The sequence below is a fragment of the Hemitrygon akajei genome, chromosome 12 (assembly GCF_048418815.1).
Source record: "Hemitrygon akajei chromosome 12, sHemAka1.3, whole genome shotgun sequence".
NCBI classification, from domain to species: domain Eukaryota; kingdom Metazoa; phylum Chordata; class Chondrichthyes; order Myliobatiformes; family Dasyatidae; genus Hemitrygon; species Hemitrygon akajei.
This window is the reverse complement of record NC_133135.1, coordinates 2376795-2448883: the sequence shown is the minus strand read 5'-3', so window position 1 is coordinate 2448883 and position 72089 is coordinate 2376795.

Below are 72089 nucleotides of genomic sequence, written 5' to 3'. Positions count from 1 at the left end.
TAGATAACATCCATTGCTTTACCCTCATCAACCTCCTAGTAACCTCTTCAAAAAATTCAATAAGGTTTGTCAAACATGACCTTCCACGCACAAATCCATATTGACTGATCCTAATCAGACCCTGTCTATCCAGATAATTATATATACCATCTCTAAGAATACTTTCCATTAATTTACCCATCACTGACGTCAAACTTACAGGCCTATAATTGCTAGGTTTACTCTTAGAACCCTTTTTAAACAATGGAACAACATGAGCAATACACCAATCCTCCAGCACCATTCCCATTTCTAATAACATTTGAAATATTTCTGTCAGAGCCCCTGCTATTTCTACACTAACTTCCCTCAAGGTCCTAGGGAATATCCTGTCAGGACCTGGAGATTTATCCACTTTTATATTCCTATAAAGGAATATATTCCTATATTCTTATAAAGGTGGGAAGATATGCCTGGAGGCTGTGGAAGTGAGCAAGGTCGTGAATGAATACTTCTCTTCGGTATTCACCACTGAGATGGAACTTGATGATGGTGAGGACAATATGAGCGAGGTTGATGTTCTGGAGCATGTTGATATTAAGGAGAAGGAGGTGTTTGAGTTGTTAAAATACATTAGGACGGATAAGTCCCCGGGGCCTGACAGAATATTCCCCAGGCTGCTCCACGAGGCGAGAGAAGAGATTGCTGAGCCTCTGGCTAGGATCTTTATGTCCTCATTGTCCATGGGAATGGTACTGGAGGATTGGAGGGTGGCGAATGTTGTCCCCTTGTTCAAAAAGGGTAGTAGGGATAGTCCCGGTAATTATAGACCAGTGAGCCTAATGTCTGTGGTGGGAAAGCTGTTGGAAAAGATTCTTAGAGATAGAATCTATGGACATTTAGAGAATCATGGTCTGATCAGGGACAGTCAGCATGGCTTTGTGAAGGGTAGATCATGTCTAACAAGCCTGATAGAAACATAGAAACATAGAAAATAGGTGCAGGAGTAGGCCATTCAGCCCTTCGAGCCTGCACCACCATTCAGTATGATCATGGCTGATCATCCAACTCAGATAGAGTTCTTTGAGGAGGTGACCAGGCATATAGATGAGGATAGTGCAGTGGATGTGATCTATATGGATTTTAGTAAGGCATTTGCCAAGGTTCCACACAGTAGGCTTATTCAGAAAGTCAGAAGGCATGGGATCCAGGGAAGTATGGCCAGGTGGATTCAGAATTGGCTTACCTGCAGAAAGCAGAGGTTTGTGGTGGAGGGAGTACATTCAGATTGGAGGGTTGTGACTAGTGGTGTCCCACAAGGATCTGTTCTGGGACCTCTACTGTTGGTGATTTTTATTAACTACCTGGATGTGGGGGTAGAAGGGTGGGTTGGCAAGTTTACAGATGACACAAAAACTAGTGGTGTCGTAGATAGTGTAGAGGATTGTCGAAGATTGCAGAGAGACATTGATATGATGCAGAAGTGGGCTGAGAAGTGGCAAATGGAGTTTAACCTGGAGAAGTGTGAGGTGGTACACTTTGGAAGGACAAACTCCAAGGCAGAGTACCAAGTAAATGACAGGATACTTGGTAGTGTGGAGGAGCAGAGGGATCTTGGGGTACATGTCCACAGATCCCTGAAAGTTGCCTCATAGGTAGATAGGGTAGTTAAGAAAGCTTATGGAGTATTAGCTTACATAAGTCGAGGGATAGAGTTTAAGAGATGCAATGTAATGATGCAGCTGTATAAAACTCTGGTTAGGCCACACTTGGAGTACTGTGTCCAGTTCTGGTCACCTCACTATAGGAAGGATGTGGAAGCTTTGGAAAGGGTACAGAGGAGATTTACCAGGATGCTGCCTGGTTTAGAGAGTATGGATTATGATCAGAGATTAAGAGAGCTAGGGCTTTACTCTTTGGAGAGAAGGAAGATGAGAGGAGACATGATAGAGGTGTACAAGATATTAAGAGGAATACATAGAGTGGACAGCCAGCGCCTCTTCCCCAGGGCACCACTGCTCAGTACAAGAGGACATGGCTTTAAGGTAAGGATTGGGAAATTCAAGGGGGATATTAGAGGAAGGTTTTTAACTCAGAGAGTGGTTGAAGTGTGGAATGCACTGCCTGAGTCAGTGGTGGGAGGCAGATACACTAGTGAAGTTTAAGAGACTACTAGATAGGTAGATGAAGGAATTTAAGGTGGGGGGTTATATGGGAGGCAGGGCTTGGGGGTTGGCACAACATTGTGGGCCGAAGGGCCTGTAATGTTCTGTACTATTCTATGTTCTATGTTTTATGCTCCTCAGTACTAATCACCAAGCTTCATAATCTCTGCAATTGAATCCCTGACTTCCTTATCGGGAGATCACAGTCAGTGTGGATTCGAAATAGCATCTCTTCCTCCCTGACAATCAACACTGGTGCACCACAAGTATGTGTGCTTAGCCCACTGCTGTACTCTCTCAACACCAACAATGCAAACGGCGTCTATAAATTTGCCAATGACTTTACTGTCATTCACTCTTCGGGGCACTCCTCTGTTTTTGTGGATGTTTGTGAAGGAGAAGAATTTCAGGATGTATATTGTATACATTTCTCTGACCAATTGCTGTCAGGAACTCAGAAGGTTTGCAGGAGTGAGATTGATCAGCTGGTTGAGGGGTGTCACAACAACAACCTTGCATTTAGTGTCAGTAAGACCAAGAAACTTCATGAAGGGGAAGACGAGGGAACACACACTAGTCCTCATAGGGTGGGGGGCAGTGTTATTCAGCAGTGGAAAGGGTAAGCAGCTTCAAGTTCCTGGGTGTGAAAATCTCTCAGGTTCTATCCTGGGCCCAACATATTGATGCAACTACAAAGAAGGCATTCCAACAGCTATACTTCATCACGAGTTTGAAGAGATTGATGTGACGGCAAAGCCTCTGGCAGATTTCTGCAGATGTATGGTGGCGAGCACTCTGACGAGCTGGACCACTGTCTGGTATGGAGGCTCCAGTGTAGAAGCAACCAACACCAGGGTCGAGGACATCTTTGAGAGCCAATGCTTCAAGAAGGCAGCAATTAAAGACCCTCACTATTTGGAACATGGCTGTTTCTCATTACTACCAGCAGGGAGGAGGTGCAGGAGCCTGAAGACACGTGGCAGACAGTTTAGGAACAGCTTCTTTCCCTCTTCCATCAGATTTCAGACCGGTCCGTGGCCCAGTGACCACCAACTCACATTTCTCTTTGGCACTGTTTACTTATTTTAAGATAATATATTTATTTCTTGCACTGAATTGCTGATTCAAATTCTCAAAGTAAATTTATTATCAAACTACCTTGAGAATCATTTTCTTGCAGATGGAACAAGAAATGCACAGTATTAATGAAAAACTACACACAAACATGGGCAAACAATTAGTGCAAAAGAATGCAAATTGCGCACATACAAAAAACTCAAAATATTAATAAATAAACAAATGGACAGATAAGTAAATAAATACTGAGAACATGAAGTGTAGCATTCTTTAAACTGTGTTCAAAGGTTGTCAGATTCCGACATTGAAGAGTCAAAGAAGCTTAGTTAGTATCTCCCATTCTGAAGTCCCTGGTACACTCCTCACTGCTGTCTGTGTGGAGTGTTCACGTTTTCCCTGCGACCACTTGGGTTTACCCCGGGTACTCCAGTTCCCTCGAACATCCCAAAGACATGGGGGTAGGTGGGTGAATTGTCCACTGTAAATTATCCCAGTGTGCGGATGAGGGGTAGAATCTGGGAGGAGTAGATGGGAATGCGGGGGGAATGAAATGGGATCAATGTAGAATTAGTGTCAATTGTGATTGATTGTCAGTATGGACTCAATGGGCAGAAGGGCCTTGGCTATGTCTGTTCATGGGTTCATGCGCAACATGTATTACACAGGTGAATCTCCTCTGCAGTACTGACACTGTAGAATGTCGGAGTAGACTAACTGCGGATGTGCCAACACTGTACATAAACCACCTGGTGGTCCATTCACCTTCTGTCCACCCACTGAGACCCCTGTCTCAGAGAGTGATCCCCGTAATCAGACCCTTTCTCTCAGAGTCCCACTGACTCTCAGTAATCAGATAAGAGCTTCTGTTAAACCAGCCAGTGGCCCATCCACTGAGAGCCCCTGTCTCAGAGAGTGATCCCCGTAATCAGACCCTTTCTCTCAGAGTCCCACTGACTCTCAGTAATCAGATAAGAGCTTCTGTTAAACCAGCCAGTGGCCCATCCACTGAGAACCCCTGTCTCAGAGAGTGATCCCTGTGATCAGACCATTTCCCTCAGAGTCCCACTGACCCTCAGTAATCAGATAAGAGCTTTTGGTTAAACGCATCTTCACACAACATACAGTACAACCATTCTCTTTAAATCCCTCGCTCCAAGAGGTTTCTGCCTCTGGTAGCGGATTAAAAACTGATCCGCTAAAGAGCCCGTAATCCGCTGGCTCCCCTCTGTCTTTGATGCTCGGCTGTTCCTGTGGACACACGGGCTGACTGCGCTCTCTTCTCCACTCTAATTAATTAGTAATTGTTTTAAGCCTGCGATTTAGTTTCACTTAGTAAGATCACACAATGTGGAGGCTTCGTAGCATCCACACCGGGACCACCAGACTCAAAAACAGTTACTTTCCCCAAGCAGTGAGACTGATCAATACCTCCACCCACTAACCCACCCCTCCACTCCCCAACCACCACTACTTCATCATTTCCTGTCAGTCAACTTGTGTATAGACACTCCTGACACTCCATGGACATACAATCAATCTATGGAGATAAGCTATGTTATGTATTTATATTTATTGTGTTTTGTTATTATTGTATTCTTTATATTTTGTGCTTTTGTGCTGCATTGGGCCTGGATTCACAATTATTTTTTTCTCCTTTACAGTTGTCAACAGGAAATGACATTAAACAATCTTGAATCTTAAATCTGAGTGCTTGGAGTCGGCACAGGTGAATGAGGCAGTGGCAGAGAAAGCTCCTGCCTCAGGCCTCAGGTGCTGGGCCATTTAGTGTGTGAATGACCACCCCCAGGCTGAATGTTAACAGCCCTCTGACCCGATACAGGCCTATTCCCCATCAGGCCCTCGGACCGGTCTAACATAGCGTGTTCAATCTGTCTTTTACAGGCTGTCATAAGGTGGCTAGATTAAAAGCCTCTCCAACCCAAGGGAGGGGTGCATGGGCTGGTGGGGGTTACAGAGACGGGGAAAGGTGGTGTAGGGATTGGAGGGAGTTACAGGAACAGCAAGGGTGTAGGGATCAGTGAGGATTACAGAAACAGGGAGGGCCATAGAATTGGGAAGGGGTAATGAGCTGGAGAGGGTTGCAGAGATGGTGGAAGGATGTTGGTGCCAGGGGGGTTACAGAGACAGGGAGGGGTTTAGGGGCCATAGAGGATTATAGAGAGGGGGAGGTGTGTAGGGGCCAGATGGAGTTACAGAGACAGGAAGTGGTGTAGGGGCCAGAGGGGGTTACAGAGATGGGGAGGGGAGTAGGGAATGGAGGGTGTTACAGAGACAGAATGGGGTAAAGGAGCCAGAGGGGGTTACAGAGATGGGGAGGGGGTATAGGCTGCAGGGACAGCAAGACGTGAGAGTTGTACGTGCTGGAGGAGGTTACAGAGAGGAGAAGAGCACTGGGTGTCACAGAGATGGCGTGAGGTATAGGGGTCAGAGAGGGTTACAGAGATTGGGAGGCATGCAGCAATGGAGGTGCCTACAGAGACAGGGAGAGGCTTTAGTGGTCAGAGGGGGCTACAGTTAGACAGACTTGTTGGAGCCTATGAAGATAACAGAGATATGGAAGGGAGTAGGGCCAGAGGGGTTTTTAGAGATTGGGTGGGGTGTAGGAGTTGGAGGGTGTTACATAGACTGGGAAGGTTCTAAAGAGGGATGTTGGGGCTGAAAGGGGTTACAGAGACAGGGAGGGGGGCTACAGTGTAGTGGAGATCATTCTAGAAAAGTAATATGCAAAATCCTGATGAGTCTCCTCTGCAACCTCTGTAATGTGATCACTTTGGAACACATTACTCAGGCTGTAGACAAACCCAGGTTCTAAAGCTGCAGCATAACCTTCACTTTATGAAGCTGCATATCCCATCCCCCGTTTTCCCTTCTCTATCTGTGCTTACCTTCATTTATTTTGAATTTGTACACAATACTTGTTCAATCAATACTAGCCTGTGTGTAACCAAACCTTACTAAACCTCCAAAATGCAGCCTGTCAGTGTTTCAGGATTACATTCCACCTGCCATTTCTCTATCGATCTATCCACCTCACTAGTATTGTTCTGTAGGCGAAGATCTGTTACTCACTATGAACAATGCCATGATCTGCCTGTCATCTGCTACTCAGACCCTGCATGCAGACTGTGAATGTGTACCACAAACTAGAAATAGTGTGATCACTCGAGTTGAGTATGATTTTCTCCGAGGCGATTGTCTACTGGTGGGTCCTCTAGTAGCTGTGGAGGCCAGTCTGGGATCGACATGTTCTGGTGCTGTGTGGGCAAGTGTAAGTGTGGCTGTGGTTAGTGCTTGGATTGTTTAATTGTTCAGTCGCTCCTCTTGCAACTGCCACTTATTTTCTGGAGCACAGTAGAGGTGTTTAACAGCAACAATGCTCTGCCTCCAATTGCCATGCCAATTCCAGTCCCAATTTTGCAGCGAGTCCTCTCTCTCTCTCACTGACCTTCACTTTGGGACCAGTTTTCCACATGGGATGCACAGGTAGTTGATGACTGTTGTATATCAGCCTCCCCAGTGACACAACTATTGTTGTCAGAATCTCAGCTGCTGACAAGCAGGAGTACAGCAGTGAGACTCATCAGCTGGTTGAGTGGTGTCACAACAATAACTTTGCACTCAGTGACAGCAAGACCAAGAGACTGATTGTGCACTTCATGATTGGGAAGTTGAGGGGACTCATGCCAGTCCCCACTGAATGGTCAGTAGTACAACATCTCTGAAGATCTACCCTGGGCCTAACATATTGATGTAATTACAAGGAGGACATGCCAGCAGAGAGTTAAAGGAGATTTGGTATTTCAAATGTACGGTGGATAGCATTCTAAATGGTTACATCACCATCTGGTGTGGGGGCACTAAAGCCAGGATTGGAAAAAGATGTAGAGGGTAGAAAACTCACCAGGTGTATGATGAGCATGGGCCTCCCCACCATCGAAGGCACTGGAAAAATTCAATGCCTGAGTGAAGCAAGTGGGAATTTGTCATGAACCGCCCGGAAGTGGCCTGGCCAGATCAGTTCTCCAGTATCTTGTTGTAGTGGCTCTGGATTTCCAGCCACTGCAGAATCTCAGGCGCTGATAATAAATCTGATTCTGAATCTAATGCTCACAGCTCTCGTCAACACACCCAGTCATTTCAAAAAAGAAAATCAGATAAAAAATCTGTAATGAATCACCACTGACTATCGCTGATACTCCCCAGAACAAATGCCATTGACAATCATCGATCCCTCACTGACTATCCCTCATCCCTCACTGACTAACCCTCATTGTCCCTCACTGACTATTCCTTGTCCCTCACTGACAATCTCTCATCGTCCCTCACTGACTATCCCTCATCGTCCCTCACTGACAATCTCTCATCGTCCCTCACTGACTAACCCTCATTGTCCCTCACTGACTATTCCTTGTCCCTCACTGACTATCCCTCATCGTCCCTCACTGACAATCTCTCATCGTCCCTCACTGACTATCCTCATCCTCTCCATTTACAGATGAATCTGTTTACTCAGAGTGTTGCCCAGTTTTATTTGCCAGTTTTTACAAGATTGACAGCTCAGATTTGAAACTGTAAGCCTTCTCTCTTGCTCTGGTAGCTCACTTCAAACAAATGCTATCAATGCTCTCGCCAGAGTTCAAACACTTAAAATATTCTTTAAATCACCGATTTAGCTGATGGTTTCTGAATCAGCTGTTCCTGTCGTTCGGGCAGATGGGGCTCGTCAGCTCTGTTTGGCAGCTCATCTAGGAGCAGAAACTCTCTGATCTCAGTGTCCGCTGCCTCGCAACTATACCCACTCATGGGGAAAGGTTAGGAGTTAACCCCAGGGAAAACTCCAGAGTGGAGTGCCTAAGTCAGGCTGTTGAGTTCAATCTGACTGGTAACTTCTGCGATGCCGCTGATGCCAAACTATATCGGTCTCTGCCGTTCCTTTGGGTTCATCAGCTGCCTGGGCAACTGCTCGGTCTCCGTATCTAACCACGCTGCCTTGAGCAGCCGGCTCTGACACAACAACCATGGCGGGCCCGAGAGGCTCTGACACAATGACCATGGCGGGCCCGAGAGGCTCTGACACAACGACCATGGCGGGCCCGAGAGGCTCTGACACAACAACCATGGCGGGCCCGAGAGGCTCTGACACAATGACCATGGCGGGCCCGAGAGGCTCTGACACAACGACCATGGCGGGCCCGAGAGGCTCTGACACAACGACCATGGCGGGCCCGAGAGGCTCTGACACAACAACCATGGCGGGCCTGAGAGGCTCTGACACAACAACCATGGCGGGCCCGAGAGGGCCCCACTTTTTCATGTCAGTTGGTGCTGAGGAACTTTCTGTATCTCAGAGAGAGAGGGAGAGAGAGAGAGAGAGAGAGAGAGAGAGAGAGAGAGAGAGAGAGAGAGAGAGAGAGAGAGAGATATCCGTGCCACTGAGATTCTCCATCATTGCCACACATTCTGACCATAAGCAGAAGGTTTATCCATCCACAGCAAATGGAAAAACGCTGAATTCTCTCTGTATTTTCTACTGAAGTGTCTGCCTGTGAATTCCAGTCACTCCGATTAGTAAATCTCTCCAGGAAAGCACTTATGCATCCGGTATCATTAAGGCATCTGTCTTGTTCTGCGAGGCTCAGCATTCCTGGTTTCTGAGCCCGGCCTGTTGGCTCATCACTGGACAGTGATTTCCTTTGACTGATTGATTTATCAGTCTGCTCAGGAAAACAACAGCCTTTACGCAAACCAGTTCTCCCGCATTCTGTGTCTGATAATATGGGTGTCTCATTCTGTGTATAATAATATGGGGTGTCTCATTCTGTGCATGATACGGGGTGTCTCATTCTGTGTATGATACGTGTGTCTCATTCTGTGTATGATATGGGGTGTCTCATTCTGTGTATGATATGGGGTGTCTCATTCTGTGTATGATACGTGTGTCTCATTCTGTGTATGATACAGGGTGTCTCATTCTGTGTATGATACGTGTGTCTCATTCTGTGTATGATACGGGGTGTCTCATTCTGTGTATGATACGTGTGTCTCATTCTGTGTATGATACGGGGTGTCTCATTCTGTGTATGATATGTGTGTCTCATTCTGTGTATGATATGGGTGTCTCATTCTGTGCATGATACGGGGTGTCTCATTCTGTGTATGATATGGGTGTCTCATTCTGTGTATGATACAGGGTGTCTCATTCTGTGTATGATATGGGTGTCTCATTCTGTGCATGATACGGGGTGTCTCATTCTGTGTATGATACGGGGTGTCTCATTCTGTGTATGATATGGGGTGTCTCATTCTGTGTATGATATGGGGTGTCTCATTCTGTGTATGATATGTGTGTCTCATTCTGTGTATGATATGGGTGTCTCATTCTGTGCATGATACGGGGTGTCTCATTCTGTGTATGATATGGGGTGTCTCATTCTGTGTATGATATGTGTGTCTCATTCTGTGTATGATACGGGGTGTCTCATTCTGTGTATGATATGGGTGTCTCATGCTGTGTATGATATGTGTGTCTCTTTCTGTGTATGATACAGGGTGTCTCATTCTGTGTATGATATGTGTGTCTCATTCTGTGTATGATACGGGGTGTCTCATTCTGTGTATGATATGTGTGTCTCATTCTGTGTATGATATGGGGTGTCTCATTCTGTGTATGATATGGGTGTCTCATTCTGTGTATGATACAGGGTGTCTCATTCTGTGTATGATGCGGGGTGTCTCATTCTGTGTATGATATGGGGTGTCTCATTCTGTGTATGATACAGGGTGTCTCATTCTGTGTATGATATGGGTGTCTCATTCTGTGTATGATATGGGGTGTCTCATTCTGTGTATGATACGGGGTGTCTCATTCTGTGTATGATATGGGGTGTCTCATTCTGTGTATGATATGGGTGTCTCATTCTGTGTATGATACGGGGTGTCTCATTCTGTGTATGATATGGGGTGTCTCATTCTGTGTATGATACGGGGTGTCTCATTCTGTGTATGATATGGGGTGTCTCATTCTGTGCATGATACGGGGTGTCTCATTCTGTGTATGATATGGGGTGTCTCATTCTGTGTATGATATGGGGTGTCTCATTCTGTGTATGATACGGGGTGTCTCATGCTGTGTATGATATGGGTGTCTCAGTAGCCCAACAGTTAGTGCAATGCTTTTACCCATTGGGACATCAGAGTTCAAAATTGAAATTTGCGTACAAACAAAAGTTTTGTATGTTTCTTCCTGTGTGCAAGTGGATTTCGTCCAGGTGCTATGGTTTCCTCCCAAGTCCAAAGGCGTACCGGTTAGTAGGTTAAAGGTCAGTGTAAATTTTCTTATGATGAAGTTGTGGTTTAATCGGGGGATTGCTGTGTGGTTTGGCTCGTTGGGTTGGAAGATCCTGTTCCATACTGTGTCTCTAAGAAAGTAAGTAAATAAATAAATATTATTTACATGTTTCACATGAGTAGAGACCCCGAGTTTACTGGGAATCTGAGGATGCATCATGATGTGTTTACCGTAAGTTCAGGCGGGAGAACTGCCAGGATTACTGCGAATCTGGGAATGGATCCCTACCGTGATTACCTGGAAAATGTGTTATGATCCCTGACATGTTTACTGAAAATCCAGGGAACTGATCCCTGCCATATTTACCATGAATCCGATGCCTGATCCATGCCATGTGTACCAGGAATCTGGGAGGCCGATTCCTGCCAGAATTACCAGGAATGGATCCCTGCTGAAATGACTGGGATTCCGGGGGCCGATCCCTGCCAGGGTTGCAAGAAGATGGTGCCAGTGAACAATGCTACCAAAGGTGAGATCACAAAGCTACTCCTTTCACTTCTTTTACAATTATTTAATTTCAGACAGGGCTGTGCTACTGTTCGAGCCTGTTATCCATACTCTGGTGATGTATTTTCAGGCTGATCAGGTGATCTGGTGCTTTGTTCTCTCTGAGAGTGTTCCAGGAGGCTCTCAGCAAAGCATGTGGTGTGGATGCCAGGCAGCCTGGAGACAGGGTGTGGGCCCGTAATGCAAGTGAATAGCAGCCTCTACCAGCTCTCTTTTGCTGCTGTTGGAGGAGGGCGTCTTTCTCATCCTCTTGCTCGCTGCCCCCAAAGGAATGTTTTAGCGTTGAGTGTCCCTTTCAATGCTGTCGGAGGATGGTATCATAGCAAAGTTTTATTGATGTGGTTTGGGGATTGTGGACTCTAATTCATGTTTATGATGTGTCCTAGTTTCTGGTCGCTCCCTTTATTTGGGTGAATTTTGAATCAGGGAGGCATGCAGATAATGAATATTGAGCTGAACTGAAATTTGCCGTTTGATTTTGTCATAGGGTACTAGAGGACTATGGCACAGAAACTGGCCTTTCTGCCCATCTAGTCCATGCTGAAACTATTTAAATAGCCTAATCCCATTTGTCAGTGGAATGGGAACTGGAATGAAGGCACTTAGGATAGGACAGATGGTGTATCAGTGCATTAGGGATGAGAAATCACAAACGGCAGCAAATACAGTACTCAAGGTGTTATATCCCAATGTGCAGAGTACAAGAAATAAGGTGGATGATCTTGTTGCACTATTACAGATTGTCGGATATGATGTTTTGGCCATCACCGAATTGTAGCTGAAGGATGGTTGCAGTTGGGAGCTGAATGTCTAAGGTTACACTTTGTATCAGAGGGATAGGATGGTCGGCAGAGGGGGTGGTGTGGCTCTGCTGATAATGAGCGGCATCAAATTAGTAGAAAGATGGCATCAAATCAGTGACATAGGCTTGGAAGATGTTGAGTCCCTGTGGGTTGAGTTAAGAATCTGCAAGGATAAAAGGGCCATGATGGCCATTATATACAGGCCTCCCAACAGTTATGGCAGTCATGGGAGATTATAACATGCAGGTCGATCAGGAAAATCAGGTTGGAAATAGATCTCAAGAGAGAGTTTGTTGAATGCCGACAAGTTGGATTTTTAGAGCAGCTTGTTGTTGAGCCTACTAGGGGACCAGCAACACTGGATTACACTATATAATGTAATGAACTGGAGGCAATTAGGGAGCTTAAGGTAAAGGGACCCTTAGGAGTCAGTCATCGCAATATGATTAAGTTCAACTTGAAATTTGATAGGGAGAAAGTGAAGTCAGATGTAGCAATATTTCAGTGGAGTAAAGGAAATTACAGTGGTACGAGAGAGGAGTTGGACAAAGTAAGTTGGAAGGAGCTGCTGGCAGTGATGTCAGCATCAGAGCAGCAATGGTGTGAGTTTCTGGGAAAAATAGGGAAGGTGCAGGACAGATATATTCCAAAAATGAAGAAATACTCAAATGGCAAAATAGTACAGCCATGGCTGACAAGGGAAGTCAAAGCAAAAGTAAAAACAAAAGAGAAGGCATACAACAAAGCAAAAATTAGCAGAAATACAGAGAATTGGGAAAGTTTTAAAAACCTACAGAGAGTAACTAAAAGAACCATTAGAAAGGAAAGGATGAAATATGAAAGCAAGCTAGCAAACAATATCAATGTGGATAGTAAAAGCTTTTTCAAGTATATAAAAAATAAAAGAGATGAGAGTGGATATAAGACCACTAGAAAATGAGGCCAGAGAAACAATAACAGGGGACAAGGAGAAGGCAAATGAACAAAGCGAGTATTTTACATCAGTCTTCATTATGGAAGACACTAGCAGTGTGCCAGATGTTGTGCATGAAGGAAGAGAAGTGGGTGCAGTTACTATTACAAGGGAGAAGGAGCTCAAAAAGCTGAAAGACCTAAAGGTACATAAGGTTCTGAAAGAAGTAACAAGAGAGACTGTGGAGGCATTAACAATGATCTTTCAAAAATCATTGGACTCTGGCATGATACCAGAGGACTGGAAAATTGCAAATGGCAGTCGGCTCTTTAAGAAAAGAGAAAGGCAGAAGAAAGGAAATTATTGACCAGTTAGCCTGATCTCACTGGTTGGGAAGATGTTAGATTCAATTGTTAAGGATAAGGTGATGGAGCACTTGGTGACACAGGACAATATAGGATGAAGTCAGCATGGTTTCCTTCAGGTAAAATCTTGCCTGAGGAAAATGTTGGAATTCTTTGGGGAGATTACAAGTAGGATAGATAAAGGGGATGTAGTGGATGTTGTATATCTGGACGTTTAAAAGGCAACTGTACCACACATGAGTCTGCTTACAAAAGTTCGACGGAGCTTTCATTGTGTGCTGCGTCTACGAGGCTGAGTCGGGCGGTGCTGTGGAAGTCCATAGCGGGGGTATTCCTTTCTGCTGCCTGCGTTGGATAACGAGTCTATCGGGACTCTGAGGACTTGTGGAAACTGTGTGGTGGTTTCTTTCGAACTTATAGTCTTTTAACATCTTTAGACTATTTTTACTGTGCCCATGGTATGTTTTTTTAATCAATTATGCTATTGTTTGCGCTGTTGTAACTATATGTTGTAACTATGTGGTTTTGTGCAGGTCTTGTAGCTTTAGTTTTTGGTCTTGTTTTATCTGGTGGGTTTGGAGCTCCTTTCCAAGACCTGGTGGGTTTGGAATGTGCTAAGATGGTAGCGTGATATTAATACGCAGCAGCCTCTCCGGACTCTGGATTGGGGATTGCCAAATGTTATGTGGATTTTCTGGTGTAGTCTGTTTTGTCATATGCTTTTGTGATATCATTCTGGAGGAACGTTGTCTCATTTTTTAACTGCATTGCATTTGTGGTTTTTAAATGATAATAAACTGAAACTGAACTGAACTGAAAATTAAAAGCCCCTGGTTTTACTGGCATGGTTAGAGCATTGGCTGATTGGTAGGAGGCAGAGTGGAAATAAAAGGATCCTTTTCTGGTTGGCTGCCAGTGACTAGTGGTGTTCTGCAGGGGTTGGTGTTGGAACTGCTTCTTTTTATGCTGTATATAAAAGATTTAGATGATGGAATAGATGGCGTTGTTGCCAAGTTTACAGATGATATGAAGATTGGTAGGGGATGGGGGAAACAGGAAGGCTACAGAAGGATTTAGACAGATTGGGAGAATGGGCAAGGAAGTGGCAAATGAAATACAATGTTGGAAAATACATGGTCATGCACTTTGGTCATAGAAATAAGTGTGCAGTCTATTTTCTAAATGGGAGAAAATCCAAAAATCTGAGATGCAAAGGGACTTGGGAGTCCTTGTGCAGAACACCCTAAAGGCTAATTTGCAGGTGTAGTCAGTGGTGAGGAAGGCAAATGCAATGTTAGCGTTCATTTCAAAGAATACAAGAGCAGGGATGCGATGCTGAGGCTTTAGAAGGCACTGGTGAGGCCTCACCTTGAGTATTGTGAACAGTTTTGGATTCCTCATTTAAGAAAAGATGTGCTGGCATTGGAAACGGCGCAGAGGAATTTCACAAGGGTGATTCTGGGAATTAAAGAATTGAATTGAATTGACTTTACATTCTTCACATACATGAGGAGTAAAAATCTTTATGTTACATCTCTAAATGTGCAATGTGAAATCAGAAAAATTTATAATAATTTATAATAAATAGCACAGTCCATGCACTCAAATCAGCGTGAGTTAATCAGTCTGATGGCCTCTAGTGGAAGAAGCTGTTTCGGAGCCTGATGGTCCTGGCTTTTATGCTGCGGTACTGTTTCCCAGATGGTTGCAACTGGAATAGATTGTGGTTGGAGTGACTCGTGTCCCCAATGATCCTTCAGGCCCGTTTCTCACATCTGCCTTTGTAATTGTCCTGAGTCATGGGAGGTTCATAACTACAGACGCCCTGGGCTGTCTGCACCACTCTGTGCAGAGTCCTGCGATTGAGGGAGGTACAGTTTCCATACCAGACAGTAATGCAGCCAGTCAGGATGCTCTCAATTGTGCCCCTGCAGAAAGTTCTTAAGATTTGGGTGCCCCTCCCAAAATTCCTCAACCATCTGAGGTAAAAGAGGCGCTGTTGTGCCTTTTTCACCACACAGCCACATGAGGTCCTGGGTGTTGTGGATGCCAAGGAACTTAAAGCTGTTACCCTCTCAACCCCTGATCCATTGATGTCAATAGGGGTTAGCCCGTCTCCATTCCACCCGTAATCCACAATGGCTCCTTTGTTTTTGCAACATTGAGGGAGAGGCTGTTTTCTTGACACCACTGTGTCAGGGTGATGACTTCTTCTCTATAGGCCTCCTCGTTATTGTTTGAGATAAGGCCAATCAATGTAGTGTTACCAGCAAATTTAATTAGCAGATTGGAGCTGTGGGTGGCGACACAGTCAGGGATATACAGGGAGTTAAGGAGTGGACTTTGTACATAGCCCTGAGGGGCTCCTGTGTTGAGAGTCAGAGGGTGGAGGTGAGGGAGCCCACTCTTACCTTCTACCGGAGATCTGACAGGAATGCCAGGATCCAGCTGCACAAAGCAGGGTGAAGGCCGAGGTCTCTGAGCTTCTTGTCGAGACTGGATGGAATTGTGGTGTTGAGTGCTAAGCATTCTTCTTCTCCAGATGTGTAAGGTCAGTATGTAAAGCATTGGCTATTGTGTCATCTGTCAATCAGTTGTGTTGGTAGGTGAATTGTAGGCAATGTTCCCTCTAATATTTAGTAGTCAGTATGCACAAAAATCTTCTCTTCTGCAAATTTTTTTTCCTGTGACAGAAGTATGTGTGCACTGAATGCACACATGGCACAGTTTATGTAGGTTTACAAAATATTTGACATAAAACTGCACAAAATAACAACAAAATAACATACATATTTAAGTCACTCAGTTATTTTTTCTCTCTCCTGTCTTTGGCATTTATCCATTCTTTGTAAACTCTATCTAGACTAATAGAACTTCCATCCAATTGATAGCTTTTGATTCTTATTAACATATCCAAATGACATTCACCTAAACGGTTTCTCAGCTTGTATTTGAGTTGATTCATTAGGCTAAAACCTCACTCACAGTCTGCATTAGAAGCAAGAAAGGTTCCCCCAGTGTCTGTCAACTGTGCAAGGTTGCAAAAAGTTTCTACTATTTTATTAAGTCAATCAACTTTAAACAAATTTGCAGTTCTTTTGCACTTCACGCCCTTTGCTTCTTTTGAATTCAACTTAGTGAATCAATCTTTTTTCAATAAAAACTTAGTAAGCTATCTACAGTATTTGAAACAGATCTTTGTAAACATTGCGATATGAACACTGTCCGCCAAAGATGGCTGCCGCTGTGATGCAGCTGTACAAACCAGAAAGGGAAAGGTGAGAACATAGAATAGTACAGCACAGTACAGGCCCTTCGGCCCACAATGTTGTGCTGACCCTTAAACCCTGCCTCCCGTATATCCCCCACCTTAAATTCCTCCATATACCTGTCTAGTAGTCTCTTAAATTTCACTAGTGTATCTGCCTCCTCCACTGACTCAGGCAGTGTATTCCACGCACCAACCACTCTCTGAGTAAAAAACCTTCCTCTAATATCCCCCTTGAACTTTCCTCCCCTTACCTTAAAGCCATGTCCTCTTGTATTGAGCAGTGGTGCCCTGGGGAAGAGGCGCTGGCTGTCCACTCTGTCTATTCCTCTTAATATCTTGTACACCTCTATCATGTCTTCTCTCATCCTCCTCCTCGCCAAAGAGTAAAGCCCTGGCCCCCTTAATCTCTGATCATAATGCATCTCTAAACCAGCTAGTTTTCAAAGAACTGATCCTTATGGGACACCACTAGTCACAACCCTCCAATCCGAATGTGCTCCCTCCACCATGACCCTCTCTTTCTGTAGGCAAGCCAATTCTGAATCCACCTGGCCAAACTTCCCTGGATCCCATGCCTTCTGACTTTCTGAATAAGCCTACCATGTGGAACCTTGGCAAATGCCTTACTAAAATCCATGTAGATCACATCTACTACACTACCCTCATCTATATGCCTGGTCACCTCCTCAAAGAACTCTATCAGGCTTGTTAGACACGATCTGCCATTCACAAAGCCATGCTGACTCTCCCTGATCAGACCATGATTCTCTAAATGCCCATAGATCCTATCTCTAAGAATCTTTTCCAACAGCTTTCCCACCACAGACGTAAGGCTCACTGGTTTATAATTACCTGGACTATCCCTACTACCTTTTCTGAGGTGATGTAAATTAATTATGTGCATTATGGTATTTGAAAAATGGACTAACTAGTTAACAGAAACATTTAGCTAAAAGTTTATTTTCAATAAGTATAATTATTAATTACTACATTATTTTAGGTAACTAACCTTTTGTGCGCACATTAATTTCCTTTGTGTGCTGGTTGAAAAATGTGTGTGTGCACACACACGTGCACAGTTTAAAGGGAACACAGATTGTAGGGGGTCCAGTTTGGGTGGTAGCAAGCCGCAGATGTAATCCCGGACCAGCCTCTCAAAGTATTTGCTTATTATTGAGGTGAGTGTGACAGGACGCCAGTCATTCAGGTATGTTACCTTGGTCTTTTTTGGTACAGGGACAATGGTGGATAATTTGAAGCAGGAGGGCACTCTACACTGGGAGAAGGAGAGGTTAAAAATATCAGTAAACACACCTGCCAGTTGTGCTGCGACATCCTGAGTACTCACCCTGGGATATTGTCCAGTCCTGCAGCCTTGCGACTGTCCACTCGTTGGAAACATCTGCTACCTCAGCCTCAGAGATGACTAAGTTGTAGGTTGTAGCGGTGGCTTTCCTCGGAGGCTCAGAGTTAGCGACATCAAACTGAGTGTAAAAGCGATTGAGCTCATCCGGGAGAGAGACCACAATGTTGGCGGCACCACAACGTTTGGCTTTGAAGTCTGCGATGGTATGCAGCCCTTGCCACAAGTCACATGTGCTATTCGTTGTGAATCTTGACCCAATCTTCTCCATATATGGTTGTTTCGTAGCCTTGATGGCTTTGAGCAGATCATAGCTGCTTTTCTTGAGCTCCTGCTGTTGCCGGCGATGTAAACTCTATGTCGCGTGGTAAGTGCTGTTCACACGGAACTATTGATCCAGGGATTCTGGATCAATATGTTATCATATGAAGAATGTTTGATGGCTCTGGGTCTGTACTCGCTGGAATTTAGGAGGATCTCATTGAAACCTTTTCAATGTTGATAGGTCTAGACAGAGTAGATGTGGAAAGGATGTTTCCCATGATGGGGGAGTCTAGGACAAGAGGGCACAGCCTCAGGATAGAGGTGAGTCCATTTAAAACAGAGATGCGGGGAAATTTCTTTAGCCACAGGGTGTTTAGAAATTATTACCACAGGCAGCTTTGGAGGCCAGGTCATTGGGTATATTTAAGGCAGAGATTAATAGGTTCTTGATTGGAGATGGTGTCAAAGGTTACAGGAGAAAGATGGGGAATAGGGCTGAGGAGGGGGAGAAAAAGGATCAGCCATGATTGAATTGCAGACCAGACCTGATGTGCCAAGGTCTAATTCTGCTCCTATGTCTTATGGACCTGGACTGGGAACATAGCCCTCCAAACCCCTACTATCCATGTACCTATCCAAACTTCTCACATTTTGAATTCGAGCTAGCATGGACCACTTGTACTGGCAGCTCATTCCGCACTCTCACAACCCTCTGAGTGAAGACATTTTCCCTCCCGTTCCCTTTAAATTTCTCACCTTTGTCCCTCAACCCATGACCTCTGCTTGTAGTTCCACCCAGTCTCAGTGGAAAAAGCCTGCTTGCAGTTATCCTTCCTTTATCCTTCATATTCTGTATGCCTCTATCAAATCTCCCCTAATCATCTACATTCTAGTCCTAACCTATTCAATCTTTCCTTATAACTCCCAGCAACATCCTTGTAAATTTTCTCTGCACACTTTCAACCTTCTTTATATCTTTCCCGTAGGTAGGTGACCAAAACGGCACACAATATTCCAATGCCTCACCAATGTCTTATGCAACTTCAACATAACATCCTATCTCCTGTACTCAATACATTGGTTTATGAAAGCCAAATTACCAAAAGCTCTCTTTTCAAATCTATCTACATGTGATGCCACTTTCAACGAATTATGGACCTATATTCTTCGATTCTTTTGTTCTACCACATTACTAAGTGCCCTACCGTTCTCTGTGTAAGACCTACCCTGGCTGTTCCTGTGGAAATGCAAACTCCTCACACTTGTCTACATTAAGTTCCATCAGCCATTTATCCAGCTGAAGCAGATCCCTCTGCAAGCCATGATAGTCTTCCCCACTGTCCACTGTACCCCCAGTCTTGGTGTCCTTTGCAAAGTTATTGATTCAGTTAATCACATTATCATCCAGATTATTGATATAGAGGACAAACAACAATGGACCCAGCACTGATCTCTGCCACAGCTATCTACTACCACTCTCTGGCTTCTCCCACAAAGCCAGTGTCTAATCCAATTTACCACCTGTGGTGAACTACATATACCTGTCTGGACATGCCCCCTGCTGACTGCTCCTGTGGCTCCTCCCACAGACCCTGGTATAAAGGCGATTGAGGCCTGAGCCTGGCCCTCATTCTCCAGGATGTAGTATGGTGGTCAACTACTGCTTGTTCTTTCTTCCAGTCAATAAAAGCCGATATCTCGACTTCACGTCTCAGAGAGAGTTATTGATGGTGCATCACCACCTCATCCTGAATGCCAAACGACTGTACCTTTTTGATCAGTTTCCCATGTGGAACCTTGTCAAATAAGATCACAAAATACAAGAGCAGATCTAGGCCACTTGGCCTATTGAGTCTGCTCTGCCATTTTATCATGGCTACTTCATTTTCCCTCTCAGCCTCAATCTCCTGCCTTCCCCAAATATCCCTTCATTCCCTGACCAATCAACCCCTACCTTAAATATACGTAAAGACATGGCCACCACAGCTGCCTGTGGCAAAGAATCCCACAGATTCATCACTCACTGGCTAAAAAAATTCCTCCTGATCTCTGTACAAAAAGGACGCCCCTCTATTCTGATGCTGCATCCTCTATTCTTAGACTCTCCCACAATAGACAACAACCTCTCCGCACACACTCTATCAAGGCCCTTCACTATTCCATAGGTTTCAATGAGGTCACCGTCATTCTTCTAAAGTCCATGTAGATGACATACACTGCCTTGCTTTCATCCACTCTCCTGGTAACTTCCTCAAAAAACTCTATAAGATTGGTTAGACATGGCCTGCCTTTCACGAAGCCATGCCGACTATCCTCAATCAGTCAATGTTTATCCAAATAATTGTATATCCGATCCCTTAGAATATCTTCCAATAACTTTCCCATGACTGATGTTAAACTTGCCGGCCTATAATTGTTTAGAAACCTAGAAACATAGAAAACCTGCAGTACAATACAGGCCCTTTGGCCCACAATGCTGTGCTGAACATGTACTTACTTTAGAAATTACCTAGGGTTACCCATAGCCCTCTATTTTTCTAAGCTCCATGTACCTATCCAAAAGTCTCTTAAAAGACCCTATCGTATCTGCCTCCACCACCATTGCCGCAGCCCATTCCACGCACTCACCACTCTCTGCGTAAAAAACTTACCCCTGACATCTCCTCTGTACCTACTCCTCAGCACCTTAAAACTGTACCCTCTCATGTTAGCCATTTCAACCCCAGGAAAAAGCCTCTGATTATCCACACAATCAATGCCTCTCATCATCTTGTACGTCTCTATCAGGTCACTTCTCATCCATCGTCGCTCCAAGGAGAAAAGGCCAAGTTCACTTAACCTATTCTCATAAGGCATGCTCCCCAATCCAGGCAATGTCCTTTTAAATCTCCACTACACCCTTTCTATAGATTCCACATCCTTCCTGTAGTGAAGTGACCAAAACTGAGCACAGTATTCTAAGTGGGGTCTGACCAGGGTCCTATATAGCTGTTATGTTACATCCCGGTTTTTAACCGCAATCCCACAGTTGATGAAGCCCAATGCACTATATGTCTTCTTAACCACAGAGTCAACCTGTGTGGCAGCTTTGAGCATTCTATGGACTCGGACCCCAAGATCCCTCTGATCCTCCACACTGCCAAGAGTCTTACCATTAATACTATATTCTGCCATCATATTTGACCTACCAAAATGAACCACCTCACACTTATCTGGGTTAAACACCATCTGCCAATTCTCAGCCCAGTTTTTCATCCTATCAGTATCCTACTGTAATCTCTGACAGCCCTCCACACTATCCACAACACCCCCAACCTTTGTGTCATCTGCAAGTTTATTAACCCATCCCTTCACTTCCTCATCCAGGTCATTTATAAAAATCATGAAGAGAAGGGGTCCCAGAACAGATCCCTGAGGCACACCACTGGTGACTGACCTCCATGCAGAATATGACCCATCTCCAACCACTCTTTGCCTTCTGTGGGCAAGTCAGTTCTGGATCCACAATGCAATGTCCCCTTGGATCCCATGCCTCCTTACTTTCTCAATAAGCCTTGCATGGGGTACCTTATCAAATGCCTTGCTGAAATCCATTTACACTACATCTACTGCTTTACTTTGTTATAGCACAACTTCCAGCCAACCTCTGATTCGTAGTCATTTTGTTGTAGAACATTACAGCATTGAGACAGACCTTTCAGCCCATTTAGACCTTGCTGAACTAGTAATCTGCCTCGGGTCATCGACCTGCAACCAGAACGTAATCCTCCCATCCATGTACCTATCCAAATTTCTCTTAAGTGTTGAAATTGAACCCACATTCACCACTTCCACTGGCAGCTGGTTTGACACGCTTACCACTCTGAGTGAAGAAGTTTCCCATTAACATTTCACTTTTCACTGTTAACTTATGACCTTAACCTATTAACTTAAGTCTTAACCTAGTCAACTTTTCCCAATAACTCAGATCTTCAAGTCCCAACAACATCCTTGTAAATTTTCTCTGCACTCTTTCAATCTTACATCTTCCCTGTAGGTAGGTGACCAAAACACACACAGTTCTCCAAATTAGGCCTCACTAGTGGCTTATACAATTTCAACAGAACATTCCAACTTCCGTACTCAGTACTTCAATTTATGAAGGCTAACGTGCCAAAAGTTTTCTTTATAATCCTATCTACTTGTGACACCACTTTCAAGGAATTATAGATTTGTATTCCCAGATCCCTTTGCTCTACCACATTCCTTTGTGCCCTACTGCTCACCGTGTAAGGCCTACCATGGTTTGTCCTCCCAAAGTGCAACACCTCAAACCTGTCTGCATTAAGTTCTATCTGCCACTTTTCAGCCCATTTTCCCAGCCAGTCCAGATCCTGCTGAAAGCTTTGACAACCTTCCTTGCTGTCTACTACACTCCCAATCTTGGTGTCATCTGAAAATTTGCTGATTCATTTTATTAAGTTAGCCAGCTTGTTGAAATAGATGACCAACAACAAAGGATCCAGCACCAATCCCTACATTATGCCAATATTCATAAGCCTCCAACCATCGATGATTACTCCCTTGCTTCTCCCTTGAAGCCAATTTACTATTGGATTTTGAATGCCAAATGACTGAAACTTCTTGCCCAACCTTCCATATGGGACCTAGTCAAAGGCCTTGCTAAAGTCTATGTAGACGACATCCATTAGCTTTTCTTCATCAACATTACTGGTAACTTCCTTCAAAAAATCAATAAGATTGGTTAGACACAACTCACCACGAACAAAACAGTGTTGACTAATCAGGTCCTGTCCATCCAAATACTGAGAGATATGGTCCCTTAGGAAACACAGAAACATAGAAAACCTACAGCACAATACAGGTCCTTCAGCCCACAAAGCTGTGCTGAACATGTCCTTACCTGAGAAATTACCCAGAATTACACATAGGCCTCTATTTTGCTAAGCTCCATGTATCCATCCAGGAGTCTCTTAAAAGAACCTGTTGTATCCGCCTCCACCACCGTCATCAGCACCACTCTCTGTGTGAAAAACTTACCCCTGACATCTCCTCTGTCCCTACTTCCAAGTACCTTAAAACTGTGCCCTCTCGTGTTAGCCATTTCAGCCCTGGGAAAAAGCCTCTGATTATCCACACAATCAATGTCTCTCATCATCTTATACACCTCTATCGGGTCACCTCTCATCCTCCTTCGCTCCAAGGAGAAAAGGCCGAGTTCACTAAACCTATTCTCATAAGGCATGCTCCCCTATCCAGGCAATATCCTTGTAAATCTCCTCTGCACCCTTTCTATCGTTTCCACGTCCTTCCTGCAGTGAGGCAACCAGAATTGAGCATAGTACTCCAAGTGGGGTCTGACTAGGGTCCTATATAGCTGTAACATTACCTCTCAGCTCTTAAACTCAATCCCATGATTGATGAAGGCCAATACACCATATGCCTTCTTAACCACAGAGTCAACCTGTGTGGCAGCTTTGAGCGTCCTATGGACTCGGAGCCCAAGATCCCTCTGATCCTCCACACTGCCAAGAGTCTTACCATTAATACTATATTCTGCCATCATATTCAAACCTACCGAAATTAACCACTTCACAATTATCTGGGTTGAACTCCATCTGCCACTTCTCAGCCCAGTTTTGCATCCTGTTAATGTCTGGCTGTAACCTCTGACAGCCCTCCACACTATCCACAACACCCCAACCTTTGTGTTATCAGCAAATTTACTAACCCATCCCTCTTCATCCAGGTCATTTATAAAAATTGCAAAGAGTAGGGGTCGCAGAACAGATCCCTGAGGCACACCACTGGTTACCGACCTCCATGCAGAATATGACCCGTCTACAACTACTCTTTGCATTCTGTGGGCAAGCCAGTTCTGGATCCACAAAGCAATGTCCCCTTGGATCCCATGCCTCCTTACTTTCTCATTAAGCCTTGCATGGGGCACCTTATCAAATGCCTTGCTAAAATCCATATACTGCACACTACATCTACTGCTCTTCCTTCATCAATGTGTTTAGTCACATCCTTAAAAAATTCAATCAGTCTTGTAAGGTATGACCTGCCTTTGACAAAGCCATGCTGACTGTTCCTAATCATATTATGCCTCTCCAAATGTTCATAAATCCTGCCTCTCAGGATCTTCTCCGTCAACTTTCCAACCACTGAAGTAAGACTCACTGGTCTATAATTTCCTGGGCTATCCTTACTCCCTTTCTTGAATAAGGGAACAACATCCACAACCCTCCAATCCTCCAGAACCTCTCCTGTCCTCATTGATGATGCAAAGATCATCGCCAGAGGCTCAGCAATCTCCTCCCTCACCTCCCACAGTAGCCTGGGGTACATTCTGTCCGGTCCCGGTGACTTATCCAACTTTATGCTTTCCAAAAGCTCCAGCACATTCTCTTCCTTAATACCTACATGCTCAAGCTTTTAAGTCCGCTGTAAGTCATCCCTACAATCGCCAAGATCCTTTTCTGTATTGAATACTGATGCAAAGTATTCATTAAGTACCTCTGCTATCTCCTCTAGTCCCATACACACTTTCCCACTGTCACACTTGATTGGTCCTACTCTCTCATGTCTTATCCTCTTGCTCTTCACATACTTGTAGAATGCCTTGGTGTTTTCTTTAACCCTGTCCGCCAAGGCCTTCTCATGACCCCTTCTGGCTCTCCTAATTTCATTCTTAAGCTCCTTCCTGCTAGCCTTATAATCTTCTGGATCTCTATCATTACCCAGTTTTTTGAACCTTTGTTAAGCTCTTCTTGTCTTCTTGACTAGATTTACAACAGACTTTGTACACCATGGTTCCTGTACCCTACCATCCTTTCCCTGTCTCATTGGAACGTATCTATACAGAACCCCATGCAAATATCCCCTGAACATTTGACACATTTCTTCTGTATGTTTTCCTGAGAACATCTGTATCCAATTTATGCTTCCAAGTACAGTACTGCCTGATAGCCTCACATTTCCCCTTAATCCAATTAAATATTTCCCTAACTCATCTGTTCCTATCCCTCTCCAATGCTATGGTAAAGGAGATGGAATTGTGATCACTATCTCCAAAATGCTCTCCCACTGAGAGATCTGACATCTGACTAGATTCATTTCCCAATACCAGATCAAGTACAACCTCTCCTCATATTGTGTCTAGAAACCTTCCTGAGCACACCTAACAAACTCTACCCCACCTAAACCCCTCTCTCTAGGGAGATGCCAATCAATATTTGGGAAATTAAAGTTCCCCACCACAACAACCCTGTATTATTACTCCTTTCCAGAATCTGTCTCCCTATTTGCTCCTCGATGTCCCTGTTACTATTGGGTGGTCTATAAAAAACACCCAGTAGAGTTATTGACCCCTTCTGATTCCTAACTTCCATCCACAGAGACTCAGTAGACAATCCCTCCATGACTTCCACCTTTTCTGCAGCCGTGACACTATCTCTGATCAGCAGTGCCGTGCCCTCTCCTCTTTTGCCCCCCTTCCTGTCCTTTCTTAAACATCTAAAACCTGGCACTTGAAGTAGCCATTCCTGCCCCTGCACCATCCAAGACTCTGTTATGGCCACAACATCATAGCTCCAGGTGCTGATCCACGCTCTAAGCTCATCCACTTTATTCATGATACTCCTCGCATTAAAAGAGACACATCTCAAACCATCGGACTAAGTGTGTCCCTTCTCTATCACCTGCCTATCCTCCCTTTCTCCAAGCTTTCTCTATTTGTGAGCCAATCTCCCTTTCCTTTGTCACTTCAGTTCGGTTCCCCCCTCCCCCCGCAATCCTAGTTTAAACTCTCCCTAATAGCCTTAGCAAACCTCCCCGCCAGGATATTGGTCCCCCTCAGATTCAAGTGCAACCCGCCCTTTTTGTACAGGTCACACCCACCCCAGAAGAGGTCCCAATGATCCAGAAATCTGAATCTCTGCCCCCTGCTCCAATCCGTCAGCCACACATTTATCCTCCACCTCACTCTATTCCTATACTCACTGTCACGTGGCACAGGCAGTAATCCCGAGATTACTACCTTTGAGATCCTGGTTCTCAACTTCCTTCCTAACTCCCTGTAGTCTGTTTTCAGGAACTCCTCCCTTTTTCTACCTATATCATTGGTACCAATATGTACCACAACCTCTGGCTGTACTCCTTCCCACTTCAAGATATCATGGACATGATCAGAAACATCCTGGACCCTGGCACCTGGGAGGCAAACTGCCATCCGCGTTTCTTTCCTGCGTCCACAGAATCGTCTGTCTGACCCCCTAACTACAGAGTTCCCTATCACTGCTGCCATCCTCTTCCTTTCTTTACCATTCTGAGCCACAGGGCCGGACTCTCTGCCAGAGATACTTCCCCCAGGTAGGCTGTTCACCCCAACAGTACTCAAACAGGAGTACTTATTGTTAAGAAGTACAGCCACTGGGGTACTCTCTAGCATGTGACTCTTGCCCTTCCCTCTCCTGACTGTTACCCTCTTATCTGTCTCCCGAGGCCCCTGAGTGACTACCTGCCTATAGCTCCTCTCTATCACCTGCTCACTCTCCCTGACCAGACAAAGGTCATCGAGCTGCATCTCCAGTTCCCTAACACAGTCCCTAAGGAGCTGCAGCTCGATGCACCTGGTGTAGATGTGGCCGTCCGGGATGCTGGAGTCTCCCGGACCTCCCACATCTGACACCGAGCACAGAAAACCGGCCTCACACACATACTTTCTGTCGGTATTCTACACAGATAATTTACCTTGTCTCGACCCATTAGCACCTAAGCTCCGTTGAGCCAAAGCCTTCCTACTCTGTCTCCCTCTACTCTGAAGCCCACTCCTCAGACGCTCGCTCTGTAAAGCTGTCTTCTTTTCAAACTCTTCCCGCTGTTCTCACTGGCTGACCTCCTCACGCTTGCACAGTCGTGCCCTGTTCAAACCGCTGAAGAAATAACCTTCCAATAATTTTCCCACTACTTTCAGGCCCACCTGCTTCAAATTTCCTGGTTTATTCTTAGTCCATCATTATCAATAAAGACCATTAGCTATCTTCCAATCCTCTGGCACCTCAGCCATTGCTATGGATATTTTAAATATCTCTGCCAGAGCCCAATATCTCTTCTACAGCCCAGTTTTTCAGATTTCTAGTTTTTATTGATTTTCATTTTTGTTAATTTTACAGATGATTAACTTTATGATTAGCAATGGTGTACAATTTGGATTTCTGAAACAAATTATTGATGTTGTATGTATATAGATAATATTTTCAGTATTACACATCACAAAGTATTTACTCATGATCCCAGGGTTGTTGAGAAGGTTCCTCAGTCTGGGTCACTCTGTTTCACTGGGGGTTTCAGTCTGGGTCAGTCTGGGTCACTCTGTTTCACTGGGGGTTTCAGTCTGGGTCAGTCTGGGTCAGTCTGGGTTAGTCTGGGTCACTCTGTTTCACTGGGGGTTTCAGTCTGGGTCAGTCTGGGTCAGTCTGGGTTAGTCTGGGTCACTCTGTTTCACTGGGGGTTTCAGTCTGGGTCAGTCTGGGTTAGTCTGGGTCACTCTGTTTCACTGGGGGTTTCAGTCTGGGTCAGTCTGGGTCACTCTGTTTCACTGGGGGTTTCAGTCTGGGTCAGTCTGGGTTAGTCTAGGTCACTCTGTTTCACTGGGGGTTTCAGTCTGGGTCAGTCTGGGTCAGTCTGGGTTAGTCTGGGTCACTCTGTTTCACTGGGGGTTTCAGTCTGGGTCAGTCTGGGTTAGTCTGGGTCACTCTGTTTCACTGGGGGTTTCAGTCTGGGTCAGTCTGGGTTAGTCTAGGTCACTCTGTTTCACTGGGGGTTTCAGTCTGGGTCAGTCTGGGTCACTGGGGGTTCCCATTATAATTCCATCTCCATGCAAGCTAAGGCCAGAGGGATTGTAACAAGGTTTAATATCACTGCCATATCTCATGAAATTGTTGTTTTGTGGCAGCAGTACATTGCAATACATAATAAAAATTGTAAATTACAATTAAAAATATAAAAATCTTAAGTAAGTAGTGTAAAAAGAGAGGGAAAGCAGTGGGGTGGTGTTCATGGGTTCATTGTCTGTTCAGAAATCTGACAGCAGAGGGGAAGAAGCTGTTCCTGGAAAATTGAGTGTGTGTCTTTAGGGTGTACCTCCTCCCTGATAGTAAGAATGAGATGAGGGCATTTCTGGGGCGAAAGGCAATTATAATAAGGAGATGGCAGCAAGTATTTTGTTTGAAGTTATGGAAAAAATCACAGCAAACTTTTCAGAAATAGTGGAGGATCACAGATGCACCATGCATGAAGAAGTCAAAGGAATTGTAATTAATGTTGGAGAAGCTAATGGGATTGAAAGTCAGTCTGTACCAGGACCTGATGGATAGAGGCTATCCACACATTCTGCACTAATATAGCATGCCAAAAATGCTCAGCAGAATAACGCAAGCAACAGCACCAGAAGCTCACCAGCACCTGTCCCTTCCCGAGGAGGCTGCGGAGAGCTGGACTCTGCACACCTATACTCACCTCACTCTACAGGTGCCCAGGAGAGAGCACCCCGACAAGCTGCAGGGTATGGAATCTGCACTGGGGCAGACAGGAAGAGTCTGTAACAGTTAGTCAGACTGCTCCACGCATCACCAGCATCAGCCTCGCCACCTCTGGAAAAGGACAATGACATCATGAGGGATGTCAACACTCTGCTCATCAGAGAGGAGGCTCTGTCGTTTCCTTACAGAGTCACATTGTGGACATAATGAATCAATGTACAGGAACTACGGGCCCAACAGACAGAGAGGGAGACAGAGGGGTAGAAGGTGAGGGAGAGGAGGTGGGAAAGGAGGGGAGAGGGAGGGGGAGAAGGGGAGATAGAGAGAGGGAGAGGAAGAGCAAGAGGGTAACAGAGGGAGGGAGAGGGAGAAGAGAGAGGGAGGGTAGAGGGCTCAGAGCGGGAGGAAGTGGATGAGATGGAAGGGGAGAGGGAGAGGAAAGGGACTGGAGAGAGGGGGAAGGGAAAATAAGGGACATGGGAGAAAGAAAGGGCGGTGGAAAAGGAGATGCAGAGTGGAGGGGGAGAAAAAGAGGATGGAATGGGAGAGGCAAGGGGAGAAACAGAGGGAGAGAGAGGGTGGGAGAGGGAGGAGTTGGAGGGGGGTAGAGAGGGGAGGAGAGGAGGAGAGTGGGGCAGAGGAAGAGGGAGGGGGAGTGGAGACAGGGTGGGAGGGAGAGTGTGGTGAACTAGATATACCTGTCTGACTGCTCCTGTGGCTCCTCCCACAGACCCTGCTGACTACTCCTGTGGCTCCTCCCACAGACCCCTGTATAAAGGCGACTGTGGGCTGCTGCTCTCCCTCATTTTCCCCAGGATGTAGTGCTGTTTATTCTTCCAGTCAATAAAAGCCGATATCTCACTTCCTAAGTCTCAGCGTGAGTTATTGATGGTGCATCAGAGAGAGAGGGTGGGAGAGGAAGAAAGAGTGAGAGGGGGAGAGGGAAAAGAAGGGACAGGAGAGAAAGAAAGGGAAGCGGAGGAGAAAAAGGGTGGAAAGGGAGAAGGAGGAGGAGAAAAAAGGGAGAGAGATGCAGGGGAACGGGAGAGAGGGAGATGGAGAGGGGCTGTGGATAGAAAGAGGAAAGGGAGAGGGGAGAGAAAGGGAAGGGAGAGAGAAAGGAGAGGGAGGAAAAGTGAGGGAGAGAGAGAGAGAGGGAAGTGGAGAGGGACAGGGTGGGAGAGGAAGAGAGGGAGGGCAGGGGTAGAAAAAGGAGCAAAGAGGGAGTGGGTCAGAAAGGAGAGGTAAGGGAAGGGTAGAGAGGGTGGGGACGGGGAAATGAAGGGTGAGAAGGAGAGGGTGAAGGGGTAGGAGTTGGAAGAGGGGAATGAGGGGGAGGGGAGTGGGCGAGAGGTGAGAGTGGGAGAGGGAGATGCAGGGAGAAAGAGAAGGGGGGAGAAAAAGAAGGAACTGAAAGGGAGAATGTGATGCAGGGAAAGAGGTGAAGGGAGAGGGAGAGGGAGTGAGGGTGGGAGAGTGGGGAGCAAATGGACCAAAATGTGAGCTCCAACATTGCGCATCAGACTGTTTCATTAAAATGGGCCCTTTTTCTTTTTAATTTCTTCACTAACCCTGTAGTCAGATCTGGGATCAGAATCAGAATCGTTTATTATCACCGGCATGTGATGTGAAATTTGATAACTTAGCAGCAGCACTTCAATGCAATACATAAACTAGCAGAGAAAATAATAATAAATAAGATAAAAATAATAATAATAAATGGACAAGTAAATCAATAGATTAAAAAACGTGCAAAAAAAGAAATACTGTATATTAAGAAAAAAGTGAGGTAGTGTCCAAAGATTCAATGTCCATTTAGGAATTGGTTGGCAGAGCGGAAGAAGCTGTTCACTGAGTGTGTGCCTTCAGGCTTCTGTATCTCCTACCTGATGGTAACAGTGAGAAAAGGGAATGCCCTGGGTGCTGGAGGTCCTTAATAATGGACGCTGCCTTTCTGAGACACTGCTCCCTGAAGATGTCCTGGGTACTTTGTATGCTAGTACCCAAGATGGAGCTGACTAAATTTACAACCTTCTGCAGCTTCTTTTGGTCCTGTGCAATAGCCCCCCCCCCCCCAATACCAGACAGTGATGCCACCTGTCAGAATGCTCTCCATGGTAGAACTATAGAAGTTTTTGAGTGTATTTGTTGTCATACCAAATCTCTTCAAACTCCTAATAAAGTATAGCCACTGTCTTGCTTTCTTTATAACTGCATTGATATGTTGGGACCAGGTTAGATCCTCAGAGATCTTGACACCCAGGAACTTAAAACTGCTCACTCTCTCCTTTTCTGATCCCTCTGTGAGGATTGGTATATGTTCCTTTGTCTTACCCCTCCTGAAGTCCACAATCAGCTCTTAAATCTTACTGACGTTGAGGCCCAGGTTGTTGCTGTAACACCATTCCACTAGTTGGCATGTTTCACTCCTGTACGTCCTCTCGTCACCATCTGAGATTCTACCAACAATGGTTGAATGGTAGATTTATAAAGTTCAATCGTTTAATTGCATATGGTGTACTGTCTGATATTTTGCAATTTGGATTTGTAACTGGGCAACACATCACGCAGTATCCACACAAACGAGATTTCTCAGTTTGTCTGGGCCAGAGGCTGTCTTACCCTAGACAAACATATGCTGGCCAAACCTCAGCGTTACAATTGTGGAGGTATCGTTCCAGGATTGATTCCATTGAATGCTGTGCCCTGAGCATTGAACCAGTGGGTAGTGTGTTTAAATCTGTGCCATTATGGATACTGGCGGGGTGGAGTGCTGCTGTGCCTCCATGGGATTACCTGTCACTAATGTGTGCCTGTTGAGTGGGGTGGATATTCGTACCTCGGATGAATTGTTAATTCAGTTTTTTAGTATGGTTAAAGCTATTGGCAAAGTTGGGGTTGCAGCGTGGATGTTTGATAAAATGGCAGGCTCAGACCTTGTTTTAGTTCAGACAAGCGCTGATGTAACAGTAGTGGAACTGCCTGCTTCTATTGGTGTTCCAGGTGAGGCAGGGCTGTGGCCTGTCCATACTGTGAGGGAGAGGGAGAAGGTAGCGGAGTGGGACGGGTCACAAGTCGAGCTTCCCGTAGCTGGGGGTGGAGACTTCAAAGACAGGATTCATTCCTTTCTGAGGAGTGAGGGGAAAGAGTGGTTGGATTTGGAAAGTTTAATTAGTTCCCGTCCCACAGTGAAGAGTGAGAGTTCTGAGTTGGCATCAGCCCTTACCTCTCTGGTGAATAAGTGGCCCAGTGCACAGGCAGAGGGTTCCTACCAGAAGCTAAGAATATTCTCTGGAATAACACCTACCCCCAAGGGGGAAGAGGGGTATGAGACTTGGGTGGAGCAGACCTCTCAGTTGTTAAATGAGTGGCAGTGCTCTGATGACGTAAAGAGACAGAGATTGGTTGAAAGTTTGAGGGGGTTGGCTGCTGACGTGGTGAGAGCTATGAAAACACAGCAATCCCGAGCCAACACTGCCGACTATCTGGGTGCATTGGAGAGCACTTCTGGTACGACGGGGACCCGCCTGGAGCTCATGGCGGGGTTTCAGAACATATGTCAAGAGAAGAGGGAGAAACTTTCTGCTTACATTTTTCAGCTAGAGAGGGAGCTAAATTGTTTGCGGAGCCAGGGGGTCTTTCAGGCAGCTGAGGTGGATAAGTTAAGGATGGACCAGACAGCGAAGGGCGCCCAGTCCCAGGACATGATTGCTTGGGGTCGCCGACAGTCCCGTAAGACACACCCCCTCCCTCCTTTGTTGAGCTGATTAGAGAGGTACGGGAGGAGGAGAACGCGTCGGAGACGCGGGAGGGCTCTGTCAGCAGGGTACAGTCCTCAGTAGTAGCCCCTTGTCCTGAAGTGACCACAACTAGCTGAACCCGGGGAATGGTAAAGGAGACTGTGGCAGAGCTGAGAACTGAGATGTCCCGGGTGTTAACAGCGGGTGTGGACCCCCATTATGAAAGGATGGGTAGAGACAGACCCCCTAAGGGGTCAGACTACGCAGAGGGCTGCGGGTGGCCAGGGTTCCATGAGAAAGGAGGGGCAGGATCAAGTGGTGCATCAATTGGGGGCTTCTGATGATGCCATTCCCCAAGTTTACTGTAACGTGACTGTTCTAAAGACAAATTAGCTGCTGGAATTGAGTTTCGGGGAAGTGGCAGCTGCTCAGTGAAATGATCCAGGCTTCGGTACCATTTGGTCAGCGGTTAAAAAGGGAGACATGGCTCAGGCAGAGAAGACGAAACATGCGGTGCTGCCTCGTTGGAGTTGAGGAACCAGATCCTACACCGGGTCACATCACCTCTGGACCCAATTGGGTTTCTTTACTAACCCAATAGTCAGATTAAGATTTATAAAGTTCAGTCGTTTAATTGCATATGGTGTACTCTCTGATATTTTGCGGTGTGGATTTGTAATGGGGTGACACCACGCAGCATCCACACAAATGAGATTTCTCAGTCTGGCCGGGCCAGAGGCTGCCTTCCCCTAGACAAGTGTATTCTGGCTGTACCTGAGGGTTAAGTACAACATCCACTGCATCCCCTTTATCTATCTGGCTTGTAATCTCCTCAAAGAATTCTAACAGGTTTGTCAGGCAAGATATTCCTTTAAGGAAACTATGCTGACTTTGACCTATCTTGTCCTGTGTCACCAAGTACTCCATCACCTCATCCTTAACAATTGACTCTAACATCTTCCCAACCACTGAGGTCAGGCTAACTGGTCTATAATTTCCTTTCTGCTGCCTTCCTCCTTTCTTAAAGAGTGGAGTGACATTTGCAATTTTCCGGTCCTCTGGTAGCATGCTGGAGTCCAATGATTCTTCAAAGATCATTACTCAAGCCTCTACAATCTCTATTGCTACCTTTCTCAGAACCCTAGGGTGCAGTTCATCTCGTCCGGGCTACTTGTGTACCTTTAGGTCTCTCAGTTTTTTGAGCACCTTCTCCCTTGTAAACTTAATTGCATTCATTTCTCTTCCCTCCCACCCGTCAACATCTGGCACACCACCAGTGTCTTCCACAGTGAAATCTGATGCAAGATATTCATTTAGTTCATCTGCCATCTCCTTGTCCCCCATTATTATTTCTCCAGCCTCGTTTTCTAGTGGTCCTATAGCCACTCTCCACTCTATTTTTTTTAATATAATTGCAAATGCTTTTTCTATCCATCTTGATAATAATGGCTAGCATGCTTTTATATTTCATCTTTTCCCTCTTAATAATTCTTTTAGTTGCTTTCTGTAGGTTTTAAAAGCTTCCCAATTCTCTAACTTCCTGCTAATTGTCGTTTTGTTGTATGCCCTCCCTTTTGCTTTTACATTAGCTTTGACTTCCTTTGTCAGCCACGGTTGTACTGTTTTGCCATTTGAGTATTTCTTTGTTTTTGGAATACATCTACCTTGCTCCTTCCTCATTTTCCCCAGAAACTCATGCTGTTTCTGTTCTGCTGTCATTCATGCTAACATCTCCTTCAAATTTACTTTGGCCAACTTCTCTCTCATAGCACTGTAATTTCCCTTACTCCACTGAAGTACTGCTATGTTAGAATTTACTTTCTCCCTCAAATTACAAGTTGAACCATCATAATGTGATCACTGGCTCCCAAGGGTTCCTTTACCTTAAGCTCCCTAATCACCTCTGGTTCATTACATAACATCCAATCCAGTGTAGCTGATCCCCTAGTAAGTTCAATGACAAACTGCTCTAAAAAACCATCTCATAGACATTGAACAAACTCACTCTCTTGAGATCCATTACCAACCTAATTTTCCCAATCGACCTGCATGTTAAAATCTCACATGACTATCAAAATATTTCCCTTTTGACACACCTTTTCTGTTTCCCAGTGTAATCTGCAGTCCACATCCCAGCTATTGTTGGGAGGCCTGTACATAACTGTCATCAGGGTCCTTTTACCCTTGCAGTTTCTTAACTCAACCCACAAGGTTCAACATCTTCTAATCTTATGTCACATCTTTCTAATGATTTAATACTATTCTTTACCAGCAGAGCCACACCACCCCTCTGCCCAGCTCCCTATATCTTTGATGCAATGTGTAACCTTGAACATTCACCTCTCTACTACAACCATCCTCAGCCATGATTCAGTGATGGCCACAACATTATACCTGACAATCTGTAATAGTGCAACAAGATCATCCACCTTATTTCTTATACTCTGTCCAATGAGATATAACACTTAGAGTCCTGTATTTGCTACCCCTTTTGATTCTGCATCCCTAATACACTCCTGCCAAAGGGTTTCGACCTGAAATGTTGACTGTACTCTTTTCCATAGATGCTGCCTGGTCTGCTGAGTTCCTCTAGTATTTTGTGTGTGTTGCTCAGATTTCAAGCATCTGCAGAATATCTGCAGAAATGATCTTGTGTTTAAGATCAATTTAACCCTTCCCTCTCACATAGCCCTTCACCATACCTGACAATCTGTAAAAGTGCAACAAGATCATTCACCTTATTTCTTATACTCCGCGCATTGAGATAGGACACTTTGAGTGCCGTATTTGCTGCCCTTTTTGATTCTGCATCCCTAATGCACTGATATTCACCCTGCTGGCTGCAATTTTGCCCTATTATCTGCCTGCCCTTCCTGACAGTCTGATTACATGGTATCTTTGCTTTTTTACCATCTGTCCTATCCTGAGTCCCTGCATTCTGGTTCCCACCCCCTTGCCAAATTAATTTAAACTCTTCCCAACAGCTCCAACAAACCTGCCTGTGAGAATATTGGTGCCCCTTGGGTTCAGGTGCAACCTGCCACTTTTGAACAGATCATACCTCCCTGGAAGAGATCCCAGTGACCCAAGAACCTGAAGCCCTGTCCCCTGCACCAACTTCTCAGCCACGCATTTATCTACCAGATCATCCTGTTTCTACCCTCACTGGCGCATGGCACAGGCAGCAATCCAGAAATTATTACCCTGGAGGTCCTGTTTCTCAGCCTTCTACCTAGGTCTCTGAATTCTCTCCCAGTGTGGTTTCCTCTGACATTCCAAAGACGGGTTCAGGTTAGTGAGTTGTGGGAGTGCTATGTTGATGCTGGAAGCATGGCAATGCTTGTGGACTTCCCAGCATTATCGTTGCTGATTTAATTTGACACAAACAACACGTTTCACTGTGCGTGCAATGTATACGTGACAAAAAAAGCTAATCTTCATCTTCATCATTGAAAGGACATTTGGATAAGCCAATGGAGAGGAGGGGTCTAACATGGCTTGAATGAACACAGTGGTCAGTATAGATGAATTGGGCTGAAGGGCCTGCTTCTACTCTGAATTACTCTGTGAGAACACAGATTCAATGTCTTCATCTGTTCTGGTTAGGACAGCTGATCCCAGGAATCATCTGCGTGGATGTCTCCTGGACTATCTCCAGCTGCAGGATGCGCTGAGGTTGAAAACACTCTCAGTCCTTGGGCCTACTGCTATTTCTGGCACCGCAATCAGCCTCTTCCTTCAATTCAGACTATTTTTAATTTCTCCTGTCAGCCACCGATGAATCATTTTTCCTGTTGGGTTTCTGTGCCTGAGAGAAATGTATATTTTCTGCAAATTGTGCATTATATCTTTAAATGCTAACATTGTCTTTCCATCCTTTTCAACCTACTCTCCCAGTAACCTGCACCCACATCTCCTCATCCAGCTCCTCAGAATCCTCATTTTAGATCTGAGGCCTCAGTTTTACATTGAACTGCATCACAATCAAAGCCATTTTATATGTTTTTGTTAAATTAGAGATACAACATGCTAATAGGCCATTTGGCCCAGCAAGCCTGTGCCACCCAATTACACACATGTGACCAATTCATCTACTAACTTGTACATCTTTGGAATGTGGGAAGTAACTGGAGCACCCGGAGGAAACGCACACATTCACAGGGAGAATGTAAAACCTCCTTGTCACTTGATATAGGTGTACAAGAAGATAAGAGGTATAGATAGAGTGGACAGCCAGAGCATTTTCCCTGGGCAGAAATGGACTTAACTTTATGGTGATTGGAGGAAAGTAGAGGGATGTCAGAGATAAGTTTTTTTACACAGAGAGGGGAGGACATGTGGAACAACCTGCCGAGACTGATGATAGAGGCAGATATGTTAGGGAAATTTAAGAAACTCTTGGATAGGCACATGAATGATAGAAAAATGGAGGGTACTGTGGGAGGGAGAGGTTAGATTGATCTTAGAGCAGGTTGAAAAGTTGTCACAACAAGGGTCTGTGTTGTGCTGTAATGTTCTGTGTTCTGGAGTCATAGAACATTACCACACAGAAACAGTCCATTTGGCCCATCTAGTTCAGGCTGAACCATTATTTTGCCTTGTTCTATTGACCTGCACCTAGACCATAAACCCCCATACCCCTCCCATTCACGTACCTACCCAAATTTCTGTTAAATGTAGAAATTGAAACCACGTCCACCACTTCCGCTGGCAGCTCGTTCCACACTCTCACCATGCTCTGAGTGAAGCAGTTACCCTCAAGTTCTCCTAAAATGTTTCACTTTTCACCCTTAACCCATGACATCTAGTTCTAGCCTCATCCAACCTCAGTGGAAAATGACTGCTTGTATTTACCCTCACTGGATCCCTCATAATTCTGTATACTTCTATCAGATCTCCCCTCATTCTCCAGCACTCCAGGGAATGTTCTAACCTATTCAACCTTTTCCTATAACTCAGGTCATCAAGTCCCAGCAACATCCTTGTAAATTTTCTCTGCACTCTTTCAATCTTAATGATTCCTTTCCTGTAGGTAGGTGACCAAAACTGCACAAGATACTCCAAATCAGGCCAGACCAACATCTTGTAAAACTTCAACATACTAACTCCTGTATTCAATATATTGATTGATGAAGGCCCGTGTGCCAAAAGCTTTCCTAACAACCCTATATAACACCACTTTCAAGGAATTATGGACCTCTATTCCCAAATCCCTCTGTTCTACCAGGCTTCTCACTGCCCTGTGTAAGTCCTGCCCTGGTTTGCCCTCCCAAAGAGCAACACCTCAAAATTTTCTGTATTAAATTCCATCTGCCATTTTATTAGAGTCTTGATGGAAGGGTTCAGCCCAAAAATGTTGACTGTTTATTCCTTCCCATAGATACTGCCTGACCTGCCGAGTTCCTCCAGCATTTTGTGTGTGTTACTCTGGGTATCCAGCAACTGCAGAATAAATGATGGATGTAACCCTTGAGGCCTTGTGAAAATGTGGATTTGAGTGAAGACCAGCCCACTTTGTCCAATCTCTCCCTGCAAACACAGCTCCATTCCAGGCAAAATCCGATGAAGCAGTCTTCTACCTTATTACTGTAAATTTAATCCAGCGTGATCAGGACTTTGCAGGGTGGCAGATTTTACTGACTATTGGAGATTATTCCACATATTATCTCAAACAGCCTTTAATTCACTATTTTAAAAAATAGATCATTTTCCAGTAAACCCCTGAGTTTTGAACCGTGGGAAGCAGAGGCCAGGTATGTTTTGAAATTTTAAGGACAGGACCTTGTAGGCCAGATGCTGGAGCTTTGGACAATTGGACAGAAGGTTATTAGAGTTTTTCACTGCATCGATTTTTATCTACCACGATCATTGAATAAAACAATAAGACCTCAAGAAACAGGAGCAGAATTAGGCCATTCAGTCCATCAAATCTGCTCTACTATTCCATCATGGCTGACTTATCTTCTCTCTCATTTTCTCCTGCCTTCTCTCCATAATCTTTGATGCCCTGACTAATCAAGAACATGCAAGACCATAAGACACAGGAGCATAATTAGGCCATTTGGCCCATCAGGTCTGCTGCTCTGTTTCATCATGGCTGAACCATTTCCCCTTTCAGCCCGGTCTCCTGCCATCTCCCCATAACCCTTCATGTCCTGATTAATGAAGAAGCTAAACCCTCCTCCTTAAATATACCCAATAGCCCTTTCATTTCTTCTACCAAAGTGCATGGCTATACACTTCTGTGTTCCATCTGCCACTTCTTTGCCCATTCTTCTAATCTGTCTAAGTCCTTCTGTAGCCTTTTCACTTCCTCAAAACTACCTGGCTCAACCTACCTTCATATCATCTGCAAATTTTGCAACAAAGCCATCAATCCCATCTTCCACATCATTGACATATAACGTAAAAAGAATGGGTCCCAACTCAGACCCCTGTGGAACACCACTGGAATGCTTCCTTTAGTCCCATTCTTTACCTCGTGCCAATGTCATTGCTTTATCCATGCTAAAATCTTTCCTGTAAAACCATGGGCTCTTACCTTCTAGTTCTGTGTAATATTCTGTAGGGCCAACACCATTTCTCATCCTCTGTTTTCACAGTGGAACACAAACCCCGGTATTCATTGAGGCATACAGCATTGACATAGGTCTTGCAGTCCACTGAAACCTTACTGACCCACAGGCACGCTCTCTCTTGTCACCTCCCCTTCCTAAATGTCAAATCCCAGACTTCAGAGACTCTGCGCCTCGTGTGCCAAGACAGTTGATAGCAAGGCTGTGTGTGATTTGTTCATTAATTAATTTATCTTGTATAGGTAACTTTGCATTTTAAATTGTATTTTATTTTATTAATTTATTGTTGGCAATATTTTGTTTTATGTTCCGTGTGTCATATACGTTTTGTAGGTTTGAGGAATGTTGTTTTATTTGGATGTATATATGTATGGTCAGATGACAATAAACTTGAATTTGTTTGTCTATAAACCACACAACTATTACAGACTTTTGTGTAAATTTTAGATCAATCCTCCATTGTTTTTTGATTTCAATTATGTATAGGATGTATATATTTTAAGAATGGTCTGACATATTTAAATATTTCAAGAATAACTATTGTATTTTTGGCTGACGCACTCAGGGCACCATTTTGTCATTTGAACATCCTGTACTTTAACCTTTTGATATTTGACTTTTATTTATTTTTAATTAGAGATCCTGCACAGTTACAGGCCCTTCCAGCCCAAGGAACCCACGCTGGCCAGTTTAACCTATGTGACCAATTAACCTACTAATCTGCACACCTTTGGACTGTGTGAGGATACTGGAACACCCGAAGGATACCAACATCATCACGGGGAGAATGTGGAAACTTCGTACAGACAGCAGCAGAATTTTTCTAACTTACCCCTTTGACTCTCTTCTCCCTGAATTCCCTCTGCAGTTACTACTTGGCACCCAGCTGTTCTAAGCCCTCCCCAGGAACTCTAGAGTTCTTACAGAGATATTTGTTTTGCTCGGATAGGGCAATTTTGTCTGATTCCTGTCCAACAACTGTCCCAAAGACAACATTATAAGATTGAAGGTTATAGGAACAGAATTAGGCCATTTGGCCCATTGAGTCTGCTCCGCCATTCAATCATGGCTGATTTATTATCCCTCTCAACCCCATTCTCTTGTCTTCTCCCCATTACCTTTGACACCCTGACTAACCAAGAACCTATCAACCCCCGCTTCAACTATACCCAGTGACTTGGCCTCCACAGCCATCTGGGGCAATGAATTCCACAGATTCACCACCCTCTAGTTAAAGAAATTCCTCCTCATCTCTGTTCTAAATGGACATCTGAGGCTGTGTCCTCAGGTCAGAGATTCCCCCACAGTAGGAAACTTCCTCTACACATCAACTCTATCTGTACCCTTCAATATTTGACAGGTTTCAATGAAATCCCCATCATTCTTCTAAGCTCCAGTGAGTAGAGGCCCAGAGCCATGAAATGCTCCTCATATGTTAACCCTCCTGCTGCCAGAATCATTTTTGTGAACCCTCTCCGATGCTAGCACAACTTTCCTTCGGTAAGGGTCCCTTATTATTCAAAGTCTCCGAAGTTGCAGAGGTCTGAAGGCCTGACTGCAGCAGCTGCTGTAGACCGACTTGCTGCAGGAACTCAGCAGTGCAGGGTCTGTTTCTGTTACTCAATCAGTCAGCGGTCCAATCTGTACCGAGCTCGGGTGACGGGTGGAAGAAGGATGATGAGCTGGGGTGAGAGTGATGGGATGGAGTGACAGGGTCGGGGTGGGGATGGCAAGGTAACTGTGCAAAGTGATAGGGTGGGGTAATGGTGCTTTAGGGGTGACAGGGTGGAGGTAACAGGATTCAGGGTGACAGGGAGGAGTTCAGTAGTGTGGTATATTGACCATTCTCCCGAGTTGCTCTCTGTCCCAGTCCCATCGCCTTGACAGGTGGGGATGGGTAGGTAGCAGTTTTTAGAGTGATGGAGTAGGTTGACGCTGTTCCTGGGTGGCTCTCTCCCAGCCCATCTCACTGGTGCTGTGACTCCCTCCCTGCACACTGCTTGGTGGGGATCGAGGGTGATGGGGAGCAGCCTGGTCACTCCCCATCTCACTTCCTCCCTGCACACACACACACACACACCAGTGCCCCGGGAATCCGGGAGCTCACAGTGTAATATTGAAGGTGGGAAATAAATGGATTATCCGTGAGTTTATTGGTTTATTGCAACCTGGCGCGTCACCATGGAAACAACACCGAGACACAGTGAAGACATAATGTGCCTCTAAATCGATCAGAATGGATGAACATTGACGAGGCGAGGAGTCTGTTTACGAAAAGTGCTTCAGCTCAAGAGGCCTTTCGCTCCATTGGGCTGGCTTTGGCCATTCGTTCCATTGGGCTTCTGCCGGCCCTTAGTTCCACTGGGCTGATGCTGACCCATTTCTGTCAGGCTGCTGTTGGCCCATCAATCCACCAGAGCAGTCCTGTCCCTTCACTCCATCACGCAGCTGCTTGCCCTTCAGTTCATCAGGCCACTGCAGGCCTTTCGCTCCAATAGGCTTCTGCTGGCCCTTTGATCCATTGGCCCAGTGCTGACCCATCAAACCATCAGCCTGGTGCTGACCCTTCGATCCATCAACTCGGTGCTGGCCCTTTGATCCATTGGCTTGTTGCTGGCCCTTTGATCCATTGGCCCGGTGCTGGCCCTTCGATCCAGCGGCCTGGTGCTGACCCTTCGATCCATCAACTTGGTGCTGGCCCTCTGATCCATTGGCTTGGTGCTGGCCCTTCGATCTGTCGGCTCGTTGCTGGCCCTTTGATCCATTGGCCTGGTGCTAGTCCTTCGATCCATCAACCTGGTGCTGACCCTTTGATCCATCGGCCCGGTGCTGACCCTTCGATCCATCGGCCCGGTGCTGACCCTTCGATCCGTTGGCTCGTTGCTGGCCCTTTGATCCATTGGCCCACTGCTGATCCTTTGATCTATCAGCCCACTGCTGACCCTTCGATCCATCGGCCCGGTGCTGACCCTTCGATCCATCGGCCCACTGCTGATCCTTTGATCCATCAGCCCACTGCTGACCCTTTGATCTATCAGCCCACTGCTGACCCTTTGATCCATCGGCCCGGTGCTGACCCTTTGATCCATCGGCCCACTGCTGACCCTTTGATCCATCAGCCCACTGCTGACCCTTTGATCCATCGGCCCACTGCTGACCCTTTGATCCATCGGCCCGGTGCTGACCCTTCGATCCATCGGCCCACTGCTGACCCTTTGATCCATCAGCCCACTGCTGACCCTTTGATCCATCGGCCCACTACTGACCCTTTGATCCATCAGCCCACTGCTGACCCTTTGATCCATCGGCCCACTACTGACCCTTTGATCCATCAGCCCACTGCTGACCCTTTGTTCCATCGGCCCGGTGCTGCCCTTGGGCTGTGTTTGTCCTTGAAAAGAGTCTGTCATTAAGAACTCATTAAGTATGAGCACTTAACAGGCTGTTCACCCCTGTGATCACATGTTTTGTATTTTAATGCTGGTCCCTGTGCTGCTGACCTTTTATCCAATCCACAAACAACTGCACTAGTTGTGAGGGGGTCTTGTAGAGACCAGTACGGACATTGCCACATGCTCTGAGATACCCCAGAAATGAGAAGCCCAATAGAGAGGGAGATAGACTTCTCCAGGGGCTTGGGTAGGGACCACTCTGACTGGGGGAGACTGGATCTGGCCCCGGTTAACAGCAAGCAACATGTGGCAGGAAAACACATCCTAAACAGAAGAGATTGTGCAGGTGCTGTAAATCCAGAACAACACACACAAAATGCTGGAGGAACTCAGCAGGTCAGGCAGCTGCTATGCAGAGGAATAAGCAATCGATACTTCAAGCTGAGACCTTTATCATTTGATGGCCCTGGACCTGTTCTCACTGGGGTTTAGAGGAATAAGGGGGGAGGGATCTCATTGAAACTATTCAATAGCAAAAGGCCTAAATAGAGTGGATGTGGAGAAGATGCTTCCTATAGTGGGGGGAAGTCTAGGACCAGAGGGTACTGTGGTGAACTACATATACCTGTCTGGACACGCCCCCCCTGCTGACTGCTCCTGTGGCTCCTCCCACAGACCCCGGTATAAAGGCGATTGGAGACACAGCCCCGGCCTCAGTCTCCAGGATGTCATGTGATGGTCATTTGCTGCTTGTTCTTTCTTCCAGCCAATAAAAAGCCTACCTTAACCCACGTCTCAGAGTTATTGATGGTGCATCAGGTACAGCCTCAGAATAGAGAGACATCCCTTTAGAACAGAGATAAGGAATAATTTCTTTAGCCAGAGAGTGGTGTATCTGTAGAATTCATTGCCACAGGCAACTGTGGAGGTCAAGTCATTGGGTGTATTTAAAGTGGAGGTTGCTAGATTCTTGATTAGTCAGGGTGTCAAAGGTTACGGGGAGAATAAATCAGCCATGATGGAATGACAGAGTAGAGTTGATAGGCCAAATGCCTAATATGGTTTTATGGTCTTGCATGGACGGGAAAGGAAGGGGGACTGAAGCCCAAATAAGAAGATGGGGAGGAGTGGAAAGAGTACACACAGGAATGTGATAGGTGAGAACAGCTGAGAGCGGAGGTGGGTGTGTTGAGGAGGGGAAACTTGTTAATGAGGCTTTAGTGTGCAGACACATCCCTATCCATGCATCACCGCAAGGGAGACGAGGGGAGTGAAGTCAGAGATCCCTGGATGAGCAGAGGGTGAATCAAACAGAGGGAAAGAGCAGCGAACAGATGCCAGTTTGTCAACACAAGTGAGATGCAGCCTGATCACAGAATGTTCGAGGGAATGCAAAGGAAATGAGAGCGGCCAAGTGACACAAGAGGAAGAGCACCTCAACACAGAGATGCTGAAACCTGGTTGTACAATCTACCCTGATGAAGGGGTTCCAGCCGAAACATCAGCAAGCCCACTCCTCCCACAGACGCTTCCTCACCTGCCGAGTTCCTCCAGCAGACTGGAACACCGGATAGTTTACAACCCCACCCAGTACGAACAGTGAAATCTCCTGCCAGAGGTAAAGCCCTCCCCCTCTTTTCCATCTCTGCTCTCTTGATCTCCACAGCTCCCCCTCCACATTCCCTACTTTCTTTCTCTTCCCCCACCCAGTTAAAGGGTTAGCACTACATTGCAGACGAAGGGCCAGTACTGTGCTGTACTGTTCAATGTTGTGCCAACCTTTTAACCTATTCCAAGATCAATCAAACCCTTCCCTTCCACGTATTTTCTAAAATTCGTTTACCTGTCTCGGTCCGGTTCGGCCCATGGCTCGTCGGGGTGCTTTCGCATGTCTCAGACTGGAGCAGCCTGGCAGTGCCATCATGCTCCAGGCCAGACCACAGCCGACGTCCTCCACCCTGGTGGCTCGCCCTGGCCTCCCACACGTGGCCGTTGCAGTTCTTTGGGGAACTCATCCGCCCTGGCTGGTGGCTTCGTTGATGAGGTCCTTTGCCCAGTGGCACCATGTTAACTCCACCACCTCAGATCGTTAGCCTCCCAGCTGAAGCCCTGTACCAGGATGAGCCACTTGGAGGAAGATGGCAGGGATTTAGGAGATGGATGAAGACCAGTGATGTCCTTCCTCCCTTCTAGGTAAAGTGCAGCTGCCGGACATCAAAGGTACTGCCCCTATCCAAACCCCCTACACCTTATCTAAGAGTCTCTAAGATGTTCCTACCACCACCCTGGCAGGGCTTTCCATGCCCCTTTACTCTCTGTGTAAAAGAAGTACTGTTGACATTCACCCCAATACTTCCCTCCAGTCACCTTAAAGTTATGCCTCTCTGTCCTGGGGAAAAAGTCTCTGGCTGGTTGTACACCTCTCGATCTTCTTCACTGCAGAGTGAAAAGCCCTGGTTGCTCAGCCTATCCTCATGAGACGTGCTGTCCTATCCAGACAGCGTCCTGGAAAATCACCTCCGCACCCTCTCTAAAGCTTCCACATCCTTCCTATAGTGAGGCAACTGCAACTGAATGTAATACTCCAAGTAAATAGGGTTTGTGGTCACAACATTTTTCCTGTGGTACAGGGCATCAAAAACAAGAGGGCACAGGTACATGATAAGAGGAAGGAGTTTTGAAGAATAAAATTTGCTCACAGAGAGAGGGTGGTATCAGGAATGTACAGCAAGAGGAGGTCGTGCAGTCAGTTACAGTCAACACACATAAAATGCTGGAGGAACTCAGAAGGCCAGGCAGCGTCCGTGGGAAAGAGAACAGTCGACGTTTCGGCTGCGACCTTATAGCAGAACTGATACAGTCACTGTATTTGAGGCACTTAGACAGACATGTAAATAGACAAGGATTGAAAGAACATGGTCCTACTGGGGCAACGTGTTGCTTACTGAAGCACCCCATGGACATGACTCTCAATTTCAGATGTGTCGGGATATTTAACAATTCCCCTTGGAGCTGCCAGCAAAGAGTTGTCACTTTCCAGCACTGTCTTGAAAGGTGATTCCTCAAAGAGGGGGCATCCATCTTTAAAGACCCTCACCACCCAGGACATGCCCTCTTCTCATTGCTACCAACTATGGAAATGAATAAGTAGTTGATGATTCAACAGAGACCCTTCATCAGGACTGAAAATGAAGGGGTAAGATGCCAGAATAAAAAAGGTGGGGGGAGGGACCTTGAGCATCATCTCATATTCCATCTGGGTAGCTTCCAACCTGATAGATTTCTCCTTCCAGTAAAAAAAAACCCTCCTCCTCATTTCTTCTATTCCCTAATCTGGCTTTTTTTTTTACCCCTTCTCACCAGCCCACGACCTCAGCCTGGGTCCCCTCCTCCTTCCCTTTCTCCTATGGTCCACTCTCCTCTCCTATCAGATTCCTTCCTCTCCAGCCCTTTATTTTTCCCACCCACCTGGCTTCACCGATAACGTTCTAGCTTGTCTTCTTTCCCCTCTCCTCCCACCTTTTTATTCCGGCATCTCCCCATTCCTTTCCACTCCTGAAGAAGGGTCTTGGCCCTAAACATCGATGGTTTATTCATTTCCATTGATGCTCCCTGACTGTGAGTTCCTGCAGTGTTTAGTGTGTGTTGCTCTTTTTATAGACAGATAGATAGAGATACCTTATTTCTGATTGTGATTTATTGTATTATCATGAATTGAAATGTACTGTTGCTGCAAAACAGCAAATTTCACAATGTATGCCAGTGATATTTAACCTGATGCTGATGGGATGAGTGTAGACAGGCATAAAGGTCGACATGGAGATTGTGGGCTGAAGGGCCTGGTTCTGAGCTGTACAACTCTGTGACAGCAAATATCACACCCTTGTTCAAAAAAAAGTGTGGTGTGATAAAGCCAGTAACTTCAGACTTGTCAGTTTAATCTTGGCAGTGCAGAGTATACTAGAAAAACATCAGTGACAAGATGCACTTATTGGGCAGGTTTCATTGCTAGTGAAAGGCTGCCGATATGTGTTAAAGGAACAGCCAGGTCAACGGGGAAAATGCAGATAAGGTGGTAAATCAGGAGGCGATGAGGTGTCAGCGAGGGTGGCAACGGCGTAGATGGAAAACTGGCCCAGTTACAGGAAAGACATGAAAGACATGTCATGCACAAAATGCTGGAGGAATATCAGTAGGTCAGGCAGTATCGATGGAGGGGAATAAGCAGTCAATGTCTCAGGCCGAGACCCTTCATCAGAGCTGGAAAGGAAGGGGGAAGGGGGCCAGAATAAGAAAGTGGACTATAGAAAGGAGGACAAGCTAGCAGGTTATAGGTGAAGCCTGGTAAGGTGGGCAGGTGGGAAGGGGGGATAAATTAAGAAGCTGGGAGGAGATAGGTTGAATAGGTAACGGGCTAAAGAAATAAAAAATCTAGTAGAAGAGGAGATTGGACCATGGGGGAAAGGGAAGAATGTGGGGAACCAGAGAGAGGTGATGATGGGTTGGTGAGGAGAAGAGAAGGGGGTGACAAGGAGGCCATCATGGATAATGGAAAAGAGAGAAGCGGGAGGGGGAGAAATGATCAGAACTTGATATTCACACCATCAGGTTGGCGGCTACCCAGACAGAATTTGAGGTATTGCTCCTCCACCCTGAGTTTAACCACAACATTGCAGTAGAGGAGGCCATGGACTGACATGTTGGACTAGGAATGAGTTGAAATTAGAGGCCTCTGGGAAAAGCTGCTTTTAGCAGTGGACCTAAGGATGGTGTTTGACAAAGCAGTTCCCTCAATCTACATCGGTGCTCCCCTGGCCGCCCTGGGACCAGCAGGTACAGAATATGACTCTGATAGACTTGCAGGTGAAGTTTTCCTCTCCTGGACAGATCCTACTTCAAGGCACATCTTTACCTCCCTCTTCCACTTTCCATTGGGATTGTGTTCTGTGCACCTTCTTCAAGATTTGCAGAATCCCTTGTGAGTAGGAACGAGGCGTCACAGTGAATGCAGGATGAAGTATCACATGGATGTGTGTGGTCATCCAGGGCAAAGGAACCGAGGGTTCTGTCCACGGTGATAGGCGTGAGGAGTGACCTTGCTCAAAGGAACCGAGGGTTCTGTCCACGGTGATAGGCGTGAGGAGTGACCTTACTCAAAGGAACCGAGGGCTCTGTCCACGGTGATAGGCGTGAGGAGTGACCTTGCTCAAAGGAACCGAAGACTCTGTCCACGGTGATAGGCGTGAGGAGTGACCTTGCTCAAGGAACCGAGGGTTCTGTCCACGGTGATAGGCGTGAGGAGTGACCTTGCTCAAAGGAACCGAGGGCTCTGTCCACGGTGATAGGCATGAGGAGTGACCTTGCTCAAGGAACCGAGGGTTCTGTCCACAGTGATAGGCCTGAGGAGTGACCTTGCTCAAAGGAACCGAGGGCTCTGTCCACGGTGATAGGTGTGAGGAGTGACCTTGCTCAAAGGAACCGAGGGTTCTGTCCACGGTGATAGGCGTGAGGAGTGACCTTACTCAAAGGAACCGAGGGCTCTGTCCACGGTGATAGGCGTGAGGAGTGACCTTGCTCAAAGGAACCGAAGACTCTGTCCACGGTGATAGGCGTGAGGAGTGACCTTGCTCAAGGAACCGAGGGTTCTGTCCACGGTGATAGGCGTGAGGAGTGACCTTGCTCAAAGGAACCGAGGGCTCTGTCCACGGTGATAGGCATGAGGAGTGACCTTGCTCAAGGAACCGAGGGTTCTGTCCACAGTGATAGGCCTGAGGAGTGACCTTGCTCAAAGGAACCGAGGGCTCTGTCCACGGTGATAGGCGTGAGGAGTGACCTTGCTCAAAGGAACCGAGGGTTCTGTCCACGGTGATAGGCGTGAGGAGTGTCCTTGCTCAAAGGAACCGAGGGCTCTGTCCACGGTGATAGGCCTGAGGAGTGACCTTGCTCAAGGAACCGAGGGTTCTGTCCACGGTGATAGGCGTGAGGAGTGACCTTGCTCAAAGGAACCGAGGGTTCTGTCCACGGTGATAGGCGTGAGGAGTGACCTTGCTCAAAGGAACCGAGGGTTCTGTCCACGGTGATAGGGTGAGGAGTGACCTTGCTCAAAGGAACCGAGGGCTCTGTCCACGGTGATAGGCGTGAGGAGTGACCTTGCTCAAAGGAACCGAGGGTTCTCTCCACGGTGATAGGCGTGAGGAGTGACCTTGCTCAAAGGAACCGAGGGCTCTGTCCACGGTGATAGGCGTGAGGAGTGACCTTGCTCAAAGGAACCGAGGGCTCTGTCCATGGTGATAGGCATGAGGAGTGACCTTGATCAAAATGAGAAGCTCCTGAGCTCTCTCTCACAGCACAGGTGTCAAAATTCTCACTAGGCTGTGACCCTATGAAGGTTTATAAAATTACCAGGGCACAGATAGTGTCGATAATCACAATCTGCTCATGCAGTGGAGGGACTCAAGATTTGAGGGCACAGATTTAAGGTGAGGGGGAGAAAAGTAAGGGGACCTGAGGGGCAACTTCTTCACACAGAGGATGGTAGGTATACAGAACAAGCTGCCAAACGATGTGGATGAGGAAGGTGCTTTTACAATGTTTACAAGGAACTTGATTAGGCAGAGGGACCGGAGAGGTTTAGAGGGAAGTGGGCCAAATGCAGTCAAATGGGAATAAGTTACACTGGCATCATGGTCCGAGTGGGCTTGGTCAACTGGATGGCCTGTTTCATGCTATGCGATTCCATGGGCGAGTGGGACAGTCACAGAATCCCAGGCTGAATGGCCTGTTTCATGCTATGTGATTCCATGGGCGAGAGGGACAGTCACAGAATCCCAGGCTGAATGGCCTGTTTCATGCTATACGATTCCATGGGGGAGTGGGACAGTCACAGAATCCCAGGCTGAATGGCCTGTTTCATGCTATGTGATTCCATGGGCGAGAGGGACAGTCACAGAATCCCAGGCTGAATGGCCTGTTTCATGCTATGCGATTCCATGGGAGAGTGGGACAGTCACAGAATCCCAGGCTGAATGGCCTGTTTCATGCTATGCGATTCCATGGGAGAGAGGGACAGTCACAGAATCCCAGGCTGAATGGCCTGTTTCATGCTATGCGATTCCATGGGAGAGAGGGACAGTCACAGAATCCCAGGCTGAATGGCCTGTTTCATGCTATGCGATTCCATGGGAGAGTGGGACAGTCACAGAATCCCAGGCTGAATGGCCTGTTTCATGCTATGCGATTCCATGGGCGAGTGGGACAGTCACAGAATCCCAGGCTGAATGGCCTGTTTCATGCTATTCGATTCCATGGACGAGTGGGACAGTCACAGAATCCCAGGCTGAATGGCCTGTTTCATGCTATGCGATTCCATGGGAGAGAGGGACAGTCACAGAATCCCAGGCTGAATGGCCTGTTTCATGCTATGCGATTCCATGGGAGAGTGGGACAGTCACAGAATCCCAGGCTGAATGGTCTGTTTCATGCTATGCGATTCCATGGGAGAGTGGGACAGTCACAGAATCCCAGGCTGAATGGCCTGTTTCATGCTATGCGATTCCATGGGAGAGAGGGACAGTCACAGAATCCCAGGCTGAATGGCCTGTTTCATGCTATACGATTCCATGGGAGAGAGGGACAGTCACAGAATCCCAGGCTGAATGGCCTGTTTCATGCTATACGATTACATGGGCGAGTGGGACAGTCACAGAATCCCAGGCTGAATGGCCTGTTTCATGCTATGCGATTCCATGGGAGAGAGGGACAGTCACAGAATCCCAGGCTGAATGGCCTGTTTCATGCTATGCGATTCCATGGGAGAGTGGGACAGTCACAGAATCCAAGGCTGAATGGTCTGTTTCATGCTATGCGATTCCATGGGCGAGTGGGACAGTCACAGAATCCCAGGCTGAATGGCCTGTTTCATGCTATGCGATTCCATGGGAGAGTGGGACAGTCACAGAATCCCAGGCTGAATGGCCTGTTTCATGCTATGCGATTCCATGGGAGAGTGGGACAGTCACAGAATCCCAGGCTGAATGGCCTGTTTCATGCTATGCGATTCCATGGGAGAGAGGGACAGTCACAGAATCCCAGGCTGAATGGCCTGTTTCATGCTATACGATTCCATGGGAGAGTGGGACAGTCACAGAATCCCAGGCTGAATGGCCTGTTTCATGCTATGTGATTCCATGGGCGAGAGGGACAGTCACAATCATGGAGAATAAGCAGATCATCTGTCAGAACTAAGGTGCATTGAAATGTCTTCTCTAGAACTCTCTGCCTCCTTGGGGTATTGGTGGAGTTTGACTCATTGGAAATATTGAAGATGAAGATTGAGGACTTCAGGGATTGGAGAGCTGGCACAGTACAGAACCTGTGGAATGAGCCGCACATGGAAATGGATGCAGGTTCAATTGCATTATGTAAGAGATTTGGATGGGTATGGAAGGCTGTGGTCCGGGTGTGGGCCAATGGGATGAAACAGAATAACAGGTTGGCATGGACTAGATGGGCCAAAGGCCAATTTCTGTGCTGTAGAGCTCTGTGACTCTGAGAGGAACTGGGGGCAGAATTGATCACCATAATGATACTGATGGGGGCACAGTCTAGAGGAGCCTCGTTTCCTTGGGATTTATGTCAGAGCCGCTCTGTCTCTGTACTCAGATGTGGGGCAATTTTACACTGGACTTTCTCTAGATCAGATATGGACCGTTTCCTTCTTGGTCACACATCGATGACTTGTCTTTGGGTGTGCAGACAGATAGACGCAAAGATTCAACGTACATATGTTATCAAACTATATACGCAGTATGTAACCCTGACATTTGTTTCCCCATAGACAGCCACAAAGCAAAGAACTCGTTCAAAGAGAATCATCAGTCCCAATCCTGAAATGCAAAAATACACAAATTGCTCAAACAGAAAAAAAACAAGCAAAAATCACAGAATATAAAATACAAAAATGAAAGAGTTCAGGAATATTCAGTTCAGCTCAGCGTTCGTAAGCTGCAGGCCACCTCGATTGCAAGTCGCCCAAGGAAAGCTGTGTCTCGAAACCAGAAGCACATCATACCATGAACTGCAGAGGCTAATGCACAAATTGCAACAATTAAACTTTGCCCAAGGCACAGGACCCTGGTACCATCCTCCGACAGCATCAAGGGGACTTTCTTTGGAAGCAGCAAGTGAGAGGGAGAGAGAGAGCATCACACTTAGACACCTTCCTTGGGCAGCAGCGAGTGGGGCTGGTAGACAGTGCTGAACGCTTGCCTCGATGATTGCCTCAATTTCCCTTGGTACTTTAATTGGTGAAGTCAGCAAGAAATAGAGTCAGGGCTTGTGCCCTGTCTCCAGGCCTTTTGGCCTCAAGGCCTCAGAGTTCTGCAAAAACCCCCTCAGAAACAGCAAAATGCCAGATCATTCAATTGGCCCAAAAACACACAATCAAAATATAGATCACAGACTCCAACAGCAGAGTGAAAGAAAAAGGAGATGTATATGATGTAAAAGTAGCCAATCGATGAACCATCTGGAGGACGTTGCCCCGGTAGTATTATTCGCTGGCGCCATCTCTTCTGGATACTCAAACCTACCTAATACTGAAGGCCAAAGGTTGAATATTTTTAGAGTGTAACTGTGTAACCCTGTAGGTTCTTCAGTATGACTACTTGGGACTTCTCTGGTCCTGGTACCCACTTCTGGAGAAAGAAAATGCATGCCAAAAGGGCAATATTACAAAAGTCATGAGGGATTTCAATATGCAGGTAAATTGGGAAAATCATTTTGGTGTTGGATTGCAAGAACGGTAATTTCCAGAATGTCTATGAGATGGCTTTTTAGAGCCGCTTGTGGTTGAGTCTACTAGGGGATCAGCTATTCTGGATTGGGTGTTGTGCAATGAACCAGAATTGATTTGAGAGCTTAAGGTAAAGAACTCTTAGGGGATCAATAATTATAATATGATTGAATTCACTCTGAAATTTGAGAAGGAGAAGCTCAAGTCAGATGTAGGGTTTCTCAGCCTAAAACAGTGACTGGTTGATTTCCTTTGCTAGATGCAGCTTGACCTGCTGAGTTCCTTCAGCATTTTGTGTGTTACTAAGATTAAAATGATTGCTTCTATTTGCTGGGCATGAACTTGCTCCCTACTTTGAACTCCGAGTAATGCTTTTCTCTAGGCCACAGTCCACTGACCCCATCCCTGTATCCAAAGAATGATTATAATCAGTGTTCTGATGATTTCTCCTGTTCTCTCAAAGTTCTAAAACGCATCCTAACATGAACCTGTCAACTTTTCTAATATCTCCATGTTGTCAAATTTCAATAAATGTATAGCACAACTATTTTTAGTTAGAAGCATCTGATTCCTTGGAGGGAGCAGATGTAGAACAGGCATTTAGCATTAAAGAGTTGCCTTCAGCATCTGTGTACAAAGTCTAATTTTTGAATTAACAAAAGAACATTTTGGGGATTTTTGTTCAACGTTGGCAACTAATCTGAAACACTTACTTTGCTCTCTTTGTTTTCAGCAGCCCTCTGATTCAGCCCAGTTCTTGTGGGTATTTACTATTAGAAGCTTAACGTAAGCAACCTTTCTTGCATTAACTTCCTTTATATATTCTGTCATCCAGTGTGATCTGAATTTTATTTTTAACTTGCTCTTTACGGGAATGGTGCTCACCCTTTTTGAACCACCATTTCCTTAAAAACAACCCATTGTTCAGCCACAGTTTTGCTTGTTGAATGAGAATCATTCAAGAACAAGCGGAGCTACCATTCTTTTTAGTGTTAGAGTTTTTAGAGTGGCTTTGGCTCATCAGGCTTGTAAGTTAGTCACTTGCTCCATGTTCTTATTTGTTTATTCCTTATCAATAGTGCATAGTGTAGTGAGAATGGCTCCCGGAGCAGTGTTCTGTACTGTGTGTGGGATGTGGGAAGTATGGCTGACCTCCAGTCTCTCAGATAAACGCATCTGCACCAGCTGCACCAAGCTGCAGCTCATACGAAATGGTGTTAAGGAACTGCAACTGCAGCTCGATGACCTTTGACTCATACGGGAGAATGAGATGATAGACAGGAGCTACAGGGAGGTAGTCACCCCTAGCTTGCAGGAGACTGGTGACAGAGTGACTGTCAGGAGAAAGAGGGAAAATGTGCAGTCAGTGCTGAGTACACCTGTGGCCATTCCCCTCAATATTGTATACAATTTTCGATATTATTGAGGGGGATGACCTACTGGGGGGAGCCACAGTGACCGGGTCTCTGGCACGGAGTCTGCTACTGTGGCTCAGAAGAGCAGAGAGGTGAAGAGGACTGTCGTGTTGCTAGTAGATTCCTTAGTCAGGAACAGAGATGAGAAGATGAGTTCTGTCGGCGTGATAGAGACACCTGGATGGGATGTTGCCTCCCTGGTGCCAGGATCAGGGATGTCTCAGATCATGTCCATGGCATTCTCAAGGGTGAGGGTGAGCAGCCAGCAGTCCTGGTGCATATTAGCACCAATGACATAGATAGACAAGGTGCGGAAGTCCTGAAGAGAGATTTTAGAAAGTTAGGTGAAAGTTGAGAAACAGGACCTCCAAGGTAGTAATCTCTGGATTGCTGCCTATACCACGTACAGAGTGAGGGTAAGAGTAGGATAATCTGGCAAGTGAATGTGTGGCTGAGGAACTGGTGTGGGGGCGGGGTGCAGGAGCTCAGATTTATGGATCATTAGGATCTCTTTTATAGACAATAGACAATAGGTGCAGAAGTAGACCGTTTGGCCCTTTGAGCCTGCACCACCATTTTGAGATCATGGCTGATCATCTACTATCAATACCCGGTTCCTGCCTTGTCCCCATATCCCTTGATTCCCCTATCCATAAGATACCTATCTAACAGTGTAACAGTGGAGTAATGAGAATCACAGAGGCATGAGAGAGGAGTTGGCCAGAATTGATTGGAGAAGAACACTGACAGGGATGACGGCAGAGCAGCCATGGCGGGAATTTCTGGAAGCAGTTCAGAAGGCGCAGGATGTATATATCCCAAAGAGGAAGAAGTACTTTAAACACAATATGATACAACAGTGACTAACTAGAGGTCAAAATCAGCATAAAACCAGAGAGGGCATATAATAGAGCAAATATTAGTGGGAATTTAGAGGATTGCGACACTTTTAAATACCAACAGAAGGCAAAAAAAGTCATTAAGAAGTTAAAGATGGAATACGAAAGTAAACTAGCCAGTGATATTAAAGAGGATACTAAAAGTTTCATCAGATACATAAAGTGTAAAAGAGAGGTGAGAGTGGATATCGGACACTGGAAAACAATGTTGGAGAGGTAGTAATGGGGACAATGAAATGGTGGATGAACTGAATAAGTATTTTGCATCAGTCTTCACTGTGGAAGACACTAGCAGTATGGTGGAAGTTTCAGGTGTTAGGGATCACCAGTGTGCGAAGTTACCATTACAAGGGAGAAGGTTCTTGAGAAACTGTAAGATCTGAAGGTAAATTAGTCAACTGGACCAGATGGACTATACCCCACGGTTCTGAAAGAGGTGGCTGAAGAGATTGTGGAGGCATTAGTAATGATCTTTCAAGTATCACTAGATTCTGGAATGGTTCTGGAAGACTGGAAAATTGCAAATGTGACACCACTCTTCAAGAAGGGAAAGAGCAGAAGTAAAGAAACTATAGGCCAGCTAGTCTGAACTCAGTGGCTGGTAAGATGTTGGAGTCAATTTTTATGGATGTGATCTTGGAGTGCTTGGAGGCACATGACAAAATAGGCTGTATCAGCATGGTTTCCTTAAGGGAAAATCTTGCCTGACATATTTGTTGAAATTCTTTGAAGAAATAACAAGCATAATAGACAAAAGAGAATCAGTTTGGGTACTTGGATTTTCAGAAGGCCTTTGACAGGTGCCACACATGAAGCTCCTTAACAAGCTATGAGCCCATGGTATTACAGGAAAGATACTAGCATGGATAAAGCAATGGCTGACTGGCAGGATGCATAGAGTGGGAATAAAGGGAGCCTTTTCTGGTTGACTGTTGGTGACTAGTGGTGTTCCACAGGAGTCTGTGTTGGGACTGATTTTTTAAAATGTTATACAGTTTGTCAATGATTTGGATGATGGAATTGATGGCTTTGTTGCAAAGTTTGTAGGCAATATGAAGATAGGTGGTAGAACAGGTAGTTTGAGGAAGCAAAGAGGCTACAGAAGGACTTAGATTCGGAGAATAGGCAAAGAAATGGCATATGGAATACAATGTCAGGAAGTGTATGTTAATTAAATTTGGTCCTAGAAATATAAGTATTGACTATTTTCTGAATGGAGAGAAAATAAAAAAAAACTAAGGTGCAAAGTAATTTGGGAGCCGTTGTGCAGGATTCCCTAAAGGTTAATTTGCAGGTTGAGTCTGTGGTGAAGAAGACAAATGCAATGTTAGCATTCATTTCAAGAAGAGTAGAATATAAAAGCAAGGATGTAATGTTGAAGCTTTATAAAACACTGGTGAGGTGTCACTTGGAGTATTGTGAGCAGTTTTGGGCCCCTTATCTTAGAAAGGATGTGCTGAAACTGGAGAGGGTTCAGAGGAGGTTCATAAAATGATTCCAGGATTGAATGGCTTTTCATATGAGGAGGAGCTGATGGCTCTAGACTGGAATTCAGAAGAATGAGTGGTGACCTCATCGAAACCTATAGTACAGTGAAAGGCCTTGATAGAGTGGATGTGGAGAAGATGTTTCCTCTCGTGGGAGAGTCTAAGACTGGAGGACACAGCCTCAGAATAGAGGTGCATCCTTTCAGAATGATGAGGAGGAATTTCCTTAGCCAGAGAGTGGTGAATCTGTGGAATTTGTTGCCACAGGCAGCTGTGGAGGGCAATTCTGTATGCAGAGAATGATAGATTCCTGATTGGTCAGGGTATGAACAGAAGGGGGAGAAGGTAGCAGATTGGGGTTGGCAGGAAAAATAGATCAGTCATGATGAAACGGTGGAGCAGACTCGATCGGCCGAGTGGTCTAATTCTGCTCCTACAGCTTATGGTCTTATGTAATCCTGGTGTCCACTGTGGAGACGTCTCTGGTCCTGGTGTCCACTGTGGAGACGTCTCTGGTCCAGGTGTCCACTGTGGGGCCTTCTCTGGTCCTGGTGTCCACTGTGGAGACTTCCTGGTCCTGGTGTCCAGTGTGGAGACGTCTCTGGTCCTGGTGTCCACTGTGGAGACTTCCTGGTCCTGGTGTCCACAGTGGGGATTTCTCTGGTCCTGGTGTCCACTGTGGAGACGTCTCTGGTCCTGGTGTCCACTGTGGGGCTTGTCTGGTCCTGGTGTCCACTGTGGAGACGTCTCTGGTCCTGGTGTCCACTGTGTAGATGTCTCTGGTGCTGGTGTCCACTGTGGGGACTTCTCTGGTCCTGGTGTCCACTATGGAGACTTCTCTGGTCCTGGAGTCCACTGTGGGAACTTCTCTGGTCCTGGTACCCAATGTGGAGACTTCTCTGGTCCTGGTGTCCACTGTGGGGACTTCTCTGGTCCTGGTGTCCACTGTGAAGACTTCTCTGGTTCCGGTGTTCACTGTGGAGACGTCTCTGGTCCTGGTGTTCACTGTGGGGACTTCTTTGGTCCTGGTGTCCACTGTAGGGACTTCTCTGGTCCTGGTGTCCACTGTGGAGACTTCTCAGGTCCTGGAGTCCACTGTGGAGATGTCTCTGGTCCTGGTGTTCACTGTGGGGACTTCCCCAGTTCTGGTGTGCACTGTGGGGACTTCTCTGGTCCTGCTGTCCACTGTGGAGACTTCTCTGGTCCTGGTGTCCACTGTGGGGACTTCTCTGGTCCTGGTGTCCACTGTGGAGACTTCTCTGGTCCAAGTGTCCACTGTGGAGACGTCTCTGGCCCTGGTGTCCACTGCAGAGACTTCTCTGGACCTGGTGTCCACTGTGGGGACTTCTCTGGTCCTGGTGTCCCCTGTGGAGACTTCCCTGGTCCAGGTGTCCACTGTGGGGACTTCTCTGGTCCTAGTACTCAATGTGGAGACTTCTCCGGTCCTGGTGTCCACTGTTGGGAATTCACTGGTCTTGGTACCCACTGTGGAGACTTCTCTGGACCTGGTGTCCACTGTGGGGACTTCTCTGGTCCTGGTGTCCACTGTGGAGACTTCTCCGGTCCAGGTGTCCACTGTGGAGACTTCTCTGGTCCTGGTGTCCACTGTGGGGATGTCTCTGGTCCTGTTGTCCACTGTGGGGCCTGCCCCGGTCCTGGTGTCCACTGTGGGGACTTCTCTGGTCCTGGTGTCCACTGTTGGGAGTTCTCTGGTCCTGGTGTCCACTGTGGAGATTTCTCTGGTCCTGGTGCCCACTGTGGAGACTTCTCTGTTCCGGGTGTCCACTGTGGAGATGTCTCTGGTCCTGGTGTCCACTGCTTGGACTTCTCTGGTCCTGGTGTCCACTGTGGAGGCTTCTCTAGTCCTGGTACCCAATGTGGAGACTTCTCTGGTCCTGGTGTCGAATGTGGTGTGTCTCTGGTCCTGTTGTCCACTGTAGGGACTTCTCTGGTACTGGTGTCCACTGTGGGGACGTCTCTGTTCCCGGTGTCCACTGTGGGGACTTCTCTGGTCCTGGTGACCCCTGTGGAGACTTCCCTGGTCCAGGTACCCAATGTGGAGACTTCTCTGGTCCTGGTACTCAATGTGGAGACTTCTCCGGTCCTAGTGTCCACTGTGGGGACTTCACTGGTCCTGGTGTCCACAGTTGGGAATTCTCTGGTCCTGGGATGCACTGTGGGGACTTCCCTGGTCCTGGTGTCCACTGTTGGGACTTCTCTGGTCATGGTGTCCACTGTGGAGACTTCTCTGGTCCTGGTGTCCACTGTGGAGACTTCTCTGGACCTGACGTCCACAGTAGGGACTTCTCTGGTCCTGGTACCTAATGTGGAGACTCCTCTTGTCCTGGTGTCCACTGTGGGGACTTCTCTGGTCCTGGTGTCCACTGTGGAGGCTTCTCTGGTCCTGTTGTCCACTGTGGGGACTTCTCTGGTCCTGGTGTCCACTGTGGAGACTTCTCTGGTCCAAGTGTCCACTGTGGAGACGTCTCTGGCCCTGGTGTCCACTGCAGAGAATTCTCTGGACCTGGTGTCCACTGTGGGGACTTCTCTGGTCCTGATGTCCACTGTAGAGACATCTCTGGACCTGGTGTCCACTGTGGGGACTTCTCTGGTCCTGGTGTCCCCTGTGGAGACTTCCCTGGTCCAGATGTCCACTGTGGGGACTTCTCTGGTCCTAGTACTCAATGTGGAGACTTCTCCGGTCCTGGTGTCCACTGTTGGGAATTCTCTGGTCTTGGTACCCACTGTGGAGACTTCTCTGGACCTGGTGTCCACTGTGGGGACTTCTCTGCTCCTGGTGTCCACTGTGGAGACTTCTCCGGTCCAGGTGTCCACTGTGGAGACTTCTCTGGTCCTGGTGTCCACTGTGGGGATGTCTCTGGTCCTGTTGTCCACTGTGGGGCCTGCCCTGGTCCTGGTGTCCACTGCGGGGACTTCTCTGGTCCTGGTGTCCACTGTAGGGAATTCCCTGGTCCTGTTGTCCACTGTGGGGACTTCTCTGGTCCTGGTGTCCACTGTTGGGAGTTCTCTGGTCCTGGTGTCCACTGTGGAGATTTCTCTGGTCCTGGTGCCCACTGTGGAGACTTCTCTGTTCCGGGTGTCCACTGTGGAGATGTCTCTGGTCCTGGTGTCCACTGTGGGGAATTCTCTGGTCCTGGTGTCCACTGCTTGGACTTCTCTGGTCCTGGTGTCCACTGTGGAGCCTTCTCTAGTCCTGGTACCCAATGTGGAGACTTCTCTGGTCCTGGTGTCGAATGTGGTGTGTCTCTGGTCCTGTTGTCCACTGTAGGGACTTCTCTGGTACTGGTGTCCACTGTGGGGACGTCTCTGTTCCCGGTGTCCACTGTGGGGACTTCTCTGGTCCTGATGTCCACTGTAGAGACTTCTCTGGACCTGGTGTCCACTGTGGGGACTTCTCTGGTCCTGGTGATCCCTGTGGAGACTTCCCTGGTCCAGGTACCCAATGTGGAGACTTCTCTGGTCCTGGTACTCAATGTGGAGACTTCTCCGGTCCTAGTGTCCACTGTGGGGACTTCACTGGTCCTGGTGTCCACAGTTGGGAATTCTCTGGTCCTGGGATGCACTGTGGGGACTTCCCTGGTCCTGGTGTCCACTGTTGGGACTTCTCTGGTCATGGTGTCCACTGTGGAGACTTCTCTGGACCTGGTGTCCACTGTGGGGACTTCTCTCATCCTGGTGTCCACTGTTGGGACTTCTCTGGTCCTGGTATCCACTGTGGAGACTTCTCTGGTCCTGGTATCCACTGTGGGGACTTCTCTGGTCCTGGTGTCCACTGTGGAGACTTCTCTGGACCTGACGTCCACTGTGGGGAGCTCTCTGGTCCTGGTACCCAATGTGGAGATGTCTCTGGTGCTGGTGTCCACTGTGGGGACTTCTCTGGTCCTGGTGTCCACTGTGGAGTCTTCTCTGGTCCTGGTGTCCACTGTGGAGACTTCTCTGGACCTGACGTCCACAGTAGGGACTTCTCTGGTCCTGGTACCTAATGTGGAGACTCCTCTTGTCCTGGTGTCCACTGTGGGGACTTCTCTGGTCCTGGTGTCCACTGTGGAGGCTTCTCTGGTCCTGTTGTCCACTGTGGGGACTTCACTGGTCCAGGTACCCAATGTGGAGATTTCTCTGGTCCTGGTGTCCACTGTGGAGGCTTCCTGGTCCTGGTGTCCACTGTGGGGACTTCTCTGGTCCTGGTGTCCACTGTGGAGGCTTCTCTGGTCCTGTTGTCCACTGTGGGGACTTCACTGGTCCAGGTACCCAAAGTGGAGATTTCTCTGGTCCTGGTGTCCACTGTGGCGACTTCTCTGGTCCTGGTGTCCACTGTTGGGACTTCTCTGGTCCTGGTATCCACTGTGGAGACGTCTCTGGTCCTGGTGTCCACTGTGGGGACTTCTCTGTTCCTGGTGTCCACTGTGGAGACTTCTCAGGTCCTGGTGTCCACTGTTGGGACTTCTCTGTTCCTGGTGTCCACTGTGGGGATGTCTCTGGTCCTGGTGTCCACTGTTGGGACTTCTCTGTTCCTGGTGTCCACTGTGGGGATTTCTCTGGTCCTGGTGTCCACTGTGGGGCCTACCCCGGTCCTGGTGTCCGCTGCGGGGACACCTCTGCTCCTGGTGTCCACTGTAGGGAATTCCCTGGTCCTGGTGTCCACTGTGGAGACGTCTCTGGTCCTGGTGTCCACTGTGGGGACTTCTCTGGTCCTGATGTCCACTATGGAGGCTTCTCTGTTCCTGGTGCCCACTGTGGAGAATTCTCTGGTCCTGCTGTCCACTGTGGATATGTCTCTGGTCCTGGTGTCCACTGTGGGGAATTCTCTGGTCCTGGTGTCCACTGTAGGGACTTCTCTGGTCCTGGTGTCCACTGTGGAGTCTTCTCTCGTCCTGGTGTCTACTGTGGAGCCTTCTCTGGTCCTGGCGCCCACTGTGGGGATTTCCCCGGTCCTGGTACCCAATGTAGAGACTTCTCTGGTCCTGGTACCCGATGTGGAGACTTCTCTGGGCCTGTTGTCCACTGTGGAGACTTCCTGGTCCTGGTGTCCACTGTGGGGACTTCCCTGGTCCTGATGTCAACTGTGGAGTCTTCTCTGGTCCTGGTGTCCCCTGTGGAGACTTCCTGGTCCTGGTGTCAACTGTGGAGACTTCCTGGTCCTGGTGTCCACTGTGGGGTGTCTCTGGTCCTGGTGTCCACTGTGGGGACTTCTCTGGTCCTGGTGTCCCCTGCGGAGACTTCTCTGGTCCTGGTATCCACTGTGGAGACTTCTCTGGACCTGGTGTCTACTGTGGGGACTTCTCTGGTCCTGGTGTCTACTGTGGGGACTTCTCTGGTCCTGGTGCCCACTGTGGAGACTTCTCTGGTCCTGGTGTCCACTGTGGAGACTTCTCTGGACCTGGTGTCTACTGTGGGGACTTCTCTGGTCCTGGTGCCCACTGTGGGGTGTCTCTGGTCCTGGTGTCCACTGTAGGGACTTCTCTGGTCCTGCTGTCCCCTGTGGAGACTTCTCTGGTCCTGGTATCCACTGTGTTGATATTTCTGGTCCTGGTGTCCACTGTGGGGACTTCCCAGGTCCTGGTGTCCACTGAGGAGATGTCTCTGGTCCTGGTGTCCGCCGTGGGGACTTCCCCAGTCCTGGTGTCCATTGTGGAGACTTCTCTGGTCCTGGTGTGCACTGTGGGAAATTCCCTGGTCCTGGTGTCCACTGTGGTGACTTCCTGGTCCTGGTGTCTACTGTGGGGACATCTCTGTTCCTGGTCTCCACTGTGGAGACATCTCTGGTCCTGGTGTGCACTGTGGGAAATTCTCTGGTCCTGGTGTCCACTGTGAAGACTTCCTGGTCCTGGTGTCTACTATGGGGACATCTCTGTTCCTGGTCTCCACTGTGGTGACTTCTCCGGTCCTGGTGTCCACTGTGGGGACTTCCCTGGTCCTGGTGTCCACTGTGGTGACTTCCTGGTCTTGGTGTCTACTGTGGGGACATTTCTGGTCCTGGTACCCAATGTGGAGATTTCTCTGGTCCTGGTGTCCACTGTGGAGACTTCTCTGGTCCTGGTGTCCACTGTTGGGACTTCTCTGGTCCTGGTGTCCACTGTGGAGACATCTCTGGTCCTGGCACCCACTGTGGGGACTTCTCTGGTCCTGGTACCCAATGTGGAGACTTCTGTGGTCCTGGTATCCACTGTGGGGTCTTTTCTGGTCCTAGTGTCCACTTTGGAGACTTCTCTGGTCCTCGTGTCCACCTTTGGGACTTCTCTGGTCCTGGTGTCGACTGTGGGGTGTCTCTGGTCCTGGTGTCCACTGTAGGGACTTCTCTGATACTGGAGTCCACTGTGGGGACTTCACTGGTCCTGGTACTCAATGTGGAGACTTCTCTGGTCCTGGTGTCCACTGTGGAGACGTCTCTGGTCCTGGTGTCCACTGTGGAGACGTCTCTGGTCCAGGTGTCCACTGTGGGGCCTTCTCTGGTCCTGGTGTCCACTGTGGAGACTTCCTGGTCCTGGTGTCCAGTGTGGAGACGTCTCTGGTCCTGGTGTCCACTGTGGAGACTTCCTGGTCCTGGTGTCCACAGTGGGGATTTCTCTGGTCCTGGTGTCCACTGTGGAGACGTCTCTGGTCCTGGTGTCCACTGTGGGGCTTGTCTGGTCCTGGTGTCCACTGTGGAGACGTCTCTGGTCCTGGTGTCCACTGTGTAGATGTCTCTGGTGCTGGTGTCCACTGTGGGGACTTCTCTGGTCCTGGTGTCCACTATGGAGACTTCTCTGGTCCTGGAGTCCACTGTGGGAACTTCTCTGGTCCTGGTACCCAATGTGGAGACTTCTCTGGTCCTGGTGTCCACTGTGGGGACTTCTCTGGTCCTGGTGTCCACTGTGAAGACTTCTCTGGTTCCGGTGTCCACTGTGGAGACGTCTCTGGTCCTGGTGTTCACTGTGGGGACTTCTTTGGTCCTGGTGTCCACTGTAGGGACTTCCCTGGTCCTGGTGTCCACTGTGGAGACTTCTCAGGTCCTGGAGTCCACTGTGGAGATGTCTCTGGTCCTGGTGTTCACTGTGGGGACTTCCCCAGTTCTGGTGTGCACTGTGGGGACTTCTCTGGTCCTGCTGTCCACTGTGGAGACTTCTCTGGTCCTGGTGTCCACTGTGGGGACTTCTCTGGTCCTGGTGTCCACTGTGGAGACTTCTCTGGTCCAAGTGTCCACTGTGGAGACGTCTCTGGCCCTGGTGTCCACTGCAGAGACTTCTCTGGACCTGGTGTCCACTGTGGGGACTTCTCTGGTCCTGGTGTCCCCTGTGGAGACTTCCCTGGTCCAGGTGTCCACTGTGGGGACTTCTCTGGTCCTAGTACTCAATGTGGAGACTTCTCCGGTCCTGGTGTCCACTGTTGGGAATTCACTGGTCTTGGTACCCACTGTGGAGACTTCTCTGGACCTGGTGTCCACTGTGGGGACTTCTCTGGTCCTGGTGTCCACTGTGGAGACTTCTCCGGTCCAGGTGTCCACTGTGGAGACTTCTCTGGTCCTGGTGTCCACTGTGGGGATGTCTCTGGTCCTGTTGTCCACTGTGGGGCCTGCCCCGGTCCTGGTGTCCACTGTGGGGACTTCTCTGGTCCTGGTGTCCACTGTTGGGAGTTCTCTGGTCCTGGTGTCCACTGTGGAGATTTCTCTGGTCCTGGTGCCCACTGTGGAGACTTCTCTGTTCCGGGTGTCCACTGTGGAGATGTCTCTGGTCCTGGTGTCCACTGTGGGAAATTCTCTGGTCCTGGTGTCCACTGCTTGGACTTCTCTGGTCCTGGTGTCCACTGTGGAGGCTTCTCTAGTCCTGCTACCCAATGTGGAGACTTCTCTGGTCCTGGTGTCGAATGTGGTGTGTCTCTGGTCCTGTTGTCCACTGTAGGGACTTCTCTGGTACTGGTGTCCACTGTGGGGACGTCTCTGTTCCCGGTGTCCACTGTGGGGACTTCTCTGGTCCTGGTGACCCCTGTGGAGACTTCCCTGGTCCAGGTACCCAATGTGGAGACTTCTCTGGTCCTGGTACTCAATGTGGAGACTTCTCCGGTCCTAGTGTCCACTGTGGGGACTTCACTGGTCCTGGTGTCCACAGTTGGGAATTCTCTGGTCCTGGGATGCACTGTGGGGACTTCCCTGGTCCTGGTGTCCACTGTTGGGACTTCTCTGGTCATGGTGTCCACTGTGGAGACTTCTCTGGTCCTGGTGTCCACTGTGGAGACTTCTCTGGACCTGACGTCCACAGTAGGGACTTCTCTGGTCCTGGTACCTAATGTGGAGACTCCTCTTGTCCTGGTGTCCACTGTGGGGACTTCTCTGGTCCTGGTGTCCACTGTGGAGGCTTCTCTGGTCCTGTTGTCCACTGTGGGGACTTCTCTGGTCCTGGTGTCCACTGTGGAGACTTCTCTGGTCCAAGTGTCCACTGTGGAGACGTCTCTGGCCCTGGTGTCCACTGCAGAGAATTCTCTGGACCTGGTGTCCACTGTGGGGACTTCTCTGGTCCTGATGTCCACTGTAGAGACATCTCTGGACCTGGTGTCCACTGTGGGGACTTCTCTGGTCCTGGTGTCCCCTGTGGAGACTTCCCTGGTCCAGATGTCCACTGTGGGGACTTCTCTGGTCCTAGTACTCAATGTGGAGACTTCTCCGGTCCTGGTGTCCACTGTTGGGAATTCTCTGGTCTTGGTACCCACTGTGGAGACTTCTCTGGACCTGGTGTCCACTGTGGGGACTTCTCTGCTCCTGGTGTCCACTGTGGAGACTTCTCCGGTCCAGGTGTCCACTGTGGAGACTTCTCTGGTCCTGGTGTCCACTGTGGGGATGTCTCTGGTCCTGTTGTCCACTGTGGGGCCTGCCCTGGTCCTGGTGTCCACTGCGGGGACTTCTCTGGTCCTGGTGTCCACTGTAGGGAATTCCCTGGTCCTGTTGTCCACTGTGGGGACTTCTCTGGTCCTGGTGTCCACTGTTGGGAGTTCTCTGGTCCTGGTGTCCACTGTGGAGATTTCTCTGGTCCTGGTGCCCACTGTGGAGACTTCTCTGTTCCGGGTGTCCACTGTGGAGATGTCTCTGGTCCTGGTGTCCACTGTGGGGAATTCTCTGGTCCTGGTGTCCACTGCTTGGACTTCTCTGGTCCTGGTGTCCACTGTGGAGCCTTCTCTAGTCCTGGTACCCAATGTGGAGACTTCTCTGGTCCTGGTGTCGAATGTGGTGTGTCTCTGGTCCTGTTGTCCACTGTAGGGACTTCTCTGGTACTGGTGTCCACTGTGGGGACGTCTCTGTTCCCGGTGTCCACTGTGGGGACTTCTCTGGTCCTGATGTCCACTGTAGAGACTTCTCTGGACCTGGTGTCCACTGTGGGGACTTCTCTGGTCCTGGTGATCCCTGTGGAGACTTCCCTGGTCCAGGTACCCAATGTGGAGACTTCTCTGGTCCTGGTACTCAATGTGGAGACTTCTCCGGTCCTAGTGTCCACTGTGGGGACTTCACTGGTCCTGGTGTCCACAGTTGGGAATTCTCTGGTCCTGGGATGCACTGTGGGGACTTCCCTGGTCCTGGTGTCCACTGTTGGGACTTCTCTGGTCATGGTGTCCACTGTGGAGACTTCTCTGGACCTGGTGTCCACTGTGGGGACTTCTCTCATCCTGGTGTCCACTGTTGGGACTTCTCTGGTCCTGGTATCCACTGTGGAGACTTCTCTGGTCCTGGTATCCACTGTGGGGACTTCTCTGGTCCTGGTGTCCACTGTGGAGACTTCTCTGGACCTGACGTCCACTGTGGGGAGCTCTCTGGTCCTGGTACCCAATGTGGAGATGTCTCTGGTGCTGGTGTCCACTGTGGGGACTTCTCTGGTCCTGGTGTCCACTGTGGAGTCTTCTCTGGTCCTGGTGTCCACTGTGGAGACTTCTCTGGACCTGACGTCCACAGTAGGGACTTCTCTGGTCCTGGTACCTAATGTGGAGACTCCTCTTGTCCTGGTGTCCACTGTGGGGACTTCTCTGGTCCTGGTGTCCACTGTGGAGGCTTCTCTGGTCCTGTTGTCCACTGTGGGGACTTCACTGGTCCAGGTACCCAATGTGGAGATTTCTCTGGTCCTGGTGTCCACTGTGGAGGCTTCCTGGTCCTGGTGTCCACTGTGGGGACTTCTCTGGTCCTGGTGTCCACTGTGGAGGCTTCTCTGGTCCTGTTGTCCACTGTGGGGACTTCACTGGTCCAGGTACCCAAAGTGGAGATTTCTCTGGTCCTGGTGTCCACTGTGGCGACTTCTCTGGTCCTGGTGTCCACTGTTGGGACTTCTCTGGTCCTGGTATCCACTGTGGAGACGTCTCTGGTCCTGGTGTCCACTGTGGGGACTTCTCTGTTCCTGGTGTCCACTGTGGAGACTTCTCAGGTCCTGGTGTCCACTGTTGGGACTTCTCTGTTCCTGGTGTCCACTGTGGGGATGTCTCTGGTCCTGGTGTCCACTGTGGGGAATTCTCTGGTCCTGGTGTCCACTGTAGGGACTTCTCTGGTCCTGGTGTCCACTGTGGAGTCTTCTCTCGTCCTGGTGTCTACTGTGGAGCCTTCTCTGGTCCTGGCGCCCACTGTGGGGATTTCCCCGGTCCTGGTACCCAATGTAGAGACTTCTCTGGTCCTGGTACCCGATGTGGAGACTTCTCTGGGCCTGTTGTCCACTGTGGAGACTTCCTGGTCCTGGTGTCCACTGTGGGGACTTCCCTGGTCCTGATGTCAACTGTGGAGTCTTCTCTGGTCCTGGTGTCCCCTGTGGAGACTTCCTGGTCCTGGTGTCAACTGTGGAGACTTCCTGGTCCTGGTGTCCACTGTGGGGTGTCTCTGGTCCTGGTGTCCACTGTGGGGACTTCTCTGGTCCTGGTGTCCCCTGCGGAGACTTCTCTGGTCCTGGTATCCACTGTGGAGACTTCTCTGGACCTGGTGTCTACTGTGGGGACTTCTCTGGTCCTGGTGCCCACTGTGGAGACTTCTCTGGTCCTGGTGTCCACTGTGGAGACTTCTCTGGACCTGGTGTCTACTGTGGGGACTTCTCTGGTCCTGGTGCCCACTGTGGGGTGTCTCTGGTCCTGGTGTCCACTGTAGGGACTTCTCTGGTCCTGCTGTCCCCTGTGGAGACTTCTCTGGTCCTGGTATCCACTGTGTTGATATTTCTGGTCCTGGTGTCCACTGTGGGGACTTCCCAGGTCCTGGTGTCCACTGAGGAGATGTCTCTGGTCCTGGTGTCCGCCGTGGGGACTTCCCCAGTCCTGGTGTCCATTGTGGAGACTTCTCTGGTCCTGGTGTGCACTGTGGGAAATTCCCTGGTCCTGGTGTCCACTGTGGTGACTTCCTGGTCCTGGTGTCTACTGTGGGGACATCTCTGTTCCTGGTCTCCACTGTGGAGACATCTCTGGTCCTGGTGTGCACTGTGGGAAATTCTCTGGTCCTGGTGTCCACTGTGAAGACTTCCTGGTCCTGGTGTCTACTATGGGGACATCTCTGTTCCTGGTCTCCACTGTGGTGACTTCTCCGGTCCTGGTGTCCACTGTGGGGACTTCCCTGGTCCTGGTGTCCACTGTGGTGACTTCCTGGTCTTGGTGTCTACTGTGGGGACATTTCTGGTCCTGGTACCCAATGTGGAGATTTCTCTGGTCCTGGTGTCCACTGTGGAGACTTCTCTGGTCCTGGTGTCCACTGTTGGGACTTCTCTGGTCCTGGTGTCCACTGTGGAGACATCTCTGGTCCTGGCACCCACTGTGGGGACTTCTCTGGTCCTGGTACCCAATGTGGAGACTTCTGTGGTCCTGGTATCCACTGTGGGGTCTTTTCTGGTCCTAGTGTCCACTTTGGAGACTTCTCTGGTCCTCGTGTCCACCTTTGGGACTTCTCTGGTCCTGGTGTCGACTGTGGGGTGTCTCTGGTCCTGGTGTCCACTGTAGGGACTTCTCTGATACTGGAGTCCACTGTGGGGACTTCACTGGTCCTGGTACTCAATGTGGAGACTTCTCTGGTCCTGGTGTCCACTGTGGAGACGTCTCTGGTCCTGGTGTCCACTGTGGAGACGTCTCTGGTCCAGGTGTCCACTGTGGGGCCTTCTCTGGTCCTGGTGTCCACTGTGGAGACTTCCTGGTCCTGGTGTCCAGTGTGGAGACGTCTCTGGTCCTGGTGTCCACTGTGGAGACTTCCTGGTCCTGGTGTCCACAGTGGGGATTTCTCTGGTCCTGGTGTCCACTGTGGAGACGTCTCTGGTCCTGGTGTCCACTGTGGGGCTTGTCTGGTCCTGGTGTCCACTGTGGAGACGTCTCTGGTCCTGGTGTCCACTGTGTAGATGTCTCTGGTGCTGGTGTCCACTGTGGGGACTTCTCTGGTCCTGGTGTCCACTATGGAGACTTCTCTGGTCCTGGAGTCCACTGTGGGAACTTCTCTGGTCCTGGTACCCAATGTGGAGACTTCTCTGGTCCTGGTGTCCACTGTGGGGACTTCTCTGGTCCTGGTGTCCACTGTGAAGACTTCTCTGGTTCCGGTGTCCACTGTGGAGACGTCTCTGGTCCTGGTGTTCACTGTGGGGACTTCTTTGGTCCTGGTGTCCACTGTAGGGACTTCTCTGGTCCTGGTGTCCACTGTGGAGACTTCTCAGGTCCTGGAGTCCACTGTGGAGATGTCTCTGGTCCTGGTGTTCACTGTGGGGACTTCCCCAGTTCTGGTGTGCACTGTGGGGACTTCTCTGGTCCTGCTGTCCACTGTGGAGACTTCTCTGGTCCTGGTGTCCACTGTGGGGACTTCTCTGGTCCTGGTGTCCACTGTGGAGACTTCTCTGGTCCAAGTGTCCACTGTGGAGACGTCTCTGGCCCTGGTGTCCACTGCAGAGACTTCTCTGGACCTGGTGTCCACTGTGGGGACTTCTCTGGTCCTGGTGTCCCCTGTGGAGACTTCCCTGGTCCAGGTGTCCACTGTGGGGACTTCTCTGGTCCTAGTACTCAATGTGGAGACTTCTCCGGTCCTGGTGTCCACTGTTGGGAATTCACTGGTCTTGGTACCCACTGTGGAGACTTCTCTGGACCTGGTGTCCACTGTGGGGACTTCTCTGGTCCTGGTGTCCACTGTGGAGACTTCTCCGGTCCAGGTGTCCACTGTGGAGACTTCTCTGGTCCTGGTGTCCACTGTGGGGATGTCTCTGGTCCTGTTGTCCACTGTGGGGCCTGCCCCGGTCCTGGTGTCCACTGTGGGGACTTCTCTGGTCCTGGTGTCCACTGTTGGGAGTTCTCTGGTCCTGGTGTCCACTGTGGAGATTTCTCTGGTCCTGGTGCCCACTGTGGAGACTTCTCTGTTCCGGGTGTCCACTGTGGAGATGTCTCTGGTCCTGGTGTCCACTGTGGGAAATTCTCTGGTCCTGGTGTCCACTGCTTGGACTTCTCTGGTCCTGGTGTCCACTGTGGAGGCTTCTCTAGTCCTGGTACCCAATGTGGAGACTTCTCTGGTCCTGGTGTCGAATGTGGTGTGTCTCTGGTCCTGTTGTCCACTGTAGGGACTTCTCTGGTACTGGTGTCCACTGTGGGGACGTCTCTGTTCCCGGTGTCCACTGTGGGGACTTCTCTGGTCCTGGTGACCCCTGTGGAGACTTCCCTGGTCCAGGTACCCAATGTGGAGACTTCTCTGGTCCTGGTACTCAATGTGGAGACTTCTCCGGTCCTAGTGTCCACTGTGGGGACTTCACTGGTCCTGGTGTCCACAGTTGGGAATTCTCTGGTCCTGGGATGCACTGTGGGGACTTCCCTGGTCCTGGTGTCCACTGTTGGGACTTCTCTGGTCATGGTGTCCACTGTGGAGACTTCTCTGGTCCTGGTGTCCACTGTGGAGACTTCTCTGGACCTGACGTCCACAGTAGGGACTTCTCTGGTCCTGGTACCTAATGTGGAGACTCCTCTTGTCCTGGTGTCCACTGTGGGGACTTCTCTGGTCCTGGTGTCCACTGTGGAGGCTTCTCTGGTCCTGTTGTCCACTGTGGGGACTTCTCTGGTCCTGGTGTCCACTGTGGAGACTTCTCTGGTCCAAGTGTCCACTGTGGAGACGTCTCTGGCCCTGGTGTCCACTGCAGAGAATTCTCTGGACCTGGTGTCCACTGTGGGGACTTCTCTGGTCCTGATGTCCACTGTAGAGACATCTCTGGACCTGGTGTCCACTGTGGGGACTTCTCTGGTCCTGGTGTCCCCTGTGGAGACTTCCCTGGTCCAGATGTCCACTGTGGGGACTTCTCTGGTCCTAGTACTCAATGTGGAGACTTCTCCGGTCCTGGTGTCCACTGTTGGGAATTCTCTGGTCTTGGTACCCACTGTGGAGACTTCTCTGGACCTGGTGTCCACTGTGGGGACTTCTCTGCTCCTGGTGTCCACTGTGGAGACTTCTCCGGTCCAGGTGTCCACTGTGGAGACTTCTCTGGTCCTGGTGTCCACTGTGGGGATGTCTCTGGTCCTGTTGTCCACTGTGGGGCCTGCCCTGGTCCTGGTGTCCACTGCGGGGACTTCTCTGGTCCTGGTGTCCACTGTAGGGAATTCCCTGGTCCTGTTGTCCACTGTGGGGACTTCTCTGGTCCTGGTGTCCACTGTTGGGAGTTCTCTGGTCCTGGTGTCCACTGTGGAGATTTCTCTGGTCCTGGTGCCCACTGTGGAGACTTCTCTGTTCCGGGTGTCCACTGTGGAGATGTCTCTGGTCCTGGTGTCCACTGTGGGGAATTCTCTGGTCCTGGTGTCCACTGCTTGGACTTCTCTGGTCCTGGTGTCCACTGTGGAGCCTTCTCTAGTCCTGGTACCCAATGTGGAGACTTCTCTGGTCCTGGTGTCGAATGTGGTGTGTCTCTGGTCCTGTTGTCCACTGTAGGGACTTCTCTGGTACTGGTGTCCACTGTGGGGACGTCTCTGTTCCCGGTGTCCACTGTGGGGACTTCTCTGGTCCTGATGTCCACTGTAGAGACTTCTCTGGACCTGGTGTCCACTGTGGGGACTTCTCTGGTCCTGGTGATCCCTGTGGAGACTTCCCTGGTCCAGGTACCCAATGTGGAGACTTCTCTGGTCCTGGTACTCAATGTGGAGACTTCTCCGGTCCTAGTGTCCACTGTGGGGACTTCACTGGTCCTGGTGTCCACAGTTGGGAATTCTCTGGTCCTGGGATGCACTGTGGGGACTTCCCTGGTCCTGGTGTCCACTGTTGGGACTTCTCTGGTCATGGTGTCCACTGTGGAGACTTCTCTGGACCTGGTGTCCACTGTGGGGACTTCTCTCATCCTGGTGTCCACTGTTGGGACTTCTCTGGTCCTGGTATCCACTGTGGAGACTTCTCTGGTCCTGGTATCCACTGTGGGGACTTCTCTGGTCCTGGTGTCCACTGTGGAGACTTCTCTGGACCTGACGTCCACTGTGGGGAGCTCTCTGGTCCTGGTACCCAATGTGGAGATGTCTCTGGTGCTGGTGTCCACTGTGGGGACTTCTCTGGTCCTGGTGTCCACTGTGGAGTCTTCTCTGGTCCTGGTGTCCACTGTGGAGACTTCTCTGGACCTGACGTCCACAGTAGGGACTTCTCTGGTCCTGGTACCTAATGTGGAGACTCCTCTTGTCCTGGTGTCCACTGTGGGGACTTCTCTGGTCCTGGTGTCCACTGTGGAGGCTTCTCTGGTCCTGTTGTCCACTGTGGGGACTTCACTGGTCCAGGTACCCAATGTGGAGATTTCTCTGGTCCTGGTGTCCACTGTGGAGGCTTCCTGGTCCTGGTGTCCACTGTGGGGACTTCTCTGGTCCTGGTGTCCACTGTGGAGGCTTCTCTGGTCCTGTTGTCCACTGTGGGGACTTCACTGGTCCAGGTACCCAAAGTGGAGATTTCTCTGGTCCTGGTGTCCACTGTGGCGACTTCTCTGGTCCTGGTGTCCACTGTTGGGACTTCTCTGGTCCTGGTATCCACTGTGGAGACGTCTCTGGTCCTGGTGTCCACTGTGGGGACTTCTCTGTTCCTGGTGTCCACTGTGGAGACTTCTCAGGTCCTGGTGTCCACTGTTGGGACTTCTCTGTTCCTGGTGTCCACTGTGGGGATGTCTCTGGTCCTGGTGTCCACTGTTGGGACTTCTCTGTTCCTGGTGTCCACTGTGGGGATTTCTCTGGTCCTGGTGTCCACTGTGGGGCCTACCCC